The sequence below is a fragment of the Amborella trichopoda genome, chromosome 8 (genome assembly GCF_054954075.1).
Source record: "Amborella trichopoda isolate Santa Cruz 75 chromosome 8, AtrichopodaSantaCruz75HAP2 v2.0, whole genome shotgun sequence".
In the NCBI taxonomy this organism is placed as follows: Eukaryota; Viridiplantae; Streptophyta; class Magnoliopsida; order Amborellales; family Amborellaceae; genus Amborella; species Amborella trichopoda.
In genome coordinates this window covers 41,480,836-41,552,924 of record NC_142343.1, presented here as the reverse complement: position 1 = coordinate 41,552,924, position 72,089 = coordinate 41,480,836, and the positions used below count along the sequence as shown (strand labels likewise).

General features: G+C 34.1%; 3 protein-coding genes across 9 annotated transcripts; 2 read left to right on the top strand and 1 right to left on the bottom strand.

Annotated features, from left to right (window-relative positions):
• Positions 1-2,444: 2,444 nt before the first annotated feature.
• Positions 2,445-5,476, bottom strand: SIP4 (SOS3-interacting protein 4). Of its 2 annotated transcripts, none has more exons than XM_088875026.1 (2): positions 5,025-5,476; positions 2,445-4,585 (listed from the first exon to the last, which is right to left on the bottom strand). In XM_088875026.1, exon 2 carries the CDS (start codon positions 4,037-4,039, stop codon positions 2,642-2,644), a length of 1,398 nt encoding a protein of 465 aa, XP_088731152.1. In that variant the 5' UTR covers positions 4,040-4,585; positions 5,025-5,476; the 3' UTR covers positions 2,445-2,641. The 2 variants fall into 2 exon arrangements, with proteins under 2 accessions (XP_088731152.1, XP_006843729.2); XM_006843666.4 differs by having other exon boundaries at positions 2,445-4,095.
• A 23,185-nt stretch (positions 5,477-28,661) lies between these two features.
• Positions 28,662-38,571, top strand: LOC18433580 (putative apyrase 1). 2 transcript variants are annotated; one of them, XM_006843664.4, is made up of 9 exons: positions 28,662-29,413; positions 30,892-31,020; positions 31,244-31,300; positions 31,926-32,018; positions 33,918-34,123; positions 34,425-34,516; positions 34,987-35,204; positions 36,065-36,254; positions 37,918-38,571. In XM_006843664.4, exons 1-9 carry the CDS (start codon positions 29,090-29,092, stop codon positions 38,028-38,030), a joined length of 1,422 nt encoding a protein of 473 aa, XP_006843727.1. In that variant the 5' UTR covers positions 28,662-29,089; the 3' UTR covers positions 38,031-38,571. The 2 variants fall into 2 exon arrangements, with proteins under 2 accessions (XP_006843727.1, XP_088731150.1); XM_088875024.1 differs by having other exon boundaries at positions 28,662-29,511.
• Positions 38,572-43,522: 4,951 nt separating this feature from the next.
• LOC110007199 (methylesterase 17) lies at positions 43,523-53,450 on the top strand. 5 transcript variants are annotated; one of them, XM_020666837.2, is made up of 4 exons: positions 43,544-44,024; positions 44,433-44,573; positions 51,777-51,902; positions 52,905-53,450. In XM_020666837.2, exons 1-4 carry the CDS (start codon positions 43,794-43,796, stop codon positions 53,184-53,186), a joined length of 780 nt encoding a protein of 259 aa, XP_020522496.1. In that variant the 5' UTR covers positions 43,544-43,793; the 3' UTR covers positions 53,187-53,450. The 5 variants fall into 5 exon arrangements, with proteins under 5 accessions (XP_088731147.1, XP_088731148.1, XP_088731149.1 ...); XM_088875021.1 differs by lacking the exons at positions 51,777-51,902; positions 52,905-53,450 and adding an exon at positions 49,118-50,376 and having other exon boundaries at positions 43,523-44,024; XM_088875022.1 differs by lacking the exons at positions 51,777-51,902; positions 52,905-53,450 and adding an exon at positions 49,128-50,376 and having other exon boundaries at positions 43,528-44,024.
• Positions 53,451-72,089: the final 18,639 nt, after the last annotated feature.

Genomic DNA, 72,089 nt, shown 5'->3' with positions numbered 1-72,089 from the left:
AATAATTGATAGTACAGTAACAATTAATAAATAACGAGTATGACTCACGGCTCAAGCATAACTCACGATTCAGATGACTGTAGCATGAAATTGAGAACGCACAATTTGGAGCAGTACACTTGACAACAACATGATCTTATACCAATGTTGAATTATTAGGGAAGATATGGAACCCTCTCCCAGGATTACTGGCAGCATCGTAAGACTGAGGATTATAGGTGAAAGGTTTCCCAGAACAATGAGAACTATATATGTGTTGCATCTCCATGGCCATAAAAGGCCTAGTTATAAAGGATAGAGGAGGCCGTTCTCAACGTTCAGTTTTCTCCTTAAAATTTTGAAAAAGGTGGCCCTGAATCTTAGGATGTGAGTTGCTATTTTCTGCCTGTTAGATAACGACACTTTCTCTCTTCAAGAATAACCCTTATTTAGTGATAAACATAATATTTATGATAAAGATTAAAGGGAGAAAAATAGCAAGTATGAGGGGCCCATGGCCACCCATACGTACCAATAGTTTTAATGTTGGAATACCTTCTAATTGATCTTCTCTACATCGAGATGTATGAATAAGAAAAACAAAAAAAATTTGAGTCACATAAATAGGTGCATCTTGCAACACATTATCTGGACCATCCGTTTTCAATATTTTAATATGTTTATAGATCTACTTGATTTTAACTATTGTTTAAGTTTAAAATTTTATAATTAGATATAAAAAGATATTTTGAAATAATCCCAAAAAAAATTTACACTAATTTTACATATTATGATAAAATTTGAAGGTGTGCATCGGTTAAAGTTACCACCTTATTGAATCCACACCCTTTTAGTTAACTTAAAAAAAGTAGACAATAAAAGTAAGTTAACGTTTTGATAATGATGTCCAAGAAAGGGATGCATGATTGATTTGTATGTAAGATAAGATTGAGCTATCAATATTATTATACATCACGTGTGTGCATCGAAAGAAGATTAGGGGTCTAGAGAGAGAGAGGATTTTGTATGTTCTACAGAGAGGGGGGGAGTGCGTGTGCAATAAACTAGGTTTTGTGCACTTAAAGACCAAAATCAATTAATTTCCTCTTCAAAATAGTTGTTAATAAATTCATTACGATACTATGTTTCAGACATTACATATTGTAATTTATTGACATAGAGGCGCCCATGCATGCCACATTATTTTCTTTTGCAAGTCATGGGTTCGAACGATAGTTAAGCAAGTCAGCGATTATCAATAAATCGGTTCACCATGAAATCGAAAACTAATCGTTTTTATTTTAAACAGTCAAATAAATAATATGGATCGGCAAAAATATTTCATGTAGAGAGATCGCAAATATATCTGACTAAGCTAAAAAGATCGGAGTAAAAAAATTGGATATATTTAAAATATTAAAAATTTTAAAACTCTAAATATATGGGGCAAGCTTTCCAACCGTCCATTTTAAATGGAGGGTTAAGATGCTCCAATCACAATGTCATGACGTTATACTATTTTATTTGTAATGTTTTTTCCTATAAACTATTTTGACACCAAATTTTGGACATCCAATCTTCTATTAAACTCGTACTACTGAAAAATAAGAATAAAATATTTTCAATAAAATAAATGACTAAAATACCCAAAAAAGCTTCAAAAGGATATTTTGATCATTATATTTTATTAAAAATTTATTTTTAATATTTTTTATAAGTGCGAAGATGACACGTACCAAATTTCATATTCATACAGTTTGTATAGAAAAGCTAAAAATAAAATACTTTGAGAATAAAATACTTTGAAACGTCGGATCAAACGGTGAACGACTCTCTTGATCAAAATTGGACACGTAGATGATAAGGGAAGCATAGAAGAGGAAGTATAAAAACCTTTCCCTCAACTTTAAAGGTCCATTAAAACTCAATATTTGCTTTACAATAAACGGCCTAATACCACATACCATAGAGTTTAGACCGGCTGATGTGCCGCAATCTTGTTTATATCTTAAGACGAGGGAGGATGAGAGAGAGTGGAATCCTATCAAATTCTAAATAGGCTCCAACAATCTAAGCCACACTTAATCCTCTGAATTCCAGCTGGTTTTCCATAATCTAAGACAATTTGATGCCAATAAATTAACCATTTCCAAACCCTCCTTCCTTTGCTGCATCCAACCATTATTTATTGCAAAATTTTGCCCCAGCATTGGCCCCATTTCAAAGCCTCTGTGCCCCAATTTTTTAACTCATTTTCATCCAACCCCTTATTAAATCTCCACAGACCCACCAAATTTTGCTGAAACGCGACAAAAGAGTCCAGAAGAAAAAGGTTTTAAAAAAACACAGCATGAAAAACTTAAACAAAAAAAAATAAACACAATCCCCAAATCCTTGATTTAGTTTTAAGGAAATGACCAGAAAATAATAAAACAAAATCCTGGCCAGCCACCCGATTTGGTCCCTTTATTGTCACATTCTTACATCCACCTGTATTACCATACAAATATATACACCATATAAGCGTGTATTTTAAATACAAGAGTTCTTTTTTTTTTACGTCTTAATGGCTAAATAATATAAAAATCAAAAACAAAAACCCAACTTTAATCAACGGCCAGGATCTCTACAGCGTCCAATCCCGACCGTCCATCGAAACCGACTAACTACCGGGCACTTGATCCATGGTTGAGTGCCCGGCGCCCACATCAGCATGTTCCGGTGAAGCAGCAGCCACCTCCTCATTCTGCGGGCCGTCAACCAATGCCGGTTTTAATCTTTTCCGGCAAAACTCCTCGTATTTCCAGCCGTCGCCACCCATTCTACTCACCTCAACCACCACCATATTGTCAGTTAACCTGAAAATCTCGACCCCAATTTCGACCCCATTTTCTCCCTCCAAAAAGAGAGCAAAACCCTTCTTTCTCACCTCAAATCTGACCACCTCTGCAACTTTTTTGACCCTCTCCAATACCTTCTCCGCGTCCTCCTCGGAGGCCACTCTCCACCACCCACCAGTGTCCTCCTCGAAGAGGCCCCTCAGATCAAAACCAGACGAAAACGATATGATATCAAATGCGTTTAAACTCAGCGGACTCTTCTCTGAATCGCCCTTAAGGCCACTGAAAAACTCCTTATCCGGCAAAGAAACCGGCCCCTTAAACCCCCTACTAAACCATGGATCATTCATAATCTCAGAAACTGTAATTCTAGTTTCTGGATTAGTGTCTAATAAGCGACCAAGAATTCGTCGAAGATCAGGAGACATCCATCTAGGGCAACGAAAATCTCCCTTGTAAATCTTCTTGTACATAACCATGAGATTAGGGTCGTTAAACGGGAGATAACCAGCCGTTAAAACGTATAATATGATGCCGCACGACCAGATATCAATTTTCCGGCCGTCGTATCCTTTTTTCGCCAAAATCTCAGGTGCAACATAGGCGGGAGTCCCACACAGCGTGTGCAACAGCCCGTCGCTGCGAATTTGATCAGAAATGGCAGAGAGGCCAAAATCCGAAACTTTCAGGTTACCGTTTTCATCAAGAAGCAGGTTTTCCGGCTTCAGGTCCCGGTGGAAGACTCCCCTCTGATGGCAGTACCCGACGGCTGAGATCAGTTGCTGGAAGTATGAACGGGCAGGATCTTCTCTGAGCCGGCCCTTGGCCACCCGGGTAAAGAGCTCGCCTCCCTTGGCGTACTCCATGACAAAGAAGATCTTGGTACGTGTGGCGAGGACCTCGTAGAGCCGCACGATGTTGTGGTGGCGGAGGCGGCGCATGATGAGGACTTCGCGCTTGGTTTGGGCGGCCAGGCCACCGCGGATGAGTTTGCGCTTCGACAGAGCTTTAATGGCGACGCTCTGGCCGGTGCGGGCATCGCGGGCATGGTACACTTTGCCGAAGGCGCCGCACCCCAGGAGCTTGCCCATCTCGTAGCGGCCCATGAGGAGGCCCTCATCGGATGTACTGGAATTCGTGGTCGAGTCTTCTCTTTCTCTCTCTAGGGATGATGAGGGAGAGTCTTCCTCTCTCTTGGTGGTGGCGGTATTAGTCTCCATTATTTGGTTTTAGAGACAGAGAGTTGGCGGGTTTGCTTTGTTTTGGAGCGAGGCTCCTGAAAAAATAGAATTCATGACCTTTATAGTGTTCTTGTGCTGAGTGAGAGAGAGAGAGAGTTTTTGGGGCCCTCTGTATGTGATGAGAGAGTGAGGACCCCCCCGAGCGGTCCTCTGTGAGGGACGAGAGAGGTGGCGTTCTGTGCGGTACCTCGTTTCTATTTCTAGAGAGAGAGGTGGCGTCCTAATTTTAGAGAGAGTAAGAGAGGTGAGATTCGAATTTGGAATTTATTTCTTTCTTTGAAACAGGTGGTGACGACATCTTTCTTTAGGGGTGAGGTGGGATTATATTTGGAAAGGACCAATGAGAGAGGGGGAGATTGCTGGCTCGTCTTTTTGGATGAGCTGGCGGCCTATTTTTGGGTTCAGCCATTGCCCACAACCGATTGTACGGTGTCTTCCGTTACAGGAATTGAAATATGTAGAGAGAGAGAGAATGATGATGGTTGTTTCCGGCTCAGGGCCATCGAACGGGGTGAAACCTCTTTTCTGTTCAACCGAGAAACAGATTTTATTGGTTTCAGAGAGAGAGAGGAGGGAGATTTATTGTTTCTGCAGTTACAGCAATTTAGAGAGACAGATTTATTGTTCCCAATCTAGTGAGAGAGAAAAGGGAATTCATGGTTTCCCTTGTTGCAGATATAACCTAATATTACGAGATAATTCTACTACAGGGTGGCATCTCTACTGTTTTCAGGAATCCTTGCAGACCTGGATTTAAAACCTCTAAAGTTGTTTCAGAAAATCGGGAGCTAAAATAAAATTTGAATATTCTAAATCCTAAACTGGAAAGCTTGTACTTTTTGGGGCCCTTCTTTCATATAAGATTTTCAGAGAATTTACGACAACGATAGAGGCCTCAAACCCTAATTTTGCAATAAAGCGAAACCAAAATTCAAGAAAAGGGAAGGGTTTCAGAGATTCGAACCTGGTAAAAGCACCAAAATTGATGGCTATTTTTGTATCAGAGTGAATTGGTGGGCTTGTTGCCTTTGGAAAAACCAAGTTTCTTCTTCCTTCGTCTCCCTATTTTTCAAAGAGACGGTTAGATTGCCGTTCTTCTGGCCTAAATCCCCTCCGAATCGCCGGAATCTCGCTGAATCTCAGTTTATCTGCAACGAATCAACCAGATTTCTGCACTTTTTTCCGGAAAACTACCAATTTGGCCGGAATCCTCAATTTCCGGCAACCTTTTCCTCCTAATTAGCCGACCTTTTTTTTCCTGATTTGCTTGCAAAGCTTGAACTATGAACGGATTTCTAAATCATGAATCAGAACCACAACCTTGGGTGCTCTGAATTACGGATCGGGACCAAAACTTTGGTGGTTTCTGAAGCTTCGTCGCTTTATTTGTTTCGGGCTTTGTCTCTCTCTGCTTGTGACCTTTCCATGGGATCCCAATTGCTTTTTCAGATCCCCAACGCCCGATTAATTGGATGAGAATCGGCGAGCTTTTTGTTTCTCGCCATTATTTTAATAAAACGATCGGCGATTTTAGTGATTGCTTAATATTCGTAATTTTTCAAATGGTTTTTGACCACGAGAAGCACGAGAAAGTCGAAAGCGCGGTACTCGTCACTAATTTTTAAACTCCGCGCCGAGCTGTTACATCTATGAATACGGGCACGTGTCAGTCTCATAGTGAGGGTTTCAAACCAATTAGAGGCGGGTCACTATTTCGCCGAAATTTCGTCTGAAGTTTATTTCACTGAAATCCGGCCGGATCAGCCATCTCTTTTTTCTTCTTCTTTTTTCTGGGTGTCGATAAGTTTATCACCGAGAAAATGAAAGCAATACAGTCACAAAAGAAAAATAAGAGGAAAGCACAAGGCCGAGTACTCGGCCATGCCCGAGCCGATTATACGTCTCGAGATGAAGTAACTCGGCTCGAGTACCTTAGCAGCCAAAAAAAATGTTAAAAAATTGAAACTAAAAAAATTAAAAAAATTATATATATATTTATTTTTTTATTTAAAGTAAGATAAAATAAAATGCATCTAAATGAGGTTTAAAAAGTAGCATAAAAATAGATTTTGAAAAATAAGTTTGTGACGGGGTATTTTTAAAATAATCAAAAAAATGTGAAAATTAAAAAAATAAATATTCATAGTCAAAATACTTTCCAATCCTTGTCAAAGCAATAGAACACATAAATAAACATGTTACAAATAGATCTCTTCTATTTTCAAATATTATATGATTATTTTATGATCCCCGAAAGTGACCCCAATTAGTTGAAAAAAAGGCTTTGACGAAGATAATTTTAAGACTTCGAGTTGGACCCCTTACTCGAGCTCGGACACCGCCTAAGCCCGAACCTGAGTAACTCCGCTGAGTCTGAGCTGACTCGTTCGATTTTTCAAATACCAACAAAAAGCACTAGAAAGAAATCAAGATGGAGAGCAAAGGATGGAGCATAAGAGTACAGAACATTCTTGCACCATCTGTGTTACCTTCTTAGCTAGAGATCTGACATCATTGTTCCTCTCTTTGTTGACATGAAAGAATATTACTTAATCTTCCGGTTAAGCAAAATATAATTTTGTCCATAATAGATGCCCAAAGCGTAAAATAATGCTAGGAGATGACACCAGCTTATAACATCACCTCTCCTTCCACTACCACAGGGTTGTATTCAAGAGTAAGTTGCTTATGGGCCCATAGTTCATAGTTCTGCCTCGTTGATATCAAAGAGGTGCATCTGCCCTTTGTAAGTCCAAAGGGATGTTATCTTGGTTATCTCTTAGGTGCCGTTTGATAACCGCCTGAAGCGGTGAAAGTGCCTGACTTTCATTGTTATTGTAGTTTTTACCTGTTTGAGAACGGTAAAAATAGGGAAAAGTTGGAACACAAATTCTCCTCATATTTAGCCACCGGTACTCCATTCCTAACACTTTCATTAAAATCAAGCTTTAGCAAGGGAGTCATCATTCATGTAAAAGGCCCTGATGTTTTTGCATCTTTTGGCAAGTAATATCTCATGAAAATTCTAGCAAAAGAATTCATTGGGGATGTTTTTAAAGTCAGGGTGTGGTTGTGCCCATTGGATTACAGTGGTTCTCGTAGTGCTTATAATGTTATTAGAATTTCTTGGGCATTCATTCAACAAAACATGGAAAATAAAATTATCACGGTGCTTCACTCGGTCACAATATGCATCTATAACTGATACGAAATGTGAAAGACCAGTTATGTGTGTAAATTCCCTTAAACTTGTTCGTATAATTCGGAAATCGCTTGGACTAGATTGGGACTTTACAAAATCTCAAGGGAGAGGTCCAAAATATCACGTCGATTCTCCCTATTCCAAGATGCCCTTTATTATTTTTGATAAAAGTAGACAGAGTAGAAAATACAAGCATCACATTCCTATCAAAAAACAAAGAAAAATAAACATCACATTTGTTATATTACCAGCCATTTTCTTACCTCATGGGGTAGGCCTTCCTTGTTTTTATATTTCAAAGTAAAATACATTTAAAGTTATCTAGTTATCTGTTATTTGTTAAGGAAAAATATGGAATGAGACCATTTACTTTTAGTACAAGGTTGTCACATTAATCTTGAACATTAGATGTAAAATTGGGTGGCTGCAATTATTCCATTGATCAAGCTCAAACTTCAAAAAAAAATTTCTTGAACTTTGTGATACATCCAAGCTATCAAATTTCACATCAGATGGTTGTAATTAATTATGACTTACCTTGTATCAAATGTAAATGGTCTCATTGTATACAATCTCATTTATTAAAGAGTGTGGTTTGTATAAGATTGCAACCTTAAACAATCTAATCAAGGTGCACCTCCAAATTTTATCATAACATGTAATTTGAGTGAAAAACATGCTTAGGATTATCTCAAAATCTATTTTTATATTTAATTATAAAAGTTTAAACTTCAAAATTGGTTAAAATCAAGTAGATCTATAAATATATGAAAATCTTGAAAATAGATGGTCTAGATAAAGTATTGCAAGATATACTATTCTTTGGCTCAAAATCTTCTTTTTTTTCATATTCATATTCATACATCTTAATGTCGAGATGATCAATTAGTGGTTTTTTTCAACATTAAATCAACCTTTTCCAATAGATTTTGGAGGTGCATGTGTAAATAGGCCACATAACCATTAAAATTTCTAATCGATAAATTTAAATTTTAGGGTAAATTTTTCTTATTCCTTTTCATTTAATGGAAGGGACGTTAAAGCTCGTTATGACGGGATTTGAACATCATATTTCGGTTCCCTCGAATAAAACCTGAATTCGGGGTCTATTACACCGTGATCTCGGCCGAAATCCACCGAAAGAGAAAAACCATTTTTCGGCGGGACCAGATGCCTCATGAGTCACGTGGGTGGTAGATACGCCTTTTGACCTGCAGGTATCAGTACCGGTGAACTCGGTTTCCCTTTTATTTTAGCCTTTCTGAAAACCGGTTTTCTCTCTTATTATATTATTACAGTACACGTGTCGTTTAATACAATGTGGTGCAGACTGTACGCCCGACCTTTGCGTGTTCGTACAAAAGCAAGTTTCACGAGGATCAAAGCACCCGATTTTTTTTTCGGACAAGCCAATGCCCACCTATTAATAAATCTAAAAAATACCCACCTATTAATAAATTTATTTTTAAGATGCATTTTTAAACTTAATTTTTAAAGAAATGTAATCTGTGACATAAAGATCAAAAATATAAAAAATAAATAAATTTTAAAAATTAAAAATAATAATTATAGTAAAAAGAACATTTGGACTGGCAGTTTCCATCCTTTTTAACTACTTGCACCATACACTTTTTCTAAAAAAGAAAAAAAAATATTTTGGACATGCGTCTAGCCCCACATGAAAAACTTTTTCCAGAATTAAAAAAGCTAAAAGATTTTATGTTCCTGCAGGAGTACACCGACTATTTACTCACATAAGTAAAATCTATTATGGGAGGGAGTAATTTTAAGATTACAAATAGTGTGGGGATGTAACCTCTTCAAATGATAGACTAACCGAGCACTAAAAAAATTTCCAAATTTAAATTGATGTGTACTAAAAAAATGTAATGCTAGAAGATTGAACGAAGGTCTATAAATTTTGAAGGGTGAGATCTATGTATTAAAGAAACCAAATTTTGAATTATTCCTTTCCAAAAAAATCATCTAGTTATTTTTAGGTGGTTCTTTAATTTTCAGACTGAAAAAAAAAAAAAAATCTCCCAAATAAGTATTTCTGAGTGGGAGAGTTGATGTCCCAAATGCTCTCGAAGGAGCATAGTGTACACTCCAAAAGAATTACAATATTCAGGAGATATAAAATATTGCTTTCGGCATTTCAAAATTTCAATTCACACTTGGCTGACTTACTTTTCACCCACGGTTTCGCTTAGGCAGACGTCCTAAATCCCTCGCAAACTCGGGCGAACATGCGTCACGCGAATTCATAGCAAACATAATCCTTGTCAAGGGCATAGGGATTATCAATAAATCGGCTCACCATGAAATCGAAAATTAATCAGTTTTTGTTTTAAGAAGTCGAGTAAAAAAATCGGAAACAAAATATAGATCGGTAAAAATACTTCTTGTAAAGAGATCGCGTTAAAAAAAATGAGAGTAAAAAAATAGGATATATTTAAATATTAGAAATTTTAAAACTCTAAATATATACATCACCAAATATAGAAAAATTTAATAGTAGTGAGGAGTAATGCTTTCATTCAATATATATCACTTAGTATAAAAATGATCACCCTATAAATATAAATTTCAAATATTCAATGTGATATATCTCTAAATCATAAGATGATTATCTATTCTATTCGTCAAGATAAGTATTGGGTAGGTGAATTCAATTTTCATCTTTCTAGAAAGAAATTGTCGACCCCATACTAGCTAACGATGGTCTACCCATAACCACTCGAAAAAATATACACCATATCCATAGCAGAGAACCAAAGAAAGTTTAAGGAGAATAGAAATAAAAATAGAAATAGAAATAGAAATTTCATAAAACACAAAAACGATATTGAATTTTCCAAAAAAAATACAAAGGAGAGTATATTAATAAGAAATATTTTTTGAAACGATTTTTTCAAATTTTGAAAAAGTCTCGTTTAAACTTCTTCCTAAAAAGATGGCATATTTTTCCTGATATCCGACTCGGCTCAAAAAATTTGAGCAAAAAATTGAAATATATTTAAAATATTATAAATTTTGAAACGCTAAATATATATATCACTCATTATAGAAAAAATTAATAGTAATGAGGAGTAATGCTTTCACTCTATATATATCACATAGTATAAAATGATCACCCTATAAATATAAATTTCAAATATTCAATGTGATGTATCTCTAAATCATAAGATGATTATCTATTCTATTCGTCGAGATAAGTATTGGGTAGGTGAATGCAATTTTTATCTTTCTAGAAAGAAATTGTCTACGCCATACTTGCTAACTATAGTCTACCCATAACCATCCGAAAAAATACTCACCATATCCATAGTAGAGAGCCAGAGAAAGTTTCGGGAGAATAGAATTAAAAATAGAAATAGAAATAGAAATTTTATAAAACAAGAAAAAGATATTGAATTTTCCAAAAAAATAATATATATATATATATATATATATATATATATATATATATATATATATTAATAGGAAAGATTTTTTGAAACGATTTTTTAAAATTTTGAAAAAGTTATGTTTAAAACTTCTTCTCGAAAAGATGGGCGTATTTTTATTGATATCGGACTACGCTCAAAAAATCAAAGTAAAAAAATAGGAGATATTTAAAATATGAGAAATTTTAAAACTCTAAATATATATCACTCAATATAGAAAAAATTAATAGTAGTGAAGAGTAATGCTTTCACTCTATATACATCTATATATATCACTCAGTATAAAAATAACTGCCGTATAAATATAAATTTTAAATATTCAATGTGATATATCTCTAAATCATAAGATGATTATCTATTCTATTCGTCAAGAAAGTATTGGATAGGTGAATTCAATTTTCATCTTTCTAGAAATAAATTGCCTACCCCATATTTGCTATCTATGGTCTACCCATAACCACCCGAAAAAATACGCGCCATATCCATAGCAGAGAATAGAGAATGTTTCGGGAGAATAGAAATAGAAATTTGATAAAACACAAAAAGGTATTGAATTTTCAAAAAAACTAAAAAATCAGAGTTTATTAATAGGAAAGATTTTTTGAAACAAAAATTTCAAATTTTGAAAAAGTCACGTTTTAAACTTCTTCCTGAAAAGATGACGTATTTTTACCGATATCGGACTAGGCTAAAAAAATCGGAAATATTAAAAACATTAGAAATTTTAAAACTCTAAATATATATAGCACTAAGTATAGAAAAAATTAATAGTAGTGAGGAGTAGTGCTTCCACTCTATCACTCAGTATAAAAATGACCGCCTATAAATATAAATTTCAAATATTCAATGTGATGTATCTCTAAATCATAAGATGATTATCTATGATATTCGTCAAGATAAGTATTGGGTAGGTGAAATCAATTTTCATCTTTCTAGAAAGAAATTATCTACCCCATACTTACTAACTATGGTCTACCCATATCCATAGCAGAGAACTAGAGAAAGTTTCGGGAGAATAGAAATAAAAATTTCATAAAACAAGAAAAAGATATTGAATTTTCCAAACAAAATAAAAAAAATGAGGGTATATTAACATGTAAGATTTTTTGAAACGATTTTTTCAAATTTTGGAAAAGACGCTTTTTAAACTTCTTCATTAAAAGAGAGCGTATTTTTACCAATCATTTGAAAAAGTCGCAGATTATATCGTTTTAAAAAAAAAACATGGTTTTTTCGAAAAAGTCGTGCTTTTTCGAAAAAGTCGTAATTAAATCCACGACTTGCTAACTATGACCAAGAGTGCGAGTTTTACGGATCACGACCTTGTAATCGCACCCACAATGAGCCATTTATCACACTTCTCACATCAATAATCATTTATTTGGCACCACTTTATCTATAGGGTGTGAACATATGATAAAACAACTGGTTTAATAACTAGTTTTTTATTTTATTTTTCTATCATTATCATCAAAGCTTTTTTTTCAATTAATTGAAGCCAGCTACAAAAATCCTGATTCTCAATTAATTGAGATCGGCTACAAGAACCCTGATAAATTATCGTGCTCTATCAAAGGTCATACTTTCAGCGAAACAATTTATTTTCATTTTTATGTTCATGTTATTTGAAGACATGAGTAGCTTTGCGAACGCTCTCTCTTCAAAAATTAGTTGTATCAGGGAGAGAGAGGAGGGGAGGGACCACTCTACTTTATCCTCTTTTGGAGGAAAATTGTACGTTTCATCTAAAAATTAGTGGCGAAGAGTAGCCAAGCCCCCTAAAAAATAAAATGTTGTTTGCCAGCAAATATGCACTCAAGAGAGAGACTTCTATGGTAGTATGTGTGAAGAATATGAACGTTCGTGTTTTGTTTGATGAATTAAAAGCTACCAAATATCTTTGATTTTTGAAATTCACAGCCCACAAAATCAACCCAATGTGATCCTCGCATGTGAACGTGTGAACGCTCATCAAGCTGGACCCATGAAAAGGAGAGCATTCAACGCGCTTTTATTTGATGCAGTTTAAATATAGAAAAAAGTTTATATAAGAATTAAGGTGCACTTTTAAAATCTTTCAAAAACGGTAGTTTTGATGCTAGAAAAAAAATATCAATTTGATCATCTCGACATCGAAATGTATGGATATAAAAAAAAAAAAGATTTCAAATCTTTAAATAGTGCATCTTGCAACATATTATTTGAACCGTTAACTTTCAAAATTTCTGAGACGTCTATGGATCTGCTTGATTTAAACCATTTTTTTACTTTAAAATGTTAAGTAATATCATCGTCATCTACACCTATTTGGAGGTATTAAATGTTATATTTAATTTAATAATATTAAAACATCAATAATTATCTGATAAATTCCTCAATAAAAGGACAAATCCTGATAAGGTCCTCACTAATAATATCGACAATGATGACTCCCACTAAGGTAAGCAATGCTAAATTTTGCATATCAAGGTTAAAAGTGTCTGTCCATATAAATACAACACTTTTCTTTCTTTATTTCTATGGTATTAAAACCTACGTCTCTCTTTATAAAGAAAATTTTATGAAAAATTATAGTATTAAATATAAAGAAAATATATTTATACACTCTTTTTTAAGATTTCATTTATCAAGATGCCCATTATTCTGAAATACCACACAGTATTTTACAAAACTAAAATATTAACCGAATGGGCATATGGGTATCATGAAACTAATAAGTATATAATTATAAGAGAAATTTGTAATAAGTATATAATTATAAGAGAAATTTGTCTACGCATGTGCATAATACATATAATGATAATCGGTTTCGAGAAATTTATAATGAAATTACGTTTTACTATTGTATAAATTATAGATGCATAATGTTTTCTAATTTTATTTTTTGTACAATATATCAAGTTCAACTTTCGGGCTTCTATATTTTTCACCAGCACACATATGAAATAAAAAAACTGAATTTAATACAAATAAATTAACCCCAATATCCATGCATGTCAAAAGTTTTTTTTATAAATTTCAAAGCTATTTTGGTTATTTTACTGACACATAACCGTGAGAAGTATAAACACCCGAATTTAAACTTAATTTGATGTATAGAAAATAATATAAAATTAAAATATAATATATACACGCGGAGCATAGGACATGAAACATAAAAGTTTACTTTTAAATTACCATAATGAAATAAAGTTTAATTATATATTTCTTTAAAATGTATAAAATTATGGGGTTAGTAATAAGAAAACCATTCCTCTCGTAGGGTCCTCATCGAATCTAAGGGTATCAGCCCATTGAGGATAAATGTATATATTGTACGACTTAAAAATATGAAAATAAATATGAGAGAGCAACACGTGGCAATAAACGTGTGGCTCAACTTTGGCAAACGTCACAAGTTGGTCCCTAGGGACCATGTTTAAAGAGGTTTTTCAATGGTATCATTATCAAGTAAGCCCCCACTCTTGTATTTTTTTGGGTGAATTCCTTCCACAAAATTTGCATTTTGGTTTCCAGCATCATGAACAAATGCTTCTTATAATAAAGGAGATGATTCACAATTTTCTTTCATAATTTCACGAGAATTTGGCCCGATGGAATCTCGGTCACTATCGGCGATTCTCTATCCGAATGACCATGTTTTTCTCTGTACCCACGACCGACAAAATTAGGTGTTTTTTAAGGCAATTAAAGGTGGCAATTGGGTCGGTCGGCAGGTCGACCCGAACCAAAGGGTCTGGGTCTACATATTGGATATGGCAGGTTGGGTTCGGGTCCAAATGCAATTCAGGTTCAAATTCGGCGTGGACCCTATCGGTTTGGGTCGAATCCGAGACGGAGTCGACTACCCATTATAAAATACATACTATATACTATATTAATTATTATTATTATTTTAAATTTCTACACCCTAGTCCTTGTCCAAAGGACTTGAACCCAACCTGGTCCGGATCCAATTCAGTTGAACCCGATATAAAACGTATTTGGGTGTGTCCAGTTTGGGTCTGGGTCCATAGAAAACATTGGGTCTGGATCCATATCGACCCCCCCAAAAGGCAATTTAGTTGTTTTTGAAGTCGATGGCTTAATCATATACGGCTATAAATTTGACTTGAATTAGAGTGTAATTTGGTCCTTTCTCCACGCTGATTTTAATCTATTGAATTATTATATGGAAATACTTCCATTCAAAGGTGAAGAATGGGATCAACCTACATGACAGTAGTCATGTTTAAATAATCCAACTCCAAATTTTCACACACACCGTCCAATTTTTGACATTTAAGGGCAAGGTGGAGAATGGGATCAACTGGCATGACAGTAGTCATGTTTAAATAATCCAACTCTAAATTTCACACACACCATCCAATTTTTGACGTTTAAGGTCAAGGTCTATAGGTGCCGAAATTACTTTCTTTTTGTTTTTAAATACTCATCCATTGATGCCAAAAAGTGGATCTCAAAATTTTAGATCAAGATATTTATCCTAAGTAGATAATTTATGCAAGGGAGTAAATGTAACTTTTGATTTTGCAAGATCACAATATACCCACTCTTTATTTATAAGTTTAGGCCTCATTCTGGAGGCCCTAGTATTTTGGCCGTAGAAGTAAAACTCTATTATACTTGTGCCTGAATTATTTATTAGCTTGACGCATCACTATTCATGACACAATTTAAAAACTACTATTATATTTATTGGAAAGCACTCCCTATAATTTTGTTCCAGTTTTCAAGGAGAGGGGAAAAAAACCTCTTCTATTACTCTTTCAAAGAACTCAAATATTGCTGTTTATTACAACTATTGATAGGTACATATTTTTCACGATTGCCCAAATGTAACTGGTATAAAGCTTAGACATGGCTACCGGACCCTCTAAATTCCAGCCTTTGTTTCAAATTTTCTCGATTTGCTTAGCAGCTTTCATTATGCTTGGATGTTTAATTTATATTTCTTTTTTATTGCCCCCAAAACAAGAAATTTGGATCGGCCTCGTCAATATTTAACAGTCGGAGTGGTTGCATGGTGAAGTCACGTGACAACAGTGAGGACCTGAGGATTATGTGCCCTCTTTAGCTTATGAGTAGCATAAGGTTCAATTTCCAATTTCAACACATCCAGCAATTTGAACTTGATATGTAATTCTTTTAATTTTTAGGAAAATTTACATAAAAATTAAAAATTAAAATTTTAAAAAGGTCACATGTATTTTTGAAGTATTTCATATTTTATATCCAAGTTCCACTTTTTGATAGCATAATTATATTTTAATTTTATCTCTTGAGATATATATATATATATATATATATATATATAAGATTAAGCTCAAATTTGATATGTCAATACTTCTCACCATCACATACATATAAAGAAAATTTAAAAATAATTAAAAAATTATTAAGTACCAAAATACCCCTATTAGTATTTAGGGATATTAAACTTATTTTTATTTATTTTAAATTAATTTAAAATTATTTTTTATAGGTCTATGATGGTGATAAGTATGAACATACCAAATTTTATGCTTAATCCAATGTGTAAATAAAAAGATAAAATCAAAATATACTCTATACTTTCAAAAAGTCGACTTCAATGTTATATGAAATATAGAATTGTTTTTGATTTTTCAATATAAGATAATACTTTTTTGTAAATTTCCTTACTTTTTTTTCTAGCTTCGTGAAACTACAAGGCATAGGAAACAAAATTCTAAAATCTTGGCCTACGATTCAATCAAATGTTCATTGTAATATGATTATATAATTCACTATTTTCCTTTTTGGCTATTGAGTCCAAGAGACGTAATCCTCATTGTGGTCCCCGAAAATGTTCCCAGTCTATGATACAAAATCTTGATCTTGCACTCATTTGAGATGTGATGCGGAGCATGCTGTACTTGAGTAGACCACAATTTTGTTTCTATACAACCTCCCACCAGTGCTTCAAAAATCAGAATCAGACTCAAGTGTCCAATTCAGTTTTGACTCTGCCGTTCCCGAGTTCGAGTCCGATCGAGATACTCTTAAGAAAAAAAAGCCTAAAAGAAGAGCTAAAATTTAGGAGAATTGTGGATTTGGGGTTTTTTTGGACCGAAATCGTTTAGCACTTAATTCTTGTCGGACTTGGGCGATCCTGAGTCAGATCGATAGTTTTTGAATCTATCGTTTCAGCATTTTGCTCTCATTCCACCTTTACTTCCTTGTTTCCAAATACTATTTTATCCAATATATGACACCACTAAAAAAATCCTTTGCCATGAAAAATTTCATATTATTGTAATACACTACTAAACTTTGTGGCTATTGCCAAGTCCAAAAATACTGATGCTTGTTATGGCACTTGTGATCAAAATCAAATTAACCTGTCTGATTTTAATAACAAGATATTCATGAATGTCTTGTTCCTTGACCCTTTTGATGTGAGATGCGGCGGCATGCTTTGATTGGGTGGTCATAAATAGTGTTGGTGACCCTTGAGATGTAATGCGGTGAAAAGTGGGATGATAGGGCTACCCTACAACACCAAGGACATCTTGCTGTAGAAGACGTGCGCACTACAAAATAGAGATGGGTGAGGTTTGTATAGAGCCTAGGTTCTTACCAATCAAATTAGATCCTACTTTCAAATAGTATCAAGAAATGTGGTTTTAATATTGGAAATCTTTGTGATAGCCTTAAAATATATTTTCATATTTATTTATAAAATTTAAAGATTCAAAAATAATGTAGATCGATAGATCTATAAAAACTTTAAAATTTTTGAAAATTGACGGTCCAAAAATGCATTACAAAATATACTGTTTTCAAAACTTGAAATCTATTTTTTTATTCTGATTTCCATGCATCTTGATGTCGAGTTGATCAATTTGAAGACATTTGGGCATCAAAACAACCTCTTCTAATAGGCTCAAATTTGATTGTTTAGAGCCACGGCTCTACATAAACTTTTCCCGATAGAGATTGGAACCACTTATCAAAGGTCTATATGCCATGATAGCCTTAAGTGGCCCTGATAATTGCCATAGCGGACATAGCTCACCACTAAGGTATGCATTACAATGAAAAGAAAGTGACATGGTGTATTGTTCCCTTCCTTTTTCGAAAAGAAAAAGGCTGGGTCAAGTTGTTTGGGTTATTTGAAACAAGCCTTTTGGATCGGAGGGGTAGATCATTCACTAACGTATTTGTCTCGGATCCCTAGATCGACAATTCATATCAGATTTGGATCGGTCCAAATCGGTGATCTAAAAAAATATTAAAAATAAATAAAATAAAAATTTATAATTGAGATTTAAAGGGCAAGGATATAGGGAGACCTAAAAAAAATATTAAATATGCTTAATAAAAGAAAAATATTATGTAATGTGGGGTTTTAGGGGGGAACTTGGCCGGGGCCCATACCATCTCAAAACTAGTTCGGTCTTGATCAATTTCCATCCAGATCGACGATCTGAATCAGAAATTACCGGGCTTTAAGACACTGTTTGAAAAGTTTTTTAAAGGTTCAAACTCCCTTCACTTACATAAAGAGACGCTAAAAAAAAATGATGCAAATCTGCCAAAATTGTATGCTCTCGAAATCGACAGCCTGTATAATATGTTACAATATACAATAGTTTTAAGACTTGAAATTCTTTTTCTTTTCTTTTTTTTTTCTATATACCTAAATTTCGAGATTGAGACAATTTGTTTAATAATCTTCTAGTATAAAAAGAAAAAGATATCCATTGAGACTTGAGGGGTGGCTTCAAGGTGGTCCCATACTTCTCCTTTTAACAAAGGGAAATTTACATATGAATCTGAAAATAAATGTAGGATTATCACATGGTCCATATTTTTGCACGTAGATCCTTCTTTTTTGTGGTTTTTCCTTCTAATTTTGCCTCGTGGTTCAATATTGCAAATATCAAATTGTTTAATTTTTGTGAATCATAAGATAGTTTGATGCCTGGCAGCTCGATATTAGAAATATCGGACTGCTCCAAACTATGTTTTTTTTTTCTTCATATGGACTTGTTCGACGTCTCCAAACCCTAGGAATGGGTTGGTCCAATATCTACATCAGGTTGCTCCAAAAATCACAAAAACAAAATAGTAAAAAAATGCGCTTCAATATTTGCATCAAGGGGCTGGGAGCAAAACTGAATAAAAAAAACCATAGAAAAGGGGACCTCTCCATATTTCACTCTATATAACTAGCCCGCAATTAATTTTTCCTTCAAAAAATAAAGAGCATCAAAGTGTTCATACTGGCTGTTTTCTTATCAAAATTTATGTGTCTCTAACTACTGACTATCATCTTGTCAATATATATGAAAAATTATGATGACATTTTGAAAAATATTTATATTGGGTAGTTTTGGCCTCCGGATTTAAACCGTAGATGTGGTGCCATAGTTATCAAAACTCTTTACCTTTCAAGTCCGGTGTCCATTTGATTGTGGCTAGCAACACCCGATATGTCCGCCCGGACCAAACCCAAGCCTGAATCCTGGACCCTTTTTTCAAGGCCACTAATTCTGGACCCTTTTTTTCATATGTGGTCGCACCAGGCCACGCCATGAATTGCATGCCCTACGTGGGACCATATTGTACATTTGGTTACACGGGCAAAATACCTAGTTTGGGATGTCTTTAGAACCTGAAAATTTTCATATAGGCTATGACTCACCCTGCGATCAATTTTTCCTCTTCAAATGATTTTGTTCTCTTAAACCCTATGTATGATGGTCCATCAAATTGACCATCAACAATTAATTTGGAGTATATAATGAGCTCCATACTTACTTTTTTTTTTTTTTTTTTTAATTGTAAATTTATAGATGAACAAATATGATTTAACACAGTGATGTGACCAATCAAATGTACAATATCCAGCAGGACCACCAAATGTTTACCTTGGACACTAAGTTATAAAAGGAAATAATGAAGAAACTATTGCACATTAAATAGGAAAATAAATATACCCACTATTTTGTATGAATATTACCACATTTATTATTTTTATTTATATGTTATTTTCTCCTTTGTTCTATTAAAGCCATTGTGTGTCAAGGATAAAAATTGCAGCGGGCTGCTCCATTGGCCACGCTCTTGTATTACCAAATGTTGACTTTGCTTTAGAATGAATTTAAAATGCACCTCCACGGTTGAACTTTGCTTTAAAAATGAATCACAAAATTTTCCTTCACAAATGAATCACAGGCACCTCCATTGTAAAACTTTGCTTCACAAATGAATCATAAAATTTTTCTGTACAAATGAATCATTTTGTTTTACAAACTAATCATAACATGCAGCTCCATTATTAAACTTTGCTTCACAAAAGGAACCATAAAGTTTTGCTTCACAAATCAATCATAATCTTTTGCTTTACAAATGAGTCATTACATTTTGCTTTACAAATGAATCATAAATTACACCTCCATGGTTGAAGTTACTTTACAAATGAATCATAAATTACACCTCCATGGTTGAAGTTACTTTACAAATGAATCATAAATTACACCTCCATTGTTTTCTTTGCAAATGAATCACAGAATGAACCTTTAAACTAGTATGTATCAAGGACAAGCATCTCTGAACCATGAAAACCATTGTTTATTAGGACCCAAGCATCTTTAAGCATTGTAGGTTGCTGCTCCAACAGATAAGTCTCTTTGACCTGAACCTCTCGGTTCAGTTGGGCTGGAATGCTCTTCTCAAGGTGTCCAAGTCAAATGGCCTTATCTGTGAATCCTTATCCCCAAACCTTGTAGTGTTGGAGAAAAGTTGATGTAATTCCATTCCTTGTCCTCTCCTGATTTCTGTGTCTCCCTCGACATTGTTGAGGTAATGCGTCTCTGAGATGGAAGACGGCAAGGATCTCTTGCAAAAGAAATCATACTGTGGCTGTAACTTGTAGTGATTCAAAAGATCCACACCACCTGTTAGTTCTCTTGGCCCTAAAATTCAAAAGGAAGATCAGAAAATGGTGAGTGTAATGAGAGATTGTCTCAACCAGAGAGTGTCTCAAACCTTGTAAGTGAATAAGCGAATGGACCCACCAATCATAAAGGGGTTATATACTACAAAACCATTTAGCTTTGATACAAGAAGATATCAATCGCTCCCAGCCTTTAGATGTGAAATTAGGAGGGTAGGGGCAGGGGGGTGTCGGAAAACTTTATTAGACTTCGAGCATAGTCAATAGCACACCCTCAACTACCCAATTTCACATCTCATAGATCGTTTTACCTTTGTAGTGTTTCCCTTTTGTATACAGGGTGTTTTTGTAACCAATCAATGGCATATGTATGTGATTTGTTTCTCTAACTTATCAGAATCTTAAACATCTTACATTGGTTTATCAGTTAAAATTGTTATTTAAAAAAGGGTGAGGTTTATATATTAAAAAAAGGATGAGGTTTATATAAGGAGCCCTCCTTGTCCTGTAGAAGTATGGTGCAACTCTAAACTTTGCAAACAGTTGTAGCTCCAACATAAGAAATCTTGTGATCGCTTGAAAATCTATTTTTATCTCTATTTATTAAATTTAAAATTTTAAAAATGATATGGATCAAGCAGATCTGTAAACACTTGAAAATCTTGAAATCCAACGGTCTAGATAACTTGTTATAAGATGCACTATTTTTAAAACTTGAACTTATTTTTCTTCATATCCACACTGCTCGAGTCGAGATGATTGTTTGGCGGATTTTTCAATGTCGGAACACTCTCTTTTAGAGGATTTTTGAGGTTCAACTTAGTTCAATAGTATAAGGTTGCAACCATATATAAACTTCTCCCTTGAAAAAAAGGGAAATTTAACGAAGTAGCCATTAGCCATAGACAATTTAACAATTTATCCTTTTGGAACTATTCCAAGACATTTTATGGTTATTATGAAATTAAACCAAAAGATATGGATAAAGTGTTAAATTGTTAATCTCTAGTATGTAATTTGATAAATTTTCCTAAACAATATGATAAAACTAGAGATGAGATTACAAAACTGTAATGAGAAAGTGAATCGAACCAGTACCCTTGCCAAACTTCTTGCCTTCCAAATCCTTCTCCGTTAGCATCTTCTTCTTCTTCTTTCTATATGGAGAGAATTCTTGAAGTAAATAATAGCTTTTTAACACAAAATAATAGTAAATAAAAAATACAAAATTCTAACACATAAAACAACACTACAAAAAGTAGTTCCTAACACATAAAACAATAAACCAATACAAAACCATACTACAGGAAAACTATGTTACCAAAACTTTGAAGGATGTGAAAAAGAAACTTGAAGTCCAAATTAATAAAGCATAGTGCTCGAATGAACGACTGGGGCCAAGTACTCGACCCATGCTCGAGCTGAGTACTCGACCCGAGTTCGAGCAACTCAACTAGAGTTGGGGCTGTAGCAACAAAAAAATGTTAAAAAAAAATATAAAAGTATAGGAAATTTATGTTTATTACTAATGGGAAATATATGTTTAAAAAACATATTTTGAACAATTAGTTTGTGACAGGAGGTATTTTTGAAATAATTAAAAAAAAATAAAAATAAAAATATAATTACTCATGGCCTAAATACTTTCCAATTTTTGCCAAAATGATAGATCGCATGAATAGACATGTTACAAATACATTTCTTTCTTTCTTTCTTTTTTTTAATTGTTTTTATCTTTTTTAAGATTGCTGAATTGGACCCCTACTAGGACAACTCCGGCTTGGCCATTGCCAAGCCCGAATAACTTGGCCAAGTTGGAGGTGACTGGTTCAATTTTTCGAACACTGATAACTTAATACAAATGGAATAAGATGAGTCATAACATAGAGGATTAAATCCCTAAGCCTCGAGTTAAGAATCAGGCAACATTCAATCACAAGGAAAAAACATACTGAAAACTTTGAATAACAAATTGAAACCAGAAAGGACAGAGGCACTGTGCGTATCGACAAATTATATTTAAAAAAGATTAATTTTAATTTAAGAGGAGAGAACCCCAAACCCTAATAATAAAACAACCACCACACTGCAAGAATAGCTGAAAATCTTAAACCCTAGAACTAAAGAAAAAACCAGTTGCACCTTGACTGAGATGGGACCTAAAGAACCAGTTCAGACAAGATTAAATCCAAGCACTTAACCTAAATCATGATTTAAAAAAGCAATTCTCACATCACATAAACAAAAGAAAGAAAAATCATGCAATCAGTAAAAAACCAAAAAAAAATTTAGAAACCTTGAACTGGAAAAGCAAGGCAAAAGATGGATGAATTGTTCACAGCAAGAGGGAGAAAATTGATGAAAGATGAATGAGGCTCTTTGAGAACGGCGTGTCCCCTCTTCTTCCTCTACCACGTATTTATGAAATTTATTTTGGTTTCTTGAAATGATCAGGAAACTTCTTGTAATAGGATTTTCACAAAAATATCTTAACATATAATTTCCAATTCGTCATTATCGGGTTTGTGTAATTGCTATAGATTAATTTTATCCTCTTTCTTCTCCAAATCTTAAATTCGTAACCGATTGCGGCAGGATTATCTTATACAATTCTTTGGATTAGGATTTGATTTAGATCTTTACTTAAAAAAAGGATTTGATTTAGAATTCTCGTTCAAAGATCGGATTAGTATTTGATTAGACTTCTCTTTCAAATATCCGATTCGTTAGAATCTAGACTTCTCATTCAAACGTTTTACCTCCAATAAAAATATTAATATATTGGAAAAACATGCAGTCCTCATAAACCCCAATTTATTGCTTCCTCCTCCCACTCCAACTCATTTAAAAAAGATGGGATTATGCTGTAATAAGTTTTCCATATTCAACAACTTCTGGTGTGAAATAATTACACAAATCCACACATTTATCTATCCAGCGGACCCAAACATGTCTTCTACAAACAAAGATGGGGCTGTATATAGGAGGTAGGATGGGCAGTTGGTCACCTCTTTTTCCATGTGATACCGCCCTGAGCTAGATCAAATACAAATTAAAAATGAAAGAAAACGGAAATGCTCAAAGAAAAAGGTAATAACTCATGCTAAGATATTTTGTGCTCCTGCAGGAGCATACCATCCATTTATTCTCTCCGGTAAAATCCAATCTCCGTCCATTTATACTCGGGTAAAATCCAATCTCGAAGTATATATAGGAAATCTTACTATCTTTCCAATGAAAATAACGTCTCAAAAATGAATAAAGAGCATCAAATTTTTGGAGGGTGTGAACTTTGAAAATTTTAAAAAATATTTTTACATAGAAAATGGAAACTTATCTACATTCTAAAATTTATAGAATTGCTCTTCGGTCCATATCTACATTCTAAAATTTATAGAATTATTCTTCGGTCGGGAGAGCGAGTTTAGAAAGAAAAATCGATGATGATCTTTTACTGATGTTTAGATATAAGTATTATCTTTTGCACCCCAAAATTGTAATCTTCATTGTGATAGTGGATTTCGACTTGCCGAAGCCGTGGATTTAGCCCTATGGGTGAATCACGTAAAGCGTATGTTGTTGTGGTGTGATTTTTATATTTGCTTTACTTATCATACTCGATTTATAGTTGTATTCATCTACTTCGCATTTAGCCAACTATGTACAAAATCTTGGGTGGGATTCTGGTATTTGAGATTCTCGATTCTACAAGCGAGGGGTTTTCGAGTACCCTATAGGTTAGAGAGAGAAAGAGCGATCCAAGGGTGGGTGATGGCGAAGGAGAAGGGGATTGAAGGGGCGAAGAGCGGTGCTTTTTTTGAGGGGTTGCAAAATAGAGTGCCTAGATGTTTGAAAGAGATGGGGTGAATTGCCCGGTATTTGAAGTATCAGACAACAAAAAGCATTTAAAGAATAGACTCATGTTCAATGTTTGCATTGACGGATATGAGGACAACTTAGGGGAAAAAAAAAAAAAACGTGGGAGGGGGGTTGGGGGGTGTGCTCGTAATTTTGAACAAAAGTAAGCCCATTTGGTAATTTACTCACCTCAAATAGTGTCCATACTTAATTTGCTCAAAAATAAAACTTGTTGAATATTCCCAGTTAAATGTTGAGATATGTTGTTGTAAATAACTTAATTAACATGCTCTTTACGACATCTCATTCATTATTGCATTGTGCTTAAGAGAGAAGGAAACACTCACATTTTTATACCCTTTCTAGAGATTTATGTGATTTGGTCAGTGTCGCAAAGTGTTATACCATGACATTTAGAATTAACATTAAGAGAAAAAATAAAAAGAAATTGATGCGATTATTTTCTTTTCTTCTTTCTTTTTTTCTTTTACTACATTTGTGATACACAATGCTGAAAAAATGGTGGGTGAGACATGGCTAAATAATATTTATGTGAAGGTTTTAAAGAAACATCGTGGAGAATGGGAGGACTTTCCTGTTTTTAGGCACATGCTAATTGGCTATTTCAATATTGTATTTGCCCTTTTATTGATATAAATCAATGTGCAATTGAAAAGGGCAAATAAGCCCTCAGGATACCTCAAAACATAAGGTCACAATAATCTCGCCAATTTATTGCACTAAGAAAACCAGCACTCAAATTACCAGAGGTGCCTTTAATATTTTTAAAGAGAGAGTAGTTAATGATGGAAAATTATTTCTAGAAAGAGAGTAGTTGTTGCTGAAAATTCAGGTAAGAAAAATGATTTTAAACAAGAAGATTTATAAACATATGAAAATTTTGAAAATTGATGGTTTAGATTATGTGTTGCAAGATCACTATTTTTGGGACTCATTATCCTTTTTTTTTTTTTTCCAGATTCATACATCTCGATGTATGATCAATTATACGATTTTTTAACATTAAAACAACCTTTTCCGATGGAGTTTTGAGGTGCATCTTAAATTCTACATTTTAAGGTTGCAACCTTATATAAACTTTTTCCAAAACCTAAAAGCCTATAACAAAATTGTTTTTATTTTGGTGTTCACTCGAATTGTGATGAAGCGATCCTTTTTTTACTTTTTTTTTTTGGAGATAATGGATTTTATTTTGGTTATCACTCGAAATGTGATAAAAGCCATGATGAGTTTTATTTGGTTATAACTCGAAACGTGATAAAGCCATATTCACAAAAAGGCAAAATTTTCAACACCCATGAGAGTTTGCACTATTTTATCATTTATACATTTACAACTATTCCAAGTTTCCAACTCATAATCATGTGTGTTTTTATGGGTATCTTGAAATTAAATCAAGCACTATATATAAAGTGACAAACATTGCATCACTCCCCCTATTTTAATAAATTCGCCTTACACAAACCATCCAGACAATTTATTGAATGCACGGCTCAACGAGATAGCGCCTAAACATAGCAAGAGAAGTACATTATTTATTAAAAATGTTTGTTAGAAAGTGAGAGAATGCATCCCAATTTGACCTTGCTTTATTTTACAATAAAAGGAAACTTTTCCAACATGGGGTTGGAACTATTTTAAATAACGAGGTATTTAATCATTTGTTTATTTGAGAGGGGATGGCATACAAAAAGTTACAATTTTTCTGGAAAGCATTTTACCCCACCCACATTTAATATGTCCGTTGGTGTCGATTGTCATATCTGAGTAGATAGCGGATTGTCATATTTGAGTAGATAGCGGAAATGACTTGAGTCATAATGTTACAAACTAGCTCTGGGCAGTTAGATCTTGATCGAAAGCCTATAATTTTTTTATTTTTATTTTACAAATAATTTGAAGTATACATAGATCCGACATGATGCATATAATAAAAATAATAAAAAATAATTCTGGTGATAAAAAAAAACTACTAGAATACCCCTATAAATTATAAAGATATTTTGGTCATTTAGTTTTACAAAAATATTTATTTTTTTGAGGTTTGCCCTAATTTTATAATGGGACATCCAAAATTTAATCCAAAAATATTTAGAAAAAAAAATGAAAAAAAAAAAAGTTTGGTGTGACATTGTGGTATGAACAATTGTAGCCATTCAATCTTGAATCGTACCGGGTAAAAAATGAGGTCTCATATAACTTATGTGTTGTCGGGGCCGCATAGAAACATTTCCCTTTTATATATTGAAAGATGTACTTTGCTATGTTACAATGGGAGCATAGATGTTTTTTTTTTTTTTTTCTCCGACTTTATATGAAGATTTTCCATTGACCCTGCCATAAATCAATGGAGTAAGTACACTATTCAACAAGAGTATTGCTGACTATGACAATTGAGCACACGGGAAAAAATAGCATAATCCACTTGAGAATGTTAAAATAGAGGGATAATGTTTTTTCAAATAAGGAGTGAAATTTATCAAATACAAATAAGAGATATGGGATTTCTCAAAGAATTTATTGTCTGCTCAGGTGATCTTTTTTCTTCCAAAACAAACGGCTATTTGTACAGGGAAAATCCATAAAATTTGAGGTTAAAAGAATATGTGTTCCTGTGGAAGCATATACTCCATTTACTACTGGGATGATACGCAAAAAATCCTTTTTTTTTTTTGTTTTTTAAAATAGAACCTACATAAATCCATATTTTATATTCTTTTCAAACAAACTTTTCAATAAGTCTTTTTTCATATAAGTGTGTTAAAAACACAATCAATACATTAAAAAAAGAAAATTATTTCAACTGTATCTTTTAAAATAATGGGCAGAGTTCGAGGAAGAGTAATTCCTCTTTTTTTCTAAACCTGGAGCAGCAAAAAGAGATCAGTGACAACTAAAATGTGATATCTGTATATTGATTTATGTAAACATTCTATTGCTTTTTTTATACATACAGGAGTTTGGTTAATTCTACTTTTTCGAACTTTTGAGTTATGTCATCAGTGTACAATAAAGCACTTTAGATAGATCATTATTTTGTATTTTTGGGTTTTTGTATTTTAATTAATTACAATCTTATACATAGTTTTTTTTGTTTTCCCGTAGATTGGATTACAACTCTTATTATTTGTTACTATAGTACTTGTGTTTAGGATTTGTGATTTCATTACATGCTCCAAGTAAATCTATCATATATTTTATGACATGACAACGAAGTAAGCATTTGCTATCATTATTCATATTTATAGTAATGGCACTATGAGACCCTCCAACACTCATGTGATTAAGACTGCCGATGATCGCCAATAACTCTTATACAGATATCTAAAAAAGTTATTACATGGGTGTGAGACTTGAGTGAATGGATTTATTGATAACTTTTTTAGATATCTGTATCCAAAATTAATTCTGATCCTTTGGGGTCATACTCACATGGGTGTGGAAGGATCTCGTAGTATCATTATTCTTATATTTATTAAAAGATTAGACCAAATATTGTCAAGTATTACCTTAATGATACTAGGTAAGGAGATAAAATTATTGTTCAATAGCTTCAATGTATCCATATACTATCTCATAAACTTATCCTTTGTCATCTGTACATATCCGTATTTTTTTTTCACCTCGTCTTTTTGGGTCAAATCTAAAATATTCAAAATATATTTAACTTACCTAATTTTTGACCCGAGTTTTGGCCTCTGTTCTTTTGGAACAAAACCGATTTGTTACTGAAATTTTTGGTTGCCAATGTATTGTTATTTTTCGGCTTGCCAACCATGGTTAAAGCTTCTTTAGAAATAAAATTAACAAATTGTCTCAATTATCTGGCTTCTTAACAGGGGATAATTTAAAAACCTATTAAGGCTCTTTTAGGACACACTTAATTCAAATATAATCTTTAAAAACAAACCCTCAAATTATTTACTTGACCCCAAAAGGGATTTAACCCCTTCATTGATGGAAAATGTTGCAATTGTTTACAAATTACAATCCCTTATTTGATAGCTCCCCTTTAGGATTAGCTTTGGTGGCATTTCCGTAATTTAAAAAATACAGTACTGAGAATTAGTCAAGCCACCCACTTTCGACACGGAGGGAGAGGAAGAAACCCAGGTCTCAAAACCGGAGGTAACTCCCAAATGTTGCAGAAAAAGTAGAGAGAGAAAGAGAGAGTAAGAGAGAGAAAGTGAGAGAGAGAAAAAGAAGAGTAGGGATCCTGGATCCACTCTCTTCCCGATTCCTGCAACCATCCCCCACTCTCTTCCTTCGTCGCCCACTTCCTCACCATTCTCTCTCTAAAATTCCCAACACTTCTCTCTACAATTACCCACTTTCTCTCTCTAAACCAAGTTTTCTCTGCAATTTGCGACTCTCTCTAAAACGGACTTCGTCGCTCCTCTGCTACTCGGCCACACAACAATTCCCACAACCCCGCATTCGCCCTCCCAAAGCTGGAGCCCCTTCAAGAAGCTCAGCCGTTGAAACCCCAAGTTAACGGTCAGATCCGCTACAGATCCCCTTCCTGTGCTGAATTAGAGGGCCAAGTCCAGTCATTCACGGAGACGGGGGAGAAAATGAAGAGAATGAGGCATGAATCCACGGGAGAAAGACTTTACAGGTTTAGAGGTGTAATTCTCGTGATTTGTGTTCCTCTTCTTTTGATCTCCTTCGTGTTATTCTTGATGCCTCGAGTTCCAGAGGAGATCGATACGTTTGTTGAGGTTCAAAGTGCTGGGGTTTCAAAGGATTCGATGAGGAAGATGCAGAATGTCCATGGATCGAAGAGCTATGCTGTGATCTTTGATGCAGGGAGCTCGGGGAGTAGGGTTCATGTCTATTGTTTCGATAAGAATTTGGAGCTTGTTCCAATTGAGAAGGAGCTCGAGCTCTTTGTTCAGGTACTTAATTTGCAGAGGAAAAGTGTTTCTTTTTGTTATTTGATTTTGGGTTTAGGGTGGTTTTTCTGGATGGAAAGGAGCTCGAGCTCTTTGTTCAGGTAGTAGATTTGCAGAGAAAATGTGGGTTTTTTTTGCTTGTTTATTTTGGACTTGTTGGCGCCTTTACGGATGAAAGGAGCTCAAGCTCTTCTTTTGAATTATTCTAGATCCTTCTATGTAACCCCCATTAACTGCATTGTTGTTGAATTTTTCTTTTTTCCATTTTTTCCTCAAGAATTTGGGGGAATATTGACTCCGACTCTCTAGGCTGCTGATTAATTGCTGAATAGTTACGTGAAATTGATCTGCTACATGGTTTGGTGGGCTTCTTTTGTTGATTTGTTCAATTTTTTAATATTTTATTTTATTGGGGTTTCTATAATTTTAATAAGTTTAAGTCTTTTGAGCTGCAAAGTTTTTGCTAAAAATATATTATGCAATTGTTATAGTTAATCTCTTTTAATTTCTATTATCGTTCTGTTGCAGTTCTCTTTGATCTTGTATTATGCATGTAGATACAATTGCCAAGAAATGGTGATGTTTTTTTCTGCTTGTCCCAGTTCTGTTTGGATTTTCTTTTATCTTTTATTGGGAACTGGATTTCAACTTTTTGGGGTTTGTGTAATTTTCTTAATTTTACAGTGTCAGGACAATTATCATGTACCAAAGGTTCAGAGTCGTTTAGTCAGATATTTGGACTGGTAGAAGAGCCAAGAAGGACTAGTTTATCATTTTTTTGGCTTTTCAATTCCTTCATTTGTGGAATCTGCAAAAACAAAAAATTGTTTATTTAATATCTTTCTTTTGGAATCAAGCTAAAAATGCAATCTAGCTGTCAAAAAACACAAATAACTCACATTGCAAAGGAAACAAAGAAGTATATTTGAGTATATTCCAATAGAATACTTATGATCTGATCGTGTTCCCGCATTGTCAATAAATGTCTTTGAAGCTCGCTAAATTAGATTGTGGAACAAAATAAATGATAGAACCTGAAAGGTCCAATGCAATTAGTCTTTCAAAATGGGTCCAAAACAAAATAAAAGGCATGAAGTGATGCTCCACACTAAACTATGTAAGAATACAATGACAATGCAACATTATCAACAATTGATGTTCATAAACAAAAAGTAACAGCACATTTTAAAATCAAGCACGCATTACATTGTTGCACTTGACAAACATATGGTGAGTGAAATTTCTCTTTCATGGTGAATAATGGTCTAAATTGGTTCCCACAATATTTCAAGTTTCTTTTCATCTTTTGCCTTGGGCTGTTAGATACTAGTGTATGAGCCTCCAGGTATTTATAAGAAATTATTGTGACCATACTTTGTGAATTGTATTTCTTCTTCTTAATCTTTCCTTCTTTTTTTGAACCTCTTTGTGTAATATTTTTACAAAATTTCATTTTGATGGCCTTGTGCTTTTATCTACAGAAAAAGCCAGGATTGAGCTATTATGCTAGCAACCCGGAGGAGGCTGCGAATTCTCTCAAGCCTCTCTTAGTCAAAGCTGAAAGTGTGATTCCCCAAGCCTTGCGCAAGGTTACGCCAGTCAGAGTTGGGGTAATTTCAGAACCTTTGGCAATCTTTAGGTGCATGATTTGACCTAAACAATAGAATTCAATACAAGATAAATTGTTTGAAGACACACCAAAGCATCCTTAATCCCTATGTCTATGAGAATTTTCAGGCATATGATGTCATGGTAATCTGTAGAATACTGTGTAATGATTGAAATTGTTAAAATCAATTTTGATGTGTTCATTTTCTATAACTGTTTGTGCAGGCGACTGCAGGACTGAGGTCGTTACCTGGGGACTCATCTGATAGAATTTTACAAGCAGTAGGTCTTCTGTTCAATTCAATTTCTTTTTTTTGTTACATAGATGTGAACTTCAGGCTATTTATATCTAATTAAACAAAGAGAAAAACTTCTGTATAACATGATAGTCTCAATGAAAATGAGTATTTCTAACAGATGACTGACTTTAAACAAGCCACATCATAAAGTAAAAACCTGTTTCATATGGCAAGCTATCATCCTTTTTTTAGTAACACCAGTGAGATGTTGCTAATAAAAGGGGATTTTGAAAAGATTCAAAACCACAGTTATTTTTTATGGCTCTTTTTATTTCCTTCAACTTCAGTGGTCTTGTTTTGTGGTTCATTGGGTGTTTTGATGAGTTTCCCAATTATTAGCCGTGAAGATCCTGGGTTCTTTTCCCAGTTTTATCAACTTCTGAGATTGTAAAGTTTTGACTTATTTACCAAGAAATATCATTATGTGAATCCATACTGATAATGTTTTATGAGTTCCGATGTTGCTTTCTTGGTACACAACAATGAACAGACTCTCTCCTTTTGAATGACGTTATTCAATTCGTAATTCTTATTAGGTTGCTTCTTGAAAGTTGATTGGTATGGAAAATGTCGGTTCAAATTGATAATTTTTAATTCATATTTTGCAGGTAAGGGATTTATTGGCAGATCAGAGTTCTCTGATGTCAAAACCAGATTGGGTTACAGTTTTAGACGGAACTCAGGAAGGCTCTTTTCAGTGGGTATAATTTACAACTTGGTTTATTTAAGTATTATACCAAACAGGGGTTGTAAACATGTAGGATATGTTCGAGTTTTAGTTTAATCTTCTCCTGCCCTCTATGCCTGTTTGAGTGTGTAGTGGGCCACTCTACTTGAGTATCAACATGCAAAGTGCTATTTTTTCAGTTAAACAAGACAAGATTGCCTCGCAGCAGTCACAATGGACTTGTATAGAATGATAGGGTTGAATGACATTCGATAATTAATTTATTTTTTTACCAGAATTTATAAGATGTTCAATGCATAAAAATCAATTAAATTATGATTTAGTTTAGAAGAAGTGGTGTTCTTTATATCATCATCATAGCCTTTTCCCAACTAATTGGGTGCGGCTACGAATCATAGTCTGCCATTTTGCTCTATTAAGAGCCATAACCTCTGTAAGGTCATAAGTCTCCATATCTTTTCTCACTACTTCCAAACATGTCCTTTAGGCCCTACCTTTGCCTGTCATGAGCTTTCCACTTGAACTAACTCGCATCTCTTAACAGGTGTTGTACTGGATCTGCACTACACATGGCTAGCCCATCTAAGCCTACTTTCTCTCATCTTATTGCCTATTGGTGCCACACCCAAATTCTTCCGAATGTATTCATTTTGAATTCTATCCTTTATTGTCGTATCACTCATCCATCTCAACATCCTTATCTCTGCTACACTAATTCTATGGGTATGTTGTTTCTTGACTGCCCAACATTCTGCCCCATAAAGTAAAGCTGGTCTCACAACTGTCCTAACTTGCCCTACAGTTTCATTGGTATGCGGCGATCACATAAAACTCTGGTTTCACATCTCCACTTCGCTTAGCCAGCTCTAATTCTATGTGCGACATCTTCTTCAAACTTTCAATTATTGGATTATCGACCCAAGATATCGAAAGTGTGCCTTTTTTGGTATTTCTTGGCCGTCCATCTCATCTACTTCCTCGTCTCTATTCCTATTATTACTAATCTTGTGTTCCATATATTATGTCTTAGTTTGGCTAATTTTAAAACCTTTAAAGTCTAGAGCATCCTTCAAAAGTTTCAACTTTGTATTGACGTTGTTTTGGGTCTCATCGATCATAACTATGTGAATTCTAGATTCATGAGAAGTTTTGGCCAAGTTTTACGTTGGTGGCTTACCTAACATAGCCCACCTCCTTTACCAGGGCTTGGGATTGGTTAAGAGAAAGTTTAAGGTTCTTACCCATCTTAGACCAGGCGTTCTTCACATAGTAGTTATAAATGGAACATGCTGTCCCTTCACGGTGGTGGTTAACTTCAAAAAGCAGGGATTTCTGCTTGGCAAGCTGATGTGCCATTATTGGGGGGTGGGGGATATTCTGTCTTCTATGATTACATTTTAAAGTTTGGGCATGTTTTTGTACTAAGAGTGTAATCCGTCTGATCTGAAATCAAGATTTAGGTGTGCAGCCTTTTTTCATTTGACATTTTCAAGCCACTGCTAAAGTGAGAAACTGCTGGCTTGGTTATCATTGCTCTTTATCGTTAACCAACACTAACATTCTGAATGGTTATCAAACAATGTCTCCAGGACTCAATAAACTTTGAACATTAAGATATATTATGTTGTTTACATGTCGTTTAGGATTTATCCATCTCCAACTCATTGATGTCATCTGTGTCGTGTCTCCTTTCTATTCCTTTTTTATTTTATTTTTATTGTAAATTTCTGAATGTACCATTTGCTATGACCATACCTCATCTCATACTTTTTAGAAATGAATTACTTTTATCCAATTATCAAAAAAAGTTCCATTTATCGATTTGCCACTTGTGACAGATGAAATTTACATTGTGATTGTGATCTGTGATTATTACACTGTTTTTTTACTAAGTTTGAGTTCCCTTGTGCAGGTTACTATCAACCATCTTTTAGGAAATTTGGGGAAAAGTTACTCACATACGGTTGGTATAGTTGATCTTGGAGGGGGCTCTGTGCAAATGGCATATGCCATTTCAGAAAAGGATGCTAAAAAGGCCCCAACAATAATAGATGGGGAGGACACATATGTCAAGGAACTGTTTCTTAAGGGAACCAAGTACTACCTTTATGTGCACAGGTCCTTGCCTTTCCTTTTATGGGCCTTAACATTATGCAAGACATGTTTTTGTGTCTGAACAATTCTCATTTGTATGTTATTGGGATGCTCAAAGTGGATAAATTCAGTTCAGATTGTTGGATGTGAACATTTTTTTGTAATATATTGAAGAAAAAAAATCTTTATCTGGCTCTTTATTGGAGAAGCCATCATTTCAATGGATACTTATGATTCTAAATTTCTCTACTTCTTATTGTTTTTCCGATCTTTTCCTGTATGCGCTTAACACGGCTTTCCTTCCCCCCCCCCCTTATTGATGCAGTTACTTGCACTATGGACTTTTGGCAGCTCGTGCTGAGATATTAAAAGTTGATAGAGACTCGGATAGTCCATGCATTTTAAAAGGCTTTCATGGTATGTTATGAAGATTCCTCTTTTTTTTATGTGTTGTTTGGCATATTTTCTTTTTGTGTCATGAACATTTATATATGTATGCTCATGTTTTTAAATATCTTGTGTTTTTTCATTCTTTATTTGTACCTCCATTCTTTTATTTTGTTTATTTTTAATTTCCAACAATTATACACATGATGCTGTAATCTCTCAATATGGTGGTACTCATGATCACAGAGAAGATCATATCCATGATAGTCAAATACCTCTATAATATTGATGAAGTTTATGTTATTTTCTCTCACTCGAAAATGTACATGTAGTGCTTGATGCTACATGTAGTGCTTGATGTACTAAAACCAAGTAGTTGTGGCTTGCCATTTGCAATTTCTGCCAGAGTTTTCAATTTGTTGTTTATTTGATTTAGTTCATATGTCTTGATAGAAAATGAAGAGATTTTCATCTCAGTGGTTTCTTTTTGTCTTTTTTAGGGTCCTACAAGTATGGAGATACTCAATTTAAGGCATCGGCTTTACCCACTGGATCTGATTTTACTAGCTGTAGAAGGGCTGCTGTGAAGGCCCTTAGGGTTAATGACACAACATGCACTCATATGAAGTGTACGTTTGGTGGGATATGGAATGGTGGTGGTGGAGATGGGCAAAAGAATCTTTTTGTGGCCTCCTTCTTCTATGATAGAGCTGCAGAGGTACTAATGCTCTAATTTAACGGACTTTTTTATCTTGTATTTATAGGGTTTTCTTTCAAAAAACCTATGATACATGCTGATTTCAACATTGGATCCATTTGATTTTCTGCACCCACTATCATAGTCTGTAGGAGGGGCGCTTTTTGTTTTTGCCCCCCCACCAAAAAGGCGCTCTTTTTCTAAAACTATTTTAAAATATCTTCAAATATGATATTTTCCATTAATATTCTAAAACCCACGAGATATTGGTGTTATAACACCAATATATGAAGTATTTCTTTTCTTAAAATTTCAAAGCACAGATCAGAGGTTTTCTGGTGGAGTGACAAATCAAGAAGTTTTCCTCATACCAGTTTTGACATGGATGTTGATGGATGCTGTTTTAATATTAAGAAATCGGATGGATTCAGTGTTAAATCTCTTATCGTTTCCCATTTCCCATTGGGGTCATCGACATCCCAAGGAAACGATGGACAGTGTGGGACCCTCTGTTTGGTGGAGTCCTTCTTTATATTGTCCTATATAGCAGTTTTAATTTAATTCTCCTTAGTTCGTTGAAAAATGAAAATTTTGAGAATCTATAGATCTTTCAAAATGGTCCAGAGCGATCTATATGTCTAACATTTTCCTGTGTTCACAATATTTATAATGTGTTGCATTTCTCTTCTAGTTTAGTTTCTTTCTTTCCCCATCGTTTCTCTTTCTAATTTTTCAAATAATTTCTGAAGAATTACTCTTTTGCTCATATTACTTGATTTCTTTTTGCATTGGTGTTTGCCCTGTAATACCAAGAAGTCATTCTCTTTAGGCTTCGGAGTTTCTTTTACCACTGCTAATAGCATTTTCTTCTCATGAAACAGGCAGGTTTTGTTGATCCAAAGCAACCTGTTGCCAAAGTGAAACCAGCAGATTTCGAGGATGCAGCCAAGAGGGCTTGCCAATCAAGTCTTGATGAGGCCAAGAAGACATTCTCACGAGCAGAAGAGGGGAACCTGCCCTATCTCTGCATGGACCTTGTTTATCAATACGCGCTTCTCATTGATGGATTCGGTATGTTTCCTTACCTTGCCTGTTTTTTTGCCTTGTTCTAAGTTACTAACCAATTAGTTTTTACATCCCAGGTTGTGGAAAAATAATAAGATCTTGGCAGCTGACTGGGTGCAATATAGGCATGCATTAATAGACTTAAAAGTCATAAAATAGAACAATAAGGAGAAATTGAACATGAAACAAAAAAAAGAAAAAGAAAAAGAAAAAGCAAATGGATAAAGTACAGAGAAGAAAGAAAATGATGTGAGATTTTGCTGACTTTAACTTACCCCAAAAAGAAAATGGAAATGAAAATCAGAAAAATGGTTCTGCTTGGCCAAACTCAGGAGCTGCTAACCCACTACACAAACACAAATTTTTATTAGTTGCGATTGAAGAAAAAAAGGATCCTGTTTGGCCAAACTGAGGAGCTAACAACCCACTCCAAATGCACAAATTTGAATTAGTTGCGAAGTTTATGTAAGGTTGCAACCTCATACTATAGAAGTACGGTGCAACTCAAAAATCCAGTAGAAAAGAGTGTTTCGAAGTTGGAAAATCTTCCAATTGATCATCTTGACCTCAAGTTGTATGGATATAAGGAAAAAGAAGAATATCAAGTCTTAAAATACTGCATCTTGTTACAAGCTACCTGGGCCATCTATTTTCAGGATTTTCAAGTGTTTATAGATCTACTCGATCTGCATTATTTTTTGGAATTTTGAATTTCATATTTGAGCAATAATTTCATGCAACGGTTGTATCATAATATAATGCAACAACATTCAAAAATCATGTTATGGCCATTTGTTTGATCCAAAATTTGAAATATACACTCTTTTCATTCTAATGAACAATAAAAAAAATAAAAAATAAAATTGAAAACACAATCTAGAAAGTATTTCTTTAGCTCAATTAACATAGGCTGTTCATTTTGGTGATATGCTTAGATCTAGGTCATAGAAGGATTATTCATTTTCAATCTTTTTGGATGACTTTATTATCATTAGATGAACAATATTAAAAGAGAAAAAAATGATTTTGAGTTTATAAAAGCTAAGATCTTGAAATTCACCAAATGAATGGTCTAGATTCATTTTTGAAAGGGACTCATTTTGACCATATCTAAATTGAACTCTTTTTTTTTTTTTTTGGGATTAATAATGGAGACGAAGAGAGTGTGTGCGCCAAATTTTGGGTCATGCAAATAACACAAACATGGTTTTCTGAAAGTGTCGTTGTATTATAGTATGATGCAACCGTTGCATAAAATCATTGCTCTTCATATTTAGTGTTATACATGGATTTTCAAGCCACTGTAAGGTTTCCAACACAAGAATTACATCTTCCGGCAAAATTTAAAGGTGTGCCTACTTGTATAGTATGATGTGAGCACCTTATACAAACCTTACCCTTTTTTTTTTTGTTAGTTTTCATATCTCTCGCTCTCTCTCAAATGTGGATGTTCGTTAGGTTATCTGTGCATGTGCATACGCTCACACAAACCGGTTCAGTGCAAGTTTGTGTACTCACATCTGTGCACTCGTGAAGCCTTGTTCTATATTTTATACCAGTTCTTACCATCCTATAGGGGACAAAAAAAAGAACGGAAAGTGTAGACAGTGATCGAGTGTGTGTGACATAGAGAGGAATGAACTTATAACTGATTGTTTCTTTACTGCAGCGTTGGATCCATGGCAGGAGATCACATTGGTGAAGCAAGTGGAGTATAAAGGTTTTCCAGTTGAAGCTGCATGGCCGTTGGGTAGTGCTATTGAGGTTGCATCAGCAATTTGAATTCTTAGTTTCCATTCAATGGCATAAGATCTTTGTTCCATTGGAGAAAAAAGGGTTCCTAGAGTGCCATTCTGTTGTTCTATTGGGTGTTGCTTCACAAAACACAGACATGGATTCATTTGTATAAGTATCATATTCAAAGTCGAAGAGGCTGCAATTTACGATTTGAAGCGAGGAGATTGGTATTGAAAAGTGTTTTTCACGATGATCGGCCATTTTGTTGTGAATAGGGATGAGCTCTGCTGTGTAGAGAGAGGGGAAGAAAGAGATTTGAGTAGTTTCTCTTTTTGTATCTCAAGCTGCACAAGAGGAGATCTATTTAATGAAGCCTCCAACTTCAGTTAATCCTGGACTGTGACTGTTGCATGCAATCTTTGGATTAGTGCATTTCTCTGGAGTTCCCTCTCTCCCACGATCGTCAAAGTGATGAATTTTTGAGACTCGCTTTCTCTCTCTAGTTCCCTCTCTCCCATGTTTGTGAAACTCTCTCTCTCTCTCTCTCTTGCTCATGGTAATGAATCTGTTACATTTTATTGACCAATTGTGAGTCAAATTCTCTCCGGTCCTCCGTTTTGATGCTTGGTGAGGTGAATTAAATGTCTTCATTTGAGATTTTGCATTTTCTCAATGTAATGCTTATCTCTTGGAGTTTGTGGGTGTTACTAAAAATCTATAGTACCAAGTGAAAATAAACGGTCTCATGATTTCTCCAATTCTCTTAAAATCTCTCCAAATTCTCGATTCTTAAAATCTTTTTCAACCTCGATTCTCTCTCTAACCAAATAATTCTATGTACTTAGGAAGATTAAAATAATACTAAAAAAATAAATTATTTAATGAGAGAATAAATCATCATCATCGTCTGAGTTTTTTTTCAACTAATTGAGGTCGACTGTATAATTCTGATCTGTCATTTTTCTTCTGATGAAAAATAACATTCATTGAGGAAAAAAATAGTTAAATTTTTAGATTGGCTCTTTGTTAGTGTGGTGGGGTTTATCTATGAGAGGGTTTCAAAGCACAGATTGGGTTTGCTTTGTAACCAGCTCTATGTGATATTTGTACGTGAAATCTTGACATGCTAAGCACCATTATTGATCGTCCAAAATGCGTTCTCACTCTTAAATGACTCTAAACAAAGGATATACCCTCTTCGTATGCCAAAATTGGGTCTTTTTTTTTTTTTTTTTTTGCTTTTTTTTTCTAAAAAAAGTTTCTTTTTTTGCTTTTTTTTCTAAGAAAAGTTTATATAAGTTTGCAACCTTAAAATGTAAAACTAAAGATGAACCTCCAAAATCTATTGGAAAATATTGTTTTAATGCTGAAAAACCCTCCAATTGATCATCTGGACATTGAGATGTATGAATATGGAAAAAAAAAAGATTTTGAATCCCACAAATAGTGCATCTTGCAATACATTATATAGACCGTCTATTTTCAAAATTTTCATGGTTATAGATCAACTTTGCAGCTAATTATCTAGACAATCTATTTTCAAGATTTTCATATGTTTATAGATCAACTTGATTTTAACAATTTTGGAGCTTAAATTTTTATAATTAAATATGAAAATGGATTTTGAGATAATTCTAATTAAATTTACACCAAAATTACATGTTATGATAAATTTGGAGGAGCGTCTTAATTGGATTGTTTAAGGTTGCAACCTTATAGAAACCGCACCCTTTTTCTATAGCAGTGCTACTTTATTGTACAATGGTTTTAATTTCTCTTGCTTTCTCTTCCTATAGCAGTGTTACATAGCACAATGTTTTTCATAGTCAAGGCTCTAAACAATCAAAATCTAGCGCGCGCACTTTCAAATAGTGCTGAGAAATGTGGCTTCAATACTGGAAATCTTTGTAATAGCCTTAAAATATATTTTCATCTCTAATTATAAAATTGAAATCTTCAAATATAGTGTCGATTGAGTAAATCTATGAAAACTTGAAAATCTTGAAAACTTGACGGTCAAAAAATACATTACAATATGCACTATTTTCAAAATTTGAAATCCATTTTTTCTCATGTCCATGCATCTTGATATCGAGATAATCAATTTGAGGATATTTGGACATCAAAACAACATCTTCTAATCAAAATTTTGAAGTGCGCTCTAATTTGATTGTTTAGAGAGCCTTGCACTAATATAAACTTTTTTTTTTTTTTTTATACCCTTTTTTTAACCACCATATACCCATATTATTGACAGGATTAAGAGGATTGCATAACATTTACGAATACCACAAATACCTATATTCCTTACTGTTTTATGTAATAACTGGAAATTCTTAAAAAACAAACTAATTGGCGACATTTATAAATAACATATACGGGTCCAAAATTTAGACCCATACCCGGACTTGGGATCGAGTCTACCCGTCAAATCCTGGGTCTCGTCGGGTCCATTGCCATCCCTACTTAGGATCGCTATCTATGATTAAAGTTGTCATTTGCCTTGACGTTCTTTTTATGCCAGCATGGACAAAGGTAAATTTGTCATTCCTCAGTAACGAAATGCGGCTCATGTAAGCTTTAGAAAAGGGATTCGGATTTGGATTCCCACTCTTTTCTGCTCTGGCGGCAACATATATTGGCCTTGACGTAAAGTATCACCAGGAGCCACATTGTACCCATTTCACCTGTCTCTTTACTTTGATTGTTTAGACCCTTGGCTCAGTACAAACCGCACCCTCTCTATATACATAAATAATAAGAGCATTTAGTGGTCATGATACAGCGATGGTCCCACTCCCACGTAGAGAGAGAGAGAGAGTCTCATGAGCCACAAGAACGTAGAAAAGAGAGGGCTGTTTAAGAACATAGTAGATTTGTGTGTGTTGGAAATGAAAGAGGGAGAGGGAGGGCCATGGCCACAAGAGTTTTAACTATTCAGAGTGATTTACAAACGGGCCTGAAATAATACTTAAAATGCGAAATGAAATGATTATAGGTGGACATTGTAGGTTACTCAGAAACCCCTAGCTTACGGAACGGTAAATCCTAAATACTAGGCTCTTACTCAAAGTAGTGTTAGCAAAGTAGATGAATACAAATATAAATCGAGTGCAAGAAATAAAACAAACATAAACAAACACACCACCACACACAACTTATGTGGTTTATCTTGTAGGGGCTACATCAATCAGGAAGTTTAAATCCACTATTACAATGAAAATTACAATTTTGAGTTACAAGAAGTAATATATCTATCTAAACATCAATAAAAAATTATCACCGATTTTCTCTTCTATATCTGCTATCCTAACCGAGTAATATCGTCTATCAACATCTTTTTCACCGCTAAACCATTATCGAAAAGAGTATCTTGAGAGCAATTAAGAGACTTTATTTCTTTAGAATTAGAAACTTAACTAACCCAAAATCTCATTCTTCTAACAAAAGTTTTGAAGGCGGCTCTAATTTGATTGTTTGAAGCCTCTTATTTATATAGACTTTTTTTCTTAAGCAAATAGATGAGAGAGAGAGAGGAGTAAGGGACAAGTACAAAGCGTTCGTTAGATAGAGTGAGGTACACTAAGGACAAGCATGCATGTGGTAAGTGGTGGTTAGTGCTTGGAAGCTTTCTTTTCACTAATAAAAAAAGCAAAGTGAAGATGCATAAAGAACACTGACGTGGATTTTATCTTCTTGCGCTTGCTGGCCTCCATTTAAACTTCTCCTTAGTCTCTTTCCTAATAATAATATCAAGAGCCACCTCTCTCCTTCGTCACTTGATATTATTATACCAATAATAATATCAAAAATTGTATTTACATCTTTCTCTTCTTTAATTTGCAATTTGTTTCCCACAACCAAGAGTTGTAAGAAATGTAATGTAAATTTCTCCCTTTTACTCTCTCATAAGGATGTGATTCGCTGTAAAACTATTAAGGAGTTTGGTTCAGTTAAAACTGATGTAGCTATTAATTAAATTAATTAAAGTGAATTAAAAAATAAAGGTAAAAATTTATGCAAGATATTCCAAATATTTGTCGAAGAATTTTTTAGCCAGATAGGTCAAAACCAATATGTTCGACTAGTAGAATTGATCAAACAAGTTTTGATTGGTTTTTTAAGAAATCTATTTTTTTTTTTTTTTCATATTCAATCAGCCAAGATATTGATCAGCTCTCCGATCAAGGGACCAACACCAGTCAACTGTCTGACCAGTCCGGTCTAGTCTTGATAATTATGCTATCTATCTCTCTCCAATATATATATATGTTATTTGGGAAAATATATAATGAGATCATTTACTTTTGGTACAAGGTGGTCACAATTAATATTGATCATTGGATGTGAAATTAGGTGACTACATCTATTTCATTGATCAAGCTCAAAGTTTAAAAAAAAATTTCTCGAACTTTATGACACACTTAAGCTATCAAATTTTACATCAAACGGTTGTAAGTAATTGTAATCTCCCTATACAAAAAAATAAATAGTGTCATTGTATTCAATCCCTTATTCTTTTCGTATCTTTTAGTGGTAAATATTTTGGATGACTTACTCACCGCTTGAATTCAGGAAATTTAAAAATAGTCAAAGTCCTACCAAATTAAAATCGTGGCAGTTTTGTTTTGTTCCTTATGTATTTATGGGGTCTACAAGAACAAGAGTCCCGGCCGGCTTCGTCATTTAAAGATATAAAAAAGGGTGGTAAAATTTCAACATTATTTGACGTTTTCACATGAGGCGATTTTTCCCATGATGGTATATTGTTGGAGCATACTGTACACTTACTCTCTCAGCAAAAATTACTTATAATTAATAATTTGAACAATATTTGACTTTTTCCTCGAGTAAGGCGATTTTTCCCATGATGGTCTATCGTAGGAATGTACTGTACAAGTACTCTCTCAGCAAAAATTACTTGAGAATTGCTATCATACTCTCAATTTTAAATTTTATGATCCACTTTATAATCACTTGGTGATATTTTTTAATAGAAAAATAGATTTCTAGTTTCTAAACAATTAGATTTGAGTATCTAAAATTTGGACGGTCTTTTTTCGCTCTTAGAAATGTTATTTTTTGGGAGTCAAAATAGAGGGAGTATGGCTTATTTATTTTTGAGGTTGTTTAGGTGCCTTCGATAGGCAGTGCCTCTGACTGAAAATGCTTGAGTCACTTTTTAAGCTTTAAAAATGGACTGCAGGGGTGACATACGGCAAGCAGTGTGTTAACACCGATTGAAGAAAAGTTTTTATTGAAATGTTAACGAGTATGGAGCCTAGGACATCATGTTGTCCAATTAAGGATGTTAAATCTCATAAATTTGATTTTCTAAAACTACGCCCAAATAGGGTCTTACCCGAGGGAGTAAATGCACGGTATGCTCCTCCGGGAGCGTATATCTTTTGCCCCCCCAAAATGATAGAGAATTTAACTCGTATAAGTATTGCATACTACCAAGAAACCTGATAATGAATTTGCTTCCACAAAAATAATTTACATGTATAAATTTAGCAAATGTTGACAATTTGACATGTGAATTTAGCAAATGTGGGTTCACATTTGTCTTTAAAGCACCTGTGATCATTACATGCATTTAAGCATTTTGTAAGAAGTTTCAAAAGGATTTATAGACTCCCATTAACTTCTTCTAATTTTATTCTCTGTCCAATATTCTCTCACATCCTCTCTCTCATTCCTCAGCCCTTATAGACACATTATTTGTGGCACCCATCCCCCTCTCTCTCTCAATTCACATTCAGTCTTTTTTTTTAGATTGGTGGCAATTTATCGCCGGAAAATCTCATGGGTGAAGTTCCGGGAACTCGACACGTGGTTCTAGTTCATGGGGTTTGTCATGGTGCTTGGTGTTGGTACAAAATTGCCTCTCTTTTGAAGAATTCAGGCTTCAAAGTCACCGCAGTCGACCTCGGTGGTGCTGGAATAAATCCCAAAAATGCGGACTCTATTGTTTCATTCGAAGAGTACAATAAGCCCCTTATTGATCTCATATTGACAATCCCTGAGGATGAAAAGGTGTGTGTGTGTGTGAGAGAGAATGGTTTCTTTTATTTTATGAGAGAGAGAAAGATGGGTACGTTTATTTGATGAGAGTGAGAGAGAGAGAGAGAGAGAGGATGGATTCAGTTATTTGATAAGAGAGAGTGGATGGGTTGAATTTCTCATAAAATTTCTCAAAGTAATCTGTTTCCTTGATGTTTTCATGTTGGCCCAAAGCGTCCTTTTAGCTCAGTCATCGAAAACTTCACTTCTCTCTCTCTAAATGTGCATTGAATTCCTTTGTAGTGATGACTTTAATCTCTCTCTGTCTTCCTCTCTCCCTCAGAGTTTAGAGAGACAATACTCTCTCTCCTCTTTAGAGTTTAAAGTTTAGAGTGATGAAATTGATCTTCTTTTAATTTTTTAAATTTTTTGGTTTTGAAGATAATATTGGTTGGGCATAGTGCTGGTGGGTTGAGCTTAACCCATGCCACTCATGTTTTTGGGAAGAGTAAAATAAGTCTTTGTATATACATCACAGCTGCCATGTTGAGAAACGGCTTCAAGACTGATGAAGATCTCCAAGTAAGCTTTTCTCTCTCTCTTTTTTTTACATTCAATTTTCCCTCTTAATTATTGTTTATTGCACTTTATTAATAATAATAATAATAACTAACAATAATAATAATACTTAAAAACAGGGAATGATCCTGTGTATTTTCAAACGGTAGAGTCAAGGCTCTAAATAATAAAATTAGAGCCCACATCAAAAATTTCACTAGAAGATGTTCTTTTGTTACCAAATTATCGTCAAATTAATCATCTCGACATGGAAATGCATGGACATGAGAAAAAAAATAGATTTCTGGTTTTGGAAATAGTACATCTTGTAACACATTTTTGGACCGTCAGTTTTTACGATTTTCAAGTTTTATAGATATGGTCGATCCACACTATATTTTAAGCTTTAAATTTTGTAATTAAATATGAAAATTTATTTTAAAGCTATCACAAAGATTTGCAGTATTGAAATCACATTTCTCGATACTATTTGAAGGTGGGCTCTAATTTGATTGTTTAGAGCCTCGGCTCCATACCAACCGCACCTATTTTCAATACACATGCGTCTCGTAGCTTTAGCTATTGACCTTATTATATTGTTAAGGGATTGTATACAATGAGATTGGTTACTTTTGAAACAATGAGGTCACAAGTAGTTACAACCATCCGATGTGAAATTTGATAGCTTAGATGTGTTACGAAGTTCGAAAAAGTTTCTTTTAAAGTTTGAGTTTGGTCGTCGAAATAAATGTAGCCATCCAATTTTACATCTAATGTTCGAGATTAATTGTGACCACCTTGTTTCATTGTATACTTTTCCTATTGTTAATAGTGTAATTTTAGGCATAGTTGTTTTTTGCAAATCCAAGCACGTGCAACAATTTAGTGGTGAGATACAATAAAGCAGCTCTATTTGGTTGAGTACACTGTCCTTCTGCGGGAGATCACTGTATGCTTATTCCCTTGGGCAGAGGAGCTACTTGGGAAAAAAAATTTGATGGAATTTTGGGATCCAGTACTGAATGGTTATTTTAAAAAAAGGAAAATTGGATTTTTGAGTTTTTCAATTCTACCGAAAATTAGATCTCAATATTAGGATGTTGTTTTTTGAGGCAATGACAGAATATGATTTGAAAATATTCCTTTCTTTTAGGTTGATTCTTGGTGGCATCCCAAAAATATTGGGTACTAAAGATATTCTTGTCGTGGGTTTAAATTAAAGGGACAAATGAACAGTGTGCTCTAGGGGGAGCATAGAGTCGTTTGACTTTGGTTATGGGTTAATGTTTTAATCATGGGGAAATTAAGAGGATCCAGCTGTGGCTCAAGGTTGTTGGCCACAAACTCCGGAAACAAGGTCATATAGAAAAGGGTGAATGTCATTGTATACTATAGGACTTTATAGTGAAGGATGAAGTTTCCTAGGCTTTATTAAAACAAAATAAAGCCTCGTCTCAGATTCTCGTTTGGAAAACACTTTCGGCTTGAATGGAAATCTCCATGATGGATCTAAATCAATTTCTAACATTGATAATAAAATTCGAAACTCAAAACATGTTATAGATGTTGCGGACTTATGAACACTTAATTTTAAGGTGAAATAGACTGTCTAGATAATTTGTTACCATATACATGATTTTTAGAGCTTAAAATTGTCATTTTTCTTCACAACTATTATGTTCAAGCCGAGATGATCGATGTAAAGGTTTTCCAATGCTTGAATTGTATATTTTGATGATTGAGGCTTTATTTGTTTTGGTAGGGTTGCCACTCTATCAAACCATTTTCCTTTATTTTATCGCACAATACGGGCATAATTATTTTGAGCCATTAGATGTGAAAAAGAGCAGCTAAGAATGTCTTAAAAATATTGAGAAAGAATTTTAAGACTCTGAGCACTGTCGTGCACTCTATCTCCAATCACCAAATTTTCCATCGAATGGCTAAAAATAATTTTGACATTTTCACATCAATAAATAAAGGGAGTGGTTTGTATAGAGTCTAGGCTCTAAACAATCAAATTAGAACCTACCTTCAAATAGTATCGAGAAATATTGTTTCAATATTAAAAATATTTGCGATCGCCTTAAAATATATTTTCATCTTTATTTATAAAGTTTAAAGTTTGGTCCAAAAATACGTTACAAAATACACTATTTCCAAAACTTGAAATCCATTTTTTTATCTTGTCCATGCATCTTGATGTCGAGATGATCATTTTGAGGATATTTGGGCATCAAAACAACCTCTTCTAGTGAAATTTTCCTGAGAGGCTCAAATTTAATTGTTTAGAGCCTCGGCTATATATAAAAATTTATCATAAATAAATAGTCAAATATTTAATTTGCAACAAAAATTAGCTAGACTTAGATCTAAATTTGGAAAATTGAATGATTAGCTCTAAACATTGACCAAAAAAAAAAAATTAACGTGCTGATCCATGTCAGATTGCATATCTGGATTAGTTCAAATCAATGATCAAGATAATAAAACATTGGAAAAGCTAAAAAGAAAAAATAAAAAAAAGAAGAAGAAAGGGAATTAAAAAAAAGAGAGGGGACCAGATAGGTACCAATTCCTTCTCAAAACCAGGTCAATTATTAGTGGTCCGAGTTGAGATCGGGCAACCGCGATTTTTTAATATTGGGTGTAGTATTTAATGAGAAGGTAATTTGGTTAGTCAGCGGGATAAGGGGTAATATGGCCCTTTTATGGTTGTAGGTTTTTATGGGAATATTCGTTTTCTAAGTACTATAGATTCTATGATGTAAGCCACGTTATGATTTTATGGACTTTTGTATGGCCCACAACCACCTTGAAGAATTTTGTAGTACTTTCATAGAAAAAGAAAATTTTGTGGCCGAAACAAACGATTATGAATTTATGATAATCCATAATGCAAATATGCAACATTAGCCTACATAACTTTACTTACTTACAAGCATGTTTTTGCTCTTCCAACCCTAAATATGATGTCCAGAAAACCTGGCGCTTCACCTTAATTTGTGGAGAAGATATCAGACAATTGAGCCATGTTTCAGAACTTTAGATGAATGTTTCAACTTTCAAGAGAGGGAGGGGGCTCAGGATCGGGAATTGCTGATACATATTAGAATTGGTGGTTAGGCGATCAAGGTCCCTCTCGAGATGTTTGAGAATATTTTTTTAACCAATTTTTGCCTATTTGGATCGTTGATTTGGACCGGTCTAATGGAGGGCCTATTCACTTTGACGATCCAAATTCTCAAACATTGAATGAGTGTGAACCAATGTCCAAAAAATCTAACCGGCCTAAGAAATCGGCCAATGGCCGGTTCTGAGTAACTGGTAAACCGGCCTGTTCAACCGGCAAAAAGTGTTAAAAAATAAAAAATACAAAATAAATCTAAAAAAATATAAAAAGTATGCTTACAGAATGATTAAACATCACATCCAAACGAATTTGAAAATCAGTGAAAATTTGGATTTTAAAAATTCGATTTATGCCCAGGGGTAATTTTGTAATTCCTAAAAAAGAGGGAAAATATAATAAGAATTCATTGCCAAAACACTTTCCAATATTTGCCAAGATAATAAAAACATTAAAAAAGACACTACAAACAAATCTCTTTTTTTTGGGATTTTATATAATCTTTTTAAAATACCCAGCCCAAACACCAAAAACGAGCCAAAATCGAATCGGCCAGTGCTCGATTCCAGTTTGACCGGCCAGTTCCAAATTGGACCAACCGAGTTTGCAACTCTGGTGTGAGCAACTGGTTTTATGGGGTTTTATGTGGCCAAAGCTGCTTAAAATCACAGACCCATGCACAATGCAATACAATTTGATGCGTAGATGTACCATAGTTACTGGGAACACCCAACTAGGGTGGCGCTCCGGGACCCAGATCCGGCACTTTGTGGCCGGCATCTCATTTGGAACTCGTTTTCAAGTTTTTGGGAGCTCGCTCCTAGTTTTAAGATTCTCGATCCTATTCACAATGGAGCTCGCTCTCGGTACTACACGGATCTCACTCCCACTATCCCATGGAACGAGTTCCCAAACAAATTAGTTCCCTGCTCCCAGAATTTTAGGATCACAATCCCTTAATTTTCAGAACTTCATCCTTAGGGAGGATACCACCATGAACAAAAACATAGCCACCCACCATTAAAATAGTAGCATTATCAGCTGAAAAATGCAGAGAAATTGGGCCTCCAGGACTCAAAGCAGCTATTCGAACCTTAATTCCAGATGGGTAATTTTTGGGTACTCCATTAAAAATGTTAATTTGCTTTTCCAATCCCTTATAAATATTTCTCATTTGAATTCCTATAGAAAACCAGTTACCCCAATTCTTGAATTCGTCAAAGCCAACTTTTATAACATACATGAAATCTCCTTGTATATTCACGCTTTTATGGTTTCCTTGTAAAATTAACAGCTTCCTATTTGATTTCTCTTCGTCCTCCTTGAGTTTTTCTTAAAAATAAAGGAGCTTGAACTTTTCTTCTCGTCTATCAAAGATATCACCAAGCTTCACAACTGTGGAGTTGCCTGCAATCTAATGAATAGGTTTTTATCGAAGATTTTTTCAGAGCTTGTTTGGCCCTTTGGAGATCGCAATGGAGGTCCCCAACTACTAGCAAGCGAGGTTGAGATGTGTATGTAGATTTTTGTTGCTTTTGTGCTTTCTGAGGAGAGAGAAAGAGTCCACTCACTGTGAAGTCCGACGAATGTGTTCATGAAGTTAGAGATATAGTGGGGCGCTTTGGCAGATGGGTCTATTGGATTAGGGGTGCGGAGGTTGAAGAGGTAGTGAATGTGAAGAGGTGGTGAATGTCTGGTCAAGAGAGAGAGAGAGGAGAGAGAGGATAGGTGGAGATTGGCTCCAAATTAAGTGGAACACAATCCAACCTTGAATAAAGCTCGAACCATTTCAAATAGGAATGCATTTTTCTTAGATGGGGGGCACGACTCAACTTTAAATAGGATCCCATTCCTGTTGTCTATGGGAGCATGATCCTAATGAACATGGGAACATGATCTCATTTTACATGGAACACGTTCCCGTTAAATAAGGACTTCGATCCGAATGCATCGGAATGTGCTCCATGTTCATACGGGATTTCGATCTGCAACATTTATCCTCACCAAAACTCGTTTCCCGAGCTCCAAAGCTTTAGGCAACCCTCGATCAGATACTCCCATTCTCGGAACCGGAGCCGTTCTCGCTTTCGCTCCCGGTAACTATGAGATGTATTGCACCATGTCTGTGTTACCACATCTGGCACTCTTCATTTGCATGGGAAGGCATATTTAACAATAGGGATGGCAACAGGTTGGGTCCAGCGAAGTAGTATTAAGGTCTAGGATTTGGACCCAGAGCCGATCTTTTGGGTCCAAAATTTGGACCTATACCCGACCCTTCGGGTCTCGGGTCTGGTTGGTCCATTGCCACTCTCTGACTATGAGCTTTTTTCTTCTTCTTTTTTTTCCCTTTTCTTAACCGTCATATACCCATATTATTATTAGCAACATTTACAGTATTGCACGACATTTATGAATACGATTATATACCCACATTCCTTACTGTTTTATGTAATAACTGGAAATTCTTATGAAACAAACGTATTGGCAGCATTTATTAATACCCACATAGCATATGCCCATATCATTCGCGTCAGATAGGGGTCAAGTCCGGCTGGACCCAGACCTAAACCCGAATGGTATTCGGGTCTAGATTTTGGAACCAGATATTTTGGGTCCAAAATTTGGATCCAAGGTCGGGTCTTCCCGTCGGGCCCCAAGTCTAGTCAGGTCCATTGCCACCCCCATGCAATGACACATAATAAGTTCTTTTTGTTCATATGTTTTCTTGCAGCACCAATTTTTTTGCTCTACATTTTTCAAAGCGTGAAGTTTCTATGAGGTGCACACCTTACACGATACAAGTAAGGCACAACTCTACATTTTGCCTGAAGATGTAATTTTTATGACGAAAGCCTTACGATGGTTCAAAAATTCATGTTCAACCCGTAGTATGAAATTTAATTTTTTTTTTAAAAAGTAGAAATCGTTGAGAAATTTTTTTATGCGGAGCAGCGAACTCACTAGCCCGCTCAATCACGAACATCTATCTTGATGATAAACTTCCACAACTAAAGATTCCTATCCAATGGATAGGACACCTTTTTTTTTTTTTACAGAAGTGCTTTAAAATTTTATTTTATTTTATTTTTTACATTCATGATCATCATAATGTGGATCATGGATCTCTAGAAATTTGGATCCAATATCTATATAAAAAATAGGTGTTACAGGGAGCCCACACGAGAATAGTATGAGTCCTCCCAAATCCTTGATATAAACACTTGAAAACGTTTAAAATAGATATTACAAAATATATTATTTTTAAGACTTAAAATTCTTTTTTTTTAGATATATATTTTTCGAGCATGAAACATCTCGATGTCGAAATGATCTAATAGAAGGTTTTCCAACTTCGGATTACTCTTTTCTATAGGATTTATGAGGTGCACATTACTTTTATAATATATATTATAAAAATTGAAACCTTATATAAGCTTTTTCCTTTCTTGATCTCTCTAGCTCTCTGCCAAATCCAAATTATCAAATTCTAATAATAAAGTTCTCTTTAGAAATCTCTTTTATGTTTTACGGATGTCCTCATTTAAAATATAAGGGTTAGGAATAAAAGCAAGAAAAAAGAAGAAGAAATTAGAATAGCCATTCATGTGCTAATTATTTCTATTAAAAATAAGAATATCCACGATAATATTTAGCTCGTATAGAGCGTAAGGAAAAGTTTGAAAAATATTAGATAGAAATTAAACTGCTACAGAAATTATATTTACTTACAAATGAAATAAAAAAAAAAATATTTTATTAAAAAATATTTTAAATATTTCATCTAATCTGTCACCACAAGCATTTTGCGAGGCATGTGCCATTAGCTAGCTATAGTAGAAACGCTTGTTTTCACTATTCCCATTTAAATATTGGTAGAGTTATGATATCTATTACCGCCAACCATGATTTTCCATGGAGTAAAACACATGGGAGTAGCCATTCCCTTTCAATAAATCCCACAATATTAAAAGCATAAATATCTTGTCAATCCTTATTTTGGAGAGATTTATCTTAGAATCCACATTTTTTGTTGATTTTAATTTTAATTTTATGATATTTTTCTAATTAAATTTTGTATTATGTTAATACCACAGTCCGCTCCGAGCATGGCAGATGTGGCCGACTTCAAATTTGGGCTTGGGCAGGATCAGCCTCCGACGAGCGTCATTTTTAAGCCTGAATTACTACGAAAAAGTCTATATCAATGCAGCCCAGAAGAGGTAATGCCTTAGGATCAATTTTTTTCCCAAATTTATTTATTTTCAATTTGAAATTATAGGTCGTTTAACATTTGATAATTAGGAGCATTTTTTTTTATTATTTAAAAAAAGCTTATACAAGGCGGCAACCTCATCAGTTTCAAAAGGGTTCTAGTAATCGACATTAGTAATTTAAAATGAATGGTTTAGATTTAATATTGTCCTAAAAAGCATGTCCAATCTACACTGTACAACTAAAAAATATTGTATATAACATTGTAATCTTATATAACATTGTAACTTTCTACAAATACGGTTGCCACCTTATATAATATTCTTTTTCTGTTAACTTTATTTATTTTATCCATTTATTTCTATTCGGGAGCCTACCAAATAGAGTTAGATGTGTATAATTCTCCTGCCATGGAACACTTTATCATACGTTATTACAAGAAAATGCACGTCACTTTAGATTTGGAAATAATCACCAGTATATGTTGCCATACCCTTTGTTGATGAGATCAACCCTAGCTTTATATCTTTGTTGATGGAAAAGCATCTCCTGGGCTACTGGTAAACAAAAAGATAACCATGTGATTCTAAAGTAAATCCATAAATTTTTGTATCAAAAATATAAATTAATTGTCGGTTTTGTGCTCGAGGAAGTAAATGTATAGTGTGCTCTCATGGGAGTTGGACTGTAAGCATTTATTATGTCTAGGAAATAAGCCGGGCAGCCCAGTGTCTGGCTGGGAAAAGCTCGAGTCCGACCGCTAGGCTACCTCGGCCCCAAGACTGGCTCAAGGGGCCAAGGATGGCTAAGCCCCTTTTTTGTCTTTTGTACGCTTTCTTTGTTCAATTCTACATGGCCCTTCCGGCCTGATCTGAGCTAGGGCTAGACCTGGGCTCAAGCCAAGGCTGACCTGCCTTGGCCCAGCTCTTTGCCATCCTTACTGTTTGTATGTAGGGCGATGATTATCCCTTTTTTATAAGTTCATGACAATGATTTTCCATGGAATCCAGGACTGCACCTTGGCATCCATGCTCCTGAAGCCAGGGCCACTGATGGCTTTACTCACAGCAAAATTTGAAGGGGAAAATTCAGGGGAGGTTGATAAGGTCAACCGTGTTTATATAAAGACTACAAAAGATGAAGTTTTGAAGCTAGAAAACCAAGAACTGCTAATTAAAAAATGGCCACCAAATGAGGTCATGTCCATTGATACTGACCATAGTCCATTTTTCTCTAAACCCAAAGAATTACACAACTTGTTGATCAAGGCCTCCACTATGTATTGTGACTAAGATACTCAATGAAGGGTTTGTGTGTTTTGTTTATTTATTTCTTGATGTTGATCAAATAAACTCACATTAAGAGTAATGAATTTGGTTACTATTATATGGTAGGGAGTGGATTAAGATTGTTGAGGATTGGGATTATGTAAGTAGAAAGGGGGCCTAGGGGTCTCACATTCATGGGCCTTTTTTATTGTTTACATGCGTAATAAAAGGAAACTCTCTTTTATTATTTATATGTGTAATAAAAGGATTGAACACATAATCAATCAATCTCTCTCTCTCTCTCTCTCTCTCTCTCTCTCTCTCTCTCTCTCTCTCTCTCTCTCTTGTTTACATGAGTTACAAAAGGATTGAACACTCCCTCTTGTTTATGTGTGTTCTCCCTTGTTTACATGAGTAAGAAAAAGATTGAGCTTTCTCACCTGTTTATATGAGTAATAAAGGGACCTCTCTCTCTATAGGTAGAGTTTGTATCTCTCTCTTGTTGGTCATGGATGGAAGCTGCCCTATATTCATTACATACATATTTAGTACAGTATGGGAAGTATAAAATTGGGCTTCTTATCTCTTGAAGAAGTCACAATCATCTTTGGCCTTCAGATATGAAATCTAGGGGCTACATGCATATCATGGATCTGTGCTCAAAGCCTTATGATATATATATATATATATATGATAGTGGTTTGTATAGAGCCGAGCTCTAAACAATCAAATTCGAGCCCACTTTCAAATAGTATCTAAAATTGTGGTTTCAATGCTGGAAATCTTTGTGATAGCCTTAAAATATACTTTCATCTTTAATTATTAAATTTAAAGTATCAAAAAATAGTGTAGGCTGAGCAGATCTACGAACACTTGAAAATCTTACAAATTGACGGTAAAAAAATTCGTTATAAGATGTACTATTTCCAAAACTTGAAATCCAATTTTTCTCTCATGTCCATGCATCATGATATCGACTTTGACAATGATTGTGTATACTTTTCCATACATGCTAATAGTAAAGATCAAATTGTCTTTTCTCGAAGGACTTTGACACACTAATAAAAAGGAGAAATTAAGATGGAGAGAAGACAGTGATATGCTGCAAGTGTCCATACATTTGGCAGCAGAGTGTTGTGAAGCATCGGGTACACAATGATATTGGGCGACCAAAATGCAGCCTCTAATGCTACTCCCAAGCGTCTCTCCAAGAAACTTTCACAATGATTGTTTGTGTATACTTTTCCATACAAAGCTAATACTAAAAATCGAATTGCCTACGCTACGCCTTCGGCTTTACGGATAAAAAGGAGAAATTAAGATGGACAAAAGAGACAGTCATGTGCTGCAAGTATCCATACATTTGCTTTGCTAACAGAGTGCTTTCAACTATCCGGTACTTTTCCATACAAAGCTAATAGTGAAGATCAAATTGCCTTTTCTTGAAGGCCTTTCACACACTAATAAAAACGGAGAAATTAAGATGGACAGAAGAGATAGTCATGTGCTGCAAGTGTCCATACATTTGCTAACGGAGTGTTGTGTTGTCAAGTATCCGGTACTGGGCAAGGCAACGAAAATGCACCCTCTAATGCTACTCTCAGCCGTCTCGCCAAGAGACTTTTGCACTGATCTTGCATACTCTTTCACACAAGCTAATAGTATGTATGTCATCCCCGGACTGTTTTTAAGTTTTGAAAAACAAAGTGGTTCGGGGATGCCATCCTCGAACTGGTTTTTTTTTTTAAAAAAAAAAAACTTAAAGTTGCGGTCCGATGATGGAATTTTCAGACCGAAACTTAACCTTTGAAAAAGAAAAGCGGTCCGGGGATAGCATCCCCATACCGCTTTTTTATTCCAAAACTTAAAGTTACGGTCCGAGCATGGCCTTTTCGAACCAAAACTTAAGTTTTTTTTTAAAAAAGCAATTCCAGAATGCCATCCTCGGACTGCAACTTAAGTTTTGATCAAAAAAAAACTGTCACTGAGGGGTAATTCTGTAAAAAAATCGTATTGACCCACCTTGATTGTAATTTTCGGGTATAAAGGGAGCAAGTCGTATTTTTGTAACTCATTTAGGATTTGTACGTAATTAACTCTTTTTTTCATAAAGCCTTGCCACTATAGAAATTGAATTGTTTTTCGGAAAAAGTTTATATAAGGATGCTACCTTATAATATAGAACTACGGATGCCCCTCAAAAATCCATCGGAAAAGGTAGTTTTAATGTTGAAAAACCCTTTGATTGATCATCTCGACATCGAGATGTATGACTATGAAAAATAAAAGATTTTAAGTCTCAGAAATAATGCATTTTACAACATATTATTTACACCGTCCATTCATGTGTTTATAGATCTACTTGATTTTAACCATTTTTGAATTTTAAACTAAATAGATATAGAAATAGATTTTGAGATAATCCTAAGAACATTTTACATCAAAATTATATATCATGATAAAAATTGAAGGTGCACCTTACCTCTACACCTACATATGCGCAAACTGCACCATTGTTTTTTTGTGATGAACTTGACTGGTTTTTTTTTTTTTTTTTGAGTAATTAAGTGAAGAACACAAGTCCCTGCCTTTTTATTTTTTATTTTTTTTCAGATAGATTAGGAGGTACAAGTAGGTATTGTCAACAATTTTAAAACTTTTTGACTAATTCAATGGGAAAGATGGGCTGACGGCCCCTATATATTAGTTTTAGATAGATCGGGGATTTAGCTTTTGAAAGTGTCAGATCGGAAACTGGTAACTAAATATGGGGATGCCAGCCCCTGGCCTACCATACAAAACACACTCATCAACGTGAGGCACCTACCATTCAATCACATAAACGCTCTCATTAACGTGAGGCACCTCTCTCTCTCTCTTCCCACATTCATTCATCTGTTTCTAAGATTGGCCTGAATTTATGGCCGGAAAATCTCTCATGGATGAAGTTCCGGCGACTCGACACTTTGTTCTAGTACACGGGTTCTGTCATGGGGCTTGGTGTTGGCATAAAACCGGCTCTCTCTTGAAGAATTCTGTCTTCAAAGTAACCGCAGTCGATCTTGGTGGTGCAGGAATAATCCCGGAAATGCCAACTCCATTTTTTCATTTGAAGAGTACAATAAGCCCCTCATCGATCTCCTCTCTGCAAAACCTGAGGATGAAAAGGTGTGTGTGTGTATGAGAGAGAGAGAGAGATTCAGTCTGTGTGTGCTCTCTTTCATTCGAAGAGCACGATAAGCACCTCATCAATCTCTCTCTACAATTCTGAGGATGAAATGGTGCATATGTGTGTATCTGAGAGAGAGAGAAGCTTTTGAGTCTCTGTGTCTCAGAGGAGTGAGAGAGAGGCTTTTGAGTCTCTGTGTGTGTCAGAGGAGATAGAGAGAGAGAGGCTTTTGAGTCTTTGTTTGTGTCGGAGAGAAGCTTTTGAGCCTGTCTCAGAGGAGAGAAAGAAGCTTTTAAGTCTCTGTGCGTCTCCGAGGAGAGAGAGAGAGAGAGAGAGAGAGAGAGAGGTATTCAAAATTTCAAATGGAAGTATGGGACAGCGAAGTAATCGCCATCCTTAACTTTCCATTTTTGGGCCGAAGCGATCCTTTTAGCAACTCTTCTAAAAATTTCCTTTCTGCACTCCACCATGTGAATTGAAATGATTTGTTCCTTTTTTCCTTTTACTGATATTTTAATCTCTCTACGGAAATTTTTATTCTTATAAACATTTGATGTTGGAAGGTAATATTGGTTGGGCACATAGTTAGTAAAACACGATTTTTTTCAAAAAAACCGTTTAGAACTCTGAGTTTTTCAAACGATCTTCAACAAATCGTGTTTTTTACAAGGAATCAATGTAAATCTATATTTTATCTTTTTTCAAAATATCGATTCAAAAAAACTTCTTCCCTATAACCTTATTTCTTCATTAACATAATATTATTGAATTTTTATTTAAAGATAAGTAAATTTATAGTAGGAGTAAGTCAAGAATCTTGATTTAAAGTAAAATTCCATAAAATGTTTCACCAATATTTCCCCTTAAAAAAGGTTTACAAAAAATTACAAACAATAAATTATCCAAAAAATAAGATATCAAAACAATCGTATATGTCTAAATAATATGGAGAGCTAGAAGACTCACCCAATGAGAAATCTTTTGTTTGCCTTTTTTTCTTTAAACTCAGTGCATCCTTATAAATAGCATTTTGTATACTAAAGTTTTAAGCAAATTTTGTATATTAAATATTTAAGTTGCTAGGAATTTAGCATGAGATTTGAATTTTTTTAAACATTTTGTTGCTTTCTTTATATAGAGAAGTTTGATTATTATTATTATTATTATTATTATTATTATTATTATTATTTTATTGGTTTATGCAACATAGCATTTTGGATGAACTGCTATTTTATGTATTTGGGTACGTATTTTGTTTTAGTTAATTGCAATCCTATACTGAGGGTCCTTTTTATGTTTTTTTTTTTCAAACAATAAGCCTATCTCTTAGTTTACAGTTCTTGTTATCTATTAATGTAGTTCTTGTTTTAAGTATTATTTATATTTCATTTTATACTCCAAATAAATATGTGATATGTTTCGTGTTGTGACAACAGAATAAGCATTATTGTTCGACTTATTGGAAGTTTAGACAATAAATTGTCTAAGTATCACTCTAACAACACTAGGTAAGGTCATAAAATTGTTGTTAAATGACATTAATGTATCTATACAATAACGACAAATCATAATCCTATATTATGTCATCTTTACATATCTAATTTTTTCACTCCATTTTTTTGAGACAAATCTAAATTATTCATGACTTTATAACTTACCTCATTTTTAGGCGACCCCTATCTTTTACCCGAATTTTTTCCACCGACTTTTTGAAACAAAACCGATTCATTACCGATGTTTTAGCTTGCCCATATATTATTATTCCCTAACTTGCTAACTATGGTTGGGCATAGTTCTGGTGGGTTGAGCTTAACCCATGCCACTCGTATGTTTGGGGAGAGGAATATAAGCCTTTGTATATACATCACTGATCTTATGCTCAGAAATGGCTTTATGACTGATGAAGATGCCCAAATAAGCATTTCTCTCTCATTTTCTTTTACATTCAAATTGGCCTCTTAATTATTGTTCATTAAATTTTGATTTGATTTAACATATTAAAATGTAATTACTATTGATATTATTATGGCTGCCAACAACTGGGCCCACCACGGGATAGACCTAGCCCGAGCTCGGCTTATTTTTGGCCGGGCTTGGGAGAGGGCCAGAAATATTTGGTCATATAAATTTTTTTGTCTAGGCCAAGGATGCATTGTTCTACCAGTTCCAGCCTAGCATTCCATGTTTGGCCTATTGGCCTCAAAGTGTGGCCTAATGTTAAAATTCTGAATCCTTCAAAGAAATATCTGTATATTGATGAATTGTCAAGAATATACAAAGTCCTGTATAAATGTACGGCTAATCAATTATTGATTATGATTAACTAATATACTCTTATCAAGAGAGACATCTACATCAAATACAAGCTAAATTAAAAGTAAAATTAAAAATTATCCTCAACTATCTCTACATTCCCCCTCAAACTGAGATTGGGTGAATATCATCAGTTTGTCAACGAGATAGTCATGATGAGCACGAATCATTGCCTTGGTAAATATATCTGCACGTAGTTGTTGGGAGGTAATATGTGGGAGTGTTACTTCGTCGGTCAGAAATTTTTCACGAATGAAATAACAATCAACTTCTATATGCTTTGTGCGGTCATGAAACACTGGATTTGATATAATACGTATGATTATCATATTATCAGCATACAATTGTATAGGAGTTTGATGAAGAATATTGAGGTCCTGTAAAAGACCTCTCAACCAAGTAATTTCACTGCAAGCTGAGGACATAGCTCAGTATTTTAGCTTCTGCAAAAGATTTAGACACAGTTTGTTGTTTCTTACATTTCCATCATATGGGAGAATCTCCAAAAAAAATACATCACATAGTGGTTGAGCGTCTAGTATCGCGGCATCCTGCCCAATCCGCATCAGCATAGGCTCATAACTGGAGAGAAGAGTTTGAATAGAATAATAGACCTCTATAGTATGTACCCTATAGATAACGAATGATACGATGGACAACCGAGAGGTGGATGCCACGAGGATCAACAATAAATTGGCTAACGACCTGTACTGCATAATATATATCTGGACGAGTCATAGTGAGATAAAGTAGACTCCCAACCAGTTATCTATAAACAGTGGGATCTAGAAGTTTGTTTCCATTATCCTTTCTATATTTTACATTCACCTCCAGTGGTGTATCCATTAGTTTATGATCAGATGAGTTGGCCAGTTTGATCAAGTCTGTAGTGTAATTCTTCTGATTAATTATGTATCCATTAGGAGAATAATGAATCTCCAGCCCAAGAAAACAAGTCAATAGACCCAAATCTTTCATTTTGAATGAGTGATTGAGAAGCTCTTTTAAGTATCTGATATTATCAAGGTTGTCTCACGTGATGAGAATATCATCAACATATAGGAGAATGATTGTTATTCTTGAAGAACAATGATGAGTAAATAGCGAATAGTCATGAGCATTTTGTTTCAACCCAACATCCAGAACGACCTGTCAAAATCGTTCAAACCAAGCTCTTGGAGCTTGTTTTAAATCATACAAGGATTTTTTCAAATGGCATACCATAGGTTTATCATCGCAATAATCAGGAGGAGGTCACGTATATACTGCCTCTTTCAGATGTCTATGAAGAAATGCATTTTTCACATCCATTTGAGATATAATTTACTGACAAATAACTGATAGGCAATTACGGTTCGTACAGTAATCATTTTAGCAACATGAGCAAATGTTTCATCATAGTCTATGCCATACTCTTGTTTGTAACCTTGAGCAACTAATCGTGCTTTAGATCGCTCGATCCTTCCATCAGATTTAAGCTTCATAGAAAAGACTCATTTACTTCCATTAATAGATGTGTGAGGAGGACACGGTACAACATCCCAATTGTCATTTTCAACAAGACACTGATTTATGCATCCATTGCCTCTTTCCAATAGGGCATAGTCAATACTTGCCGATAGGAGGAAAGAATATCTACTGAATCTAAAGTAGTAAATAATGATCTAAGGAGTAAACAGAGATCTAAGTGTTTAAAAGGAACCTTAATAGTATCAAGAGAAGTAAACAAAGCTCTAAGCTGTAGTGAAAAGTCAAAATCATCAAGGGAGAAGCCATATCGATCAGGTGGATAAGGTACACATGAAGAACGTTATAACTCTATAGAGCTATCAATAGGAATAAGAAAAAAATCACTTACAGGTAAGGTAAAGGTTTGACCTTGCTCTGGTTGGTGAGATGGAGTAGGCGTGGATTGATTTTGTTGGCCTTGTTGTTAAGGCGCTAAAATGTGTGATGGTTTATCATTGGAGAAATTTGGAAAGAAAGGAGCAAAGGACCCAGATGATTTTGCAATTAAAGAGTAATAAAAGATGTTTTCCAAAAAGACGACATTGCGAGAAATATATATATGATGAGCTGTTGGATCATAACATAGAAACCCCTTTTGATTGAGACAATAACCCACAAAAACACAAGTGACTGCTTGAACATAAAACTCTATTCGTTCATGCTAACGAAGATGAATGCAACATACACACCAAAAAACATGCAAAATAGAATAATCATGATGAACATAAAATAATGAATAATATGAAGATTGTTTATGCAAAACCAAGGATGGGAGGCGATTTATGAGATAAACAACTGTTGATGTAGCTTCAACCCAAAAACTATGAGGAATATGATAGTCATGTATAAAGGTCTTCACAACTTCTAAGATATGGCGTTTTTTCCTTTTAGTTATGTCATTTTGTTGTGGAGTATATGTACATGTTTTCTGTGATTGAATACCCTGTGTTTTAAAAAAATCTTGAAAATCATTTGATAAGTATTCCCCCCCAGAGTCTGACCGTAAGATTTTTACTTTGATATTAAACTAAGTTGCAATCATGGATAAAAACATTTTAAAATGGGAGAACACTTCTAATTTATGGCGCATAAAGTATATCCAAGTATATTGTGTACAATCATCAATAAACAAAACAAAATACTTATATCCCATTTTGGATAAAGTTGGAGCAGGACTCCACACATCACTGTGAATAAGATGGAAATGTGCAGTTGTTTTATCTACTCGAGTCGAAAAAAGGCAAACTGGTGTTTTATTCAAAGAACAACTAATACAAGATTTATTGATAGAATTCAAATCAAGTGCTTTATTGGGCAATGAACCATAACGAAACAAAGTATCTAATTTATTTGCATTCAGATGACCAAGTCTTTGATGCTACATATGCCATTGTTTATTGGAAACAGAAAAATCAAAATTCGATGAAGAAAAGAAAAAAGCATTATGGCTTGGTTTCTCAAACTCCAAGGCCAACAAACAACCAATTCTACGCCTCTTCCTTTACACTCCTAATACGTTGGTCATGTATTACACAACCATCACAAGAAAATTGAACATTATAACCATCATCGATTAGTTGGCCCACATAGATTAGATTAGTAGTTAATTTAGGAACGAAGAGGACATGACGTAAATGAAAGTGTATACCACGGGAGATAGAAAGTAAAAGATTATCAGTACCAATAATATTCAGTTTCTCCCCATTAGGGGTGAGAATCTGACTATTACCTTGATAGGGTTTAATAGATGCTGGACTTGTGTGCACTGTATCATTCATTATCTACGATGTACATATCATAAATATCTATTATTCTTTTCTAACTCTTCTCTCTCTACCTCTCTTCTCCAGATAGAGACATAAAGTTGCTGGCTTCAAGTCTTGCCTTTTTGATACAGGAGGTTTGAGTTTGAAAATTTTGGACTTGGGGTGCTGCCTCTTCTTCTTGCTCTTGTTGAGTAAACTAATATTAATGGTTGAAGAAATTTTTGGCAATACAAATACCGTATTAATCGCTGAAGAAAACTGTAACACCAACACCAGTGCCAATGAGAGCAGCATCATCACCAGCAGCAACGGAGATGCACCTCTCTCTAAAAAACGCAAAAGCCCAATGGAGGATCTGTCGCCTCAATCTGAACAGGCTCAACAACAACCTCATGCAACCTCTAATTCCAAATACCAATGAGTTCTACTTCAAAAAATCGCCATTGGGATGCCCAAATCTATTCGAATCACAACCGTGTATGGCCTCGAACCTTTTGCTTTGATACCATGTTAAAATTCTAAATCCTCTAGAGAAATCTCTGTATATTGATGCATTGTCAAGAATATGCGAAGTTTTGTATAAATATACGGCTAATCAGTTATTGATAATAACTAACTAATCTAGACTTATCAAGAGAGATATCTACATCAAATATAAGATAAATTAAAATTAAAATTAACTATCATCAACTATCTCTACAACTAAGGCATCCGCACAACTCAATTAACAAGCTTATCATTGTCATCATCATCATTATCATTATTATTATTATTATTATTAGGAAAAATATCTCCATACTCCTTAGTTTTAGGTTTCATATCATAATAGAACCAAGGTTTTAAAAGATATCTTAGGGTATACAAATTATAGATTTTATTTCTTCTAACCCCCTAAGCTAATTAAAGCCTGTTTTTTAGGCCAAATAAATCTAAACAGATATGCCTTTTCTAAAAGTCATCCTCCCAAACTTTTCGAGAGAGAAGAGTTTCATGGAGGTGAGAAGTTTTACCGGGAGTAGAGAGGGAGGTGTTTAGAGAAACAAGGGAGGAGAGAGAGAGTGAGAGGCGCACAAAGATAGAGAAAGAGAGAAGTTTTGAGTATACAAGTGAAGAGAGAGAAACGATTGGGTTTAGAAAGAGCATGTCTTTATCATATTTGTTTAGATTAAAAAATATATTTAAAGTGGCTACGGGGTTAGAATATATCTTTTGAAATCTTGAGTTTATCAAGTAATGAAACCTAAAAATAAGGGATATAGAGATATTTTTCTTTATTATTATATAACTTTTTTTTATTAGTTGTATATATATTTGTATCCCATTTATTATTAACGTTGTAGTGTAATAATTGATGCTATAAGGGTGTTTTGGGTTATGGTTTGTTCCCTTAATCTTCTCCATTTTTATAGACGCATAATGTTATAATTTTTGTGGCGATTGAGAGTAAAGCAAGAAAGCAATATTATTTTGGTAATTTGATAAGGGTAAGTTGAAATTAAGAGGAAATGAGCAGGACATATTCGTGACCAAAGTAGTTGGTCAAACAAAACTATACATTATGACCATAGTCATTGGTTGTGAAATCAGGCTGCAAGGGCTATTTTATTGACGGCTTAAAATTTAAAAAAAAAAGTTCCTTAGAATTTATTCAAAGAATTACTATCTTTTTGTTCTTACAACTAACGGCTTGAGCTGTATGTCATTTCATTATATTCAATCCCATAAAAAAACATAGATAAATATAAAGTTGGAAAATTGAACCATTGGCCCTTATAATATTTCTTTAGGGCAATGAAGGAGTATTTTTGGTAATATAGGCTGATTAGGAGTCATGTGGATATTTTGTAATTTATTTTATTCATTTAGGAATGAACACGGTTTTTATGAGTCTATAAAGAAATGAGTCACCTCTTAAAAATCTATTTTTGAAATGGATTTTTGAATTTAATTTTTAAAGACATGTAGGAGATCATGAATATGAAAAGATAAAAAATTTTGAAAATTAAAAATGATAATTCTATTAATAAAACATTTGAATTGTTAGTTTCAATTATTTTTAGGTCGACCACCTATTTGCATCCATTTTTAAAATGAATCATTTATACCTCAAGGACTGAAAATGTAGAAATGCTGTCCCCGCCACATGAAACAATTTTCCTTGAATTCCATATCAACTAAGGGTTTTATGTCAATTCAGTGGTAAGGGTTTAATGTCAATTCAGTGCTGTAAGTCTAAATGAATGCCATTTGAGTCTTTGCCTATGACATGATATATTGACTTGTTAAAGGAGGGAAAGACTACTGTCGATGGTAAGAAGGTTTTGATGGGACGATGCCGTGTCAAACGCCTAGCACAAATTTTTGTTTTGAATTTTATTTTAAATTTTTTTTTATCTTCAATTTGGTATATGGATTCATTTTTATAAAGCGCAACAAATAAAAAGAAAAAAATTATCTTTAAGGAAAAACAAATTAACCAAAATACCTTACAATATTTTAAACATAGATTTGTTAATTTTTGTTCAAAATATTTTTTTATTATTTTTACTTGTTATGCTATGCCCTGAATAAAAAAAAACGTGCGGTTTGTATTGAACCTGGACTCTAAACAATCAAATTAGAGTCTACCCTCAAATAGTGTTGAGACATGCCGTTTCAATACTGGAAACCATTGTGATAGCCTTAACATATATTTTCATATTTATTTATAAAGTTTAAAGCTTCCAAAATAGTGTAGATCGACAGATATATGAAAACTTGAAAATCTTGAAAACTGACTGTCCAAACATGCATTACAAAATACATTATTATCAAAACTTTAAATGCATTTTTTCTCATGTCCATGCATCTTGATGTCGAGATGATCGATTTGGATATATTTGGGCGTCAAAACAACATCTTCTAGTAAAATTTTTGAAGTAGGCTCTAATTTGATTATTTAGAGCCTCGGCTCTATATAAACGTTTTTCATAAAAAAAATGATTGTATACAAGAAGACTATTTACCTATGATACAAAGAGCTCACAATTATTTATGTGAAATTTGATAGGTAGGAGATGACCCAAAATTTGAGAAAATTTAAGTTTGAGCTTAGTCAATGTTTTTTAAATACAGGTCGATCACCAAAATCACCCAAAATTGGAACCGGCCAGTGGCCGATTCCAATCTAATCGGGCGGTTAATGGTTAGATCGCCCAGCTTTCCAACGCAACACACATGCTGTTAGCTAGTGACCCTTTTTTTTTGGCACTAATCATATTCAAATATGGAAGTATGAATATTACCCTTTAACTAATTGCAACTAAAACTTCTTTATGAATGCAGCCCAGATGAGGTAATGCCCTAGAATCAAATTTGTTCCTATTTTCAAAATTTCAAGTTGATATTGTGATTTGTTAAAAAATTAAGGTACCTCAAATATTGTTTGTAAATGTAGTTTGGTTATTGGGAAACTTACAATGGATCGTCTTGATTTTTATAATCACGCACACATAGACAAAAAAGATATGTCAAGTCTTAAAATTGGCTTGTCTTGTCTTGCAACTTACTTTTGGGCAGTCCATTTCAAATGATAACATATTAGATATACATTATTTTTGGAGCTTTAAATTTTATAATTAGACCGAAATAAATTTACATGCTATAACAAAGGTTTTCAGGGGTAGAATTGTATTTTCTTGTAGAATTTCGAAGACGAGTTTTTTTTAACAAATACTAGAAAGCCATAGCCTAACTCTATTAAGGTGGCTAGAGTTAGGAGAAGCACATGCCCAGGCTCTCAATTGGCGCATGTGCACAGCACGCGAAGGGTGCGACATGCATGTATATATGCGTGTGCGAGGGCATGGGCGTAACGGCGCTTAATGATGCACTTTGCATTTTACTGTTGATAATTCAAGGCTACTTGTAGAACATGTCAAGTACATGTAACTTGTAGCTGTTTGGTAATGCATATAACCACTACTACAGTAAATAGGCAAGTGCATGTAAGTAGTAGCTGTTGGTGTTACATGTAATCGCCACTGCGCTAAATGAGCATGTACTCTATATAAGGGGCCCTTGTTCCCATATGACTTTTTTTTTTTTTTTTTGAGCCTCCCTACAAACACTTGCAACACCTTTTTCTGTGAAATTCCAACTCTCTCTATCTACTCGATTTTGCCTTTTTCTTTCCCTAAAACCTCATAAGACTTTGGTGTGCAATGTGTGAGTTCCAAGCTCGAGCGCATAGAGCTTAGGAATATCAAAGAGACCTCTTTGTTTTCCTGTATACCAATGACAAATTACCTTTCTTATACACACTATAAACAACATCGAAAGGGGCAAATATCATCTTGAAATAGCGCTCCTGCGTGCCCGAAAACAAAGACTTAAGCGCTTGATTTTATAAAATTGTAGTTATCTTTTGCCCCTATTTCACCCAAACAATTTTCAACAATCTATACCCTTGGCTATAACAATCCCTATTATCTATTCAGAGCATTAATTGTCTATGTAATCCACAGGACTTCACCTTAGCGTCCATGCTGTTGAGGCCAGGTCCAACAGGTTTGTTCAGTACAAAATGTGAACGGGAAAATTCAGGGGACATTGATAAGGTGAACCGTGTCTATTTAAAGACGACCAAAGACGATACCTCGAAGCCAAATGAACACCAAGAACAAATGATTAAAAGATGGCCACCAAATGAGGTCATGTCCATTGACACTTCTCCAAGCCAAGTGAGTTGCATAGCTTGTTGGTGAAGGCCTCAGCAATGTATGTATGGTGGTTAAGAAACTCAATCAAGAGTTGTGTTTTTTTATTTATTAAAACTAAGAAATTCAATGAGGGTTAGGGGATAAATTTTGGTTGTATTACTTTGAAGACTTGAATTCTTTTTTTTTTTTTGAATATCCATATTTCTCGAAGACAAGATGATTAATTGGAGGATTTTTTAGCACCAGAATAAACTTTTTCAGACTATTTTTAAGTACACCTTCCTTCTATAGTATAAGGTTGATACCTTACATAAACATTTTTCTAAAGATTTTGAGTTTTGGGGGTCATTTTTTATGGGAAAATGTATCAAAAGTCGCATAATTTTTTAGCATTTTACCAACTTTCAGCTATTCCAACTCATGACCACATGTACTTTGATGAGCTCTTTTAGATTAGATATAAAATAGAAAAAATCTAATAGAGAAGTTTTCTTATTTTATGTGTGAGGGGTCATCCAAAAGATTACAGAGAGAAGTTGAAGTCTGCGGTTGTTTTTTTTTTTCTCCAAATGTCTAAAAAAAGCATGGGGCTTTTTAGAAGTGTTTCTTTTGAAAACGGGAAAGAAATATTAATCCCACAGAGGCAACTCTGTATTTTTCTTCTCTAATAAGGTTGGAAGGAAGTCTTTCTTTTGAGAAGGGGAAGATTATATTAATCCGGTGACCTATATTTTTTAATACTCTTTTTCCCAAATCCTCAAGATAAGACGACTTGGAATGAATTCTTTTAATTACTTGCATGGGGGTTTTATTTGTGGTGCCTCTTGGTTTTTTTCTTCTCTTGAATGGTTTTTCACACAAATCTTGGTGTTATGTTGGTTTCTAATTTTATGCAAATTTTTTATATTATTATTTATTTGAGGTTTGATGTTTTTATTTTATTCAAAGCACAACTTCCCATCAGTTAGCATATTTTGATGAATTTCCCTTACGTTGTAACTCTTTCACAATATTTATGCTTCCATTTCAACTGAGCAAGTAGGCATCATTTGCCGATATGCACTGTAGATTCTAGGCTTTGATAACATTTCATAAGTAGTAAAGTAATTGCTCCTTTCAAATAAATTAAATAATTATAAAAATAGGCAATAACTCATCATCAACCATTGTTACATTAATATAGACTGTGTTTGTACATGAAACTATGAGTTCCAAAGAAGCAGCATGAGTGTGGTGGAAATACTTTTTGAAAAAGGAAATTCATCAAATTATCCACAAAAAAGAAACAATTTACAATTTAACGCTTTACTGGCCTTTGACTTAGTTTAAAAATACCCATAAAAAACACGTGATTTTGAGTTTGAATAATTATTAATTGTTAGATATTAAATACTCATGAGTATTTCGATAAATTTGAAATTTAATGTCTTCATAATTGGCAAAATCTCAAATGGGAGTTTTTTGTGTTTTTTTTTGGCGTGAATGAGTTTTGTGTCTTTGTTTTCCATATATCGTGGATTCAAATTTCCACAGTGGATTTATTCATCTAAGACTGATCATTTGCTTGTACACCTTAGCCTCATTTCACAAATACGTTGAAATACATATATATATATATATATATATATATATATAAGAGAAAAAAGAAGAAGAAGAGAGATAACATACGTTGTTCTTATTTACAAAACCAACAGATTATATGAAGCATGTCTTTTAGTCCCAGTAACTAAATCATATCAAAGGACGCGTTTGGATGCATATCTTGTCATTGATAATTCTTTGTTTCAATAAAATTAATTCTGATGATAAATTATCTGTTGATTGGTAGCGTCCATTATAATGCTATCTAAGATTCACATATAATTTTATCTTTTTGGAAAGTTATTTTTAATTTATTCCAAGTAATTTGTTAAAAATCATATATTTGTAGCCATAAAAATAGCTGAAAATTGCCAAAAAAATTAAATAATTATGTAATATTATACATGCACCTGAAATAGATAATAAAATTATATTATCCAAAGTATATAACTTTTAAAAAAGAAAGTATTTCTATCTAAAATGAATTAATATGCATAGGAGTATGGTTAGGACCACGAAGAGATATGGCATTCTCAGCCTACTGACTAACCTCAAAAATAAAAGAACTTCATTAATAATCATTAGGAATGAAGCCTAGGCTTGAGTGGTAGAGAGAGATAGAGGGATAAAGGACCCAATGAGAGAGAAAAAGATACTATGAGATAGAGGAGTTAGAGAGAGAAATAACATGATTAGATAAAGAGAGGAGTTAGAGAGAGAACAACGACACTTAGAGTGAGGATTAAGGGAGAGAAACGTAGAGAGAAAGATCATGGAGGAGAGAGAGAAATGCCTAGCGAGAGAACTGACATTTAGAGAGAGAACTGACATTTAGAGAGAGAAAAGGTATAGTTAGAGATAGGAAAGACATGGTTAGATAAAGAGAGAAAGCATGGTTAAAGCGATGAGTTAGAGAGAGAAAAAGCAAGCCAAAGAGGTTAACTTCCTAAAAATCTAATTTTCAAATGTATGCCAAGTGTTTAAGAATTTAAAATCTATTTTTCTTCCTTTCTAAAAAATACTATTGTGCCTCAAAATTTTAGACCGTGAAAATACTTATGCTTAGGTTCTTTCCCTCAGGATCGAAGGAACAATTATATAATGTGCTCCCATGGGAGCAAGCGGTGCACACACACAAAAGTGGAGAGCATCATTCAACCAAGTGCAAACTTGACATTTTCTTACATTATTTAAAGCTACACACATTGATCACAAAAATGGTAGCTAAAACGTGGTCTACCTACAAATAATTCCATCTTTTAACCTGCCTTCACTTATGGAACTGGTATTTATCGATCTTAACAACAAATAATTTCGTACAACAAACATTATTACAAGCCACCACAAAAGGACATACTTATTTTTCTCCCATGGTTTTATCCAATAAAAGTTTGTGCTTTTCTATTGTATTTTGGCCAAAATTTAGCAGTGGCCTAAAACTTCAATTGAGGTTGTAATCAAGACTGAATTAAGCCATTGACCCAAAAAAAGAAAATCTTAAATTAAATCCAATCCACAATTTATTCTCTACCCCCAAAAGGTTTTTATACTCCCAGGGGAATATATTGCATATTTACTCCCTTGGGTAAAACCTAATATAGGAGTAATTTAGGACCCCAATTTTTGAGGATGTAACCTCCTCAACCCAGAGATTAACCTCAGTTTAAAAAAAAAGAGTGGAAAAATTCGAATTGAATTCTTTACATAATAAAAAATAATAATATATCTCAAAGTTGAAACTGTCCAATTTTTGAAGAGTAGAGATCTAAGTTATAAAATATTCAAAATTCAATTTTTATTTTTTTTTTAAAGAATCATCCGGTGATCTTTAGGTGCTTCCCAAAATCTCAGACAGGATAAATCTCCCAAGTAGGTCTTTTGACTTGAGGTAGTTGATGTACAATATGCTCCTAAGGACAATAGTATACATTCTGTAGTCTCTCTTTCAGCATTCAAATGAGAATTATGAAACAAGTATAAAATAAAAAGTTTATACAAGGCGTCAGTATTATATTATAAGACTAGAAATTGTTCCACTACGGAAAAATTCTGCAATTGAACATAAAAAAAATATTTTGAAGTAATAAAAATAATACATTTTGAAGATTCTCAAACGTCTAAACCTCTCCCAAATGTGCACTATTTTTTAAGTGTTAAAATCTTATAAATACCAATGGTTATAGATTTGGGGCTTCTTTGGGGATAAATATAGGATGAAGTTTGAATATGAAAACTAAACTAAGCCTCACCTTAAATCCTTGTTTGGAAAGCACTTTCGGCCATATAAATCTTCATGATGTCTTTAAAATCAATTTTCAGTACGGACAATAAAACTTGAAATTCAAAAAGTCATATAGATCTTGTAGATCTTTGAACACTCATTTCCAGCGTGCAATGGGTGGTCTAGATAATTTGATAAAATATACACTATTTTTTAGAGTTTGAAATTTTAATTTTTTTCACCACCATAATGTTCAAGTCAAAATAATTGATGTCATGGTTTTCCAATGCTTGAATTACAATTTTCAGTGAGTCCTTAAGTGAGGTTATACTTATTTTGTAGCCCTATCAAACCATTTCCTTAAATGTAAGATCACTGAAATTACATTTTCGGACGGGTCTGGAGATGTGTCACCCTTAGTTATTTAGTATTAATGCCTTATATGAACCGCACCCTTACCAATATTCGTAATTGAAATTGTGGCAATGACCTGAAGTTGTGCTAACTTGGAGTAAAATTAGAATTAAACCCAACATTCAAAATAATAATAATAATAATAATATTTAAACCCGATCCAAAATTTATTCTTTTTTTAAATTAAACCCAATCCAAAATTTATTCTCTCTTTTTTTTTTAACAATCTTACGAAATCCAAAATTTATTCTCTCTTTACTACTTACCAAATGAGAAAAAAGAAAAGCAAATTTCTCATCTCATTATTTTTAAGAAAAAGAAAAAGCAAAATATCTCATATCAGATTTCGTGATTAGGTACATTTTCAAATTAATTCGACTTTCTCTCAACCTTTTTGCCTCACCCTCTCTCTGTCGCTACCTTTTGTATTCAGAGTTTAAAACTCTCTCTCTCTCTCTCTCTCTCTCTCTCTACATCTCTTTACGGGAAGAACTATGAAGAACTTTGTTTCGTTCAATGCGCCCTCTCTATATACAAACGGGTGGGGTTTGTATATAAGGTATCGACCTTATACTATTAAAGTACTGTGCATCTCAAAACTTTGCTTAAAATGCATCTATGCTTAAAATGCATTTTTGGTACCAAATAGCTTTTTTTTTTTTTTTTTTTGCTGAAAGTCTATTGTTGTTTCCAACGGTGAAATTTAAAAATGACGACCATCAAGCACATTGATAAATACTTGAAAATGGACAGTCCAGATAATATGCTACAAGATTAACTATGTTTAGAAATAAAAATCCCCTTTTTTTTATGTTTATGAATCTTGAAGTCGAGATGATTAATTTGAAGGCTTTCCATCATAGAACAACCTCCTCTATTGAGCGTTTTAGGTGCACCTTACTAGTACAGTGTAAGGTTGACACCTTATATAAATTTTTTCCTATAAAATCTTCTCTCTCTAAAATTATCCTTTCTCACTCTTCAATCAATTAATCTCCTTATCTAAAACTTTGCCTTCATTCAAGGTCCGCGCTTTTGCCTTTTCTACTCTTTTTAGTTCTTACTAGACCTTCTTTCTCTCTCTACCTGCCCTTTCTCTCTCTCTTAGCTGTTCCACAAAAGGGTATTTGTTCGTCTATTCCATGAACAAGCCCGAGCGCAATCTTCTGCATTTCATTTGAAGAAAATTCGTGTAAGATTGATCAATTTCTAAATCTTTTTTTTTTTTTTTCCTTCTCTCTCTAGGTTTCGGTG

Bases quoted from the DNA above. Each gene is read 5' to 3' on its own strand.
- LOC110007199 (XM_020666837.2), top strand. From the start codon at position 43,794: ATGGGTGAAGTTCCGGGAACTCGACACGTGGTTCTAGTTCATGGGGTT. The intron at 44,574-51,776 runs GTAAGCTTTTCT...TTAATACCACAG, and splicing joins AGACTGATGAAGATCTCCAA to TCCGCTCCGAGCATGGCAGA. The intron at 51,903-52,904 runs GTAATGCCTTAG...CATGGAATCCAG, and splicing joins ATCAATGCAGCCCAGAAGAG to GACTGCACCTTGGCATCCAT.
- LOC18433580 (XM_006843664.4), top strand. From the start codon at position 29,090: ATGAAGAGAATGAGGCATGAATCCACGGGAGAAAGACTTTACAGGTTT. The intron at 29,414-30,891 runs GTACTTAATTTG...TTTTATCTACAG, and splicing joins AGCTCGAGCTCTTTGTTCAG to AAAAAGCCAGGATTGAGCTA. The intron at 31,021-31,243 runs GTAATTTCAGAA...CTGTTTGTGCAG, and splicing joins TTACGCCAGTCAGAGTTGGG to GCGACTGCAGGACTGAGGTC.
- SIP4 (XM_088875026.1), bottom strand. From the start codon at position 4,039: ATGGAGACTAATACCGCCACCACCAAGAGAGAGGAAGACTCTCCCTCA.